We start from the raw sequence: 72,089 nt of genomic DNA, 5'->3' as shown, positions 1-72,089 counted from the left end.
TACTTACAGTATGCCAAGAGGGCTTTTACTATGGCATGACTGGAATTTAACTGCTGCAGCTTGACCTTGGCAGGTGGTTAACACTTTTGGCAATATTGTCCACAGGTTAGCGGCTGTTTCATAGAAGCAGGACAGTCTTTGGACCATGGAGGCCTCAGCAAAGGCATGGGGGTGGAAGGACCTGGCATGGGCCGAGGAGGTGCAGTGCAGATCTCAGGGAAGATGTTTGCCATCAGCCGATCCTAAGCCAAATGGTGGAGGTTTCAGAGCACAGGCTGCTGTGCTTACTCCACAGGCACACCTGAGGCAAAGATTCAAGTCTAAAGAAAAGACAGTCATTGCACGTTAGACAATAGAAGACAGAATCATGTTTGCTACTTTCTTCATTATGACTTGTCTGTTTCTGGCTGTGCCGGGTCTGCCTTACTGCAGGGATTTCCTCCAGTTGTGGCCACTCTCCAGCTGTGGTACATGGGCTTCTCGTGGTGCTGGCTTCTCTTGTTGTGGTGCTCAGGCCTCAGAGCACATGGGCTTCAGTGGTTGTGGTGCGTGGGCTCACTAGTTGCAACTCCCGGGCCCTAGAGCACAGGTTCAGTGGCTGTGGTACACGGACTTAGTTGATCCAAGGCACATGGGATCTTCCCGGACCAGGGATCAAACCCACGTCTCCTGCATTGTCAGGTGGATTCTGTACCCCTTGAGCCAACAAGGATTCCCTGCTTGCTGCTTTCAATGCAAGATTTCTTAAGTTCTTTACATGCTACCAAACACTAAGGAGATTATAGCTATGAATTATTAGAGCCAGTCTGTAGGAAGGCAGTCATTCCACATTAGACAATAGAAGACAGAATAATGTTTGATCAGCTACCCCGACTTTCACTCTGAAACAAGGCTGAGATGGAACCCATGGAAAAACTAATGTTGAATTTATAAAGCTTATCCACAGGCTCAAGAGCAGAAAATATTTAGCAGTTACTGGGCACATGTCAAGGTGACATTTAAGAGTTACTGGGCATATTGTAGGTGTTTGCAGGTGCTCTGATGGGAACGTGCTTGGCAAAATTTTTGGAATTCAACAGCACACAGAAAAGATACTGAGCAACTAACACTTTCTTTCACTTTCCCTCGTGGTCCAGTGGTTAAGAATTCACCTTCCAATGCAGGGCACACAGGTTTGCTCTCTGGTCAGGGAACTAAGATCTCCACAGGCCACAGAACAACTGAGCCCACCTTCTAGAGCCTGAAGTCCACAACCCAAAAAGCCCTTGTCCTTCACTGAAGAGCCCTTGTGCCTCAACTAAGACCTGATGCAGCTTAATATATTAATAAATTTAAAAAATTTTTAAAGGGGGTACTAGGAGCAGAAACTGGTTCTCACTGAATTCCTCTGAAGACATGGTTCTCAACTGCAGTGCACATCAATTAATTCAAAATCTCGAGGGATAGGAGCCAGGCACTGGTACTGAGGTATCAACTTGGAATAAAGTATGCAAAGTGCCTAGCCTTGAGCCTGACAAATAGCTGGTGTCTACTAGATAGATGACGGGGCCTGTCCCAGTTTCCATCTCTATATGATGTGGTCTTTCCTTTTCCTAGGATGATTGGGTAAGTTTCCCAAAGAATTTTAATTATTTTACCAACATTTTTTTCACAACAGGTAATTCAACACTTCAGTTTAACCCAACCATCTCAGAAAAGCTTATTTGAATAACTATTTTTCTTTGGAGACTTAGCAGTCTTGTAATCCCAGCACCATTCTTTCTTTTCCCCCTTTCTCAGTTGTTTAACCAGGACACACATTACTACCATTTAACCATAAAGATATAGGATAATTATATATAAGAGTAATCTGAGCATAAGGAAGTAACATGTCTGCTTTATATGTCTCGAATATTTTTGTTTCCAAGATATTTTTAGACTATATATGGCTGGATGCTGCCCAGGAAAGTTGGTTATTCCATCAGAGATTTTCTCTTTCTATCTAAGTATTTTTAGATCTTTAGATCTTTGGAAAGTACTTTCCAAAATCCAGAATTTTAACCACTGGGGGATAATTAATGAGGATAAAAATGGTATTGGGATTTTAGCCAGCATCACACAAAGCCAGACCCACAGCCTGAGAGCTCCAGCTTCCAGACCCATGAGACTGTGCTTTTCCCAGGTCACCGAGTCTTCATATCTTAATGCCCTTTATACACATTTGATACTCATTTTAATTCTTAGTACTTATTGGGCTTAGTTTTCTTTGACTTGCCTGTCTCTAGATAAGATTTTCTCTTTTGGTTATGAAAAAAAAAAAAGAGATTTGATTGCCAATTATTATAGCTTCCAGGTTTGAGCTTATTAATGATTTCTTGCATGTTTATGACATTCCTGACCATTTCCATTTGCTGTGACCCTAACCTGTTTTCCAAATTGCAATTTCTTCAGAGAACAACATGTTCTGTTGGAATCACTTGAAATAATGTCACAAATTACTCTTGGAGGTATCCTGAGCCAGGTGCAATGTCATGTTCACCTCAGTTTGTTATTGCTCTTGGCTTTGCCACAACTGAGGCTCAGTTCAGTTCAGTTCATTTTCATCGCTCAGTCATGTCCAACTCTTTGTGACCCCATGAATCGCAGCATGCCAGGACTCCCTGTCCATCACCAACTCCCAGAGGTCACTCAGACTCACATCCATCGACTCAGTGATGCCATCCAGCCATCTCATCCTCTGTCGCCCCCTTCCCCTCCTGCCCCCAATCCCTCCCAGCATCAGAGTCTTTTCCAATGAGTCAGCTCTTCGCATGAGGTGGCCAAAGTACTGGAGTTTCAGCTTTAGCATCATTCCTTCCAAAGAAATCCCAGGGCTGATCTCCTTCAGAATGGACTGGTTGGATCTCCTTGCAGTCCAAGGGACTCTCAAGAGTCTTCTCAAACATCACAATTCAAAAGCCTCAATTCTTTGGCGCTCAGCTTTCTTCACAGTCCAACTCTCACATCCATACATGACCACAGGAAAAACCATAGCCTTGACTAGACAGACCTTTGTTGGCAAAGTAATGTCCCTGCTTTTGAATACGCTATCTAGGTTGGTCATAACTTTTTTCCAAGGAGTAAGCGTCTTTCAATTTCATGGCTGCAGTTATCATCTGCAATGATCTTGGAACCCAAAAAAATAAAGTCTGACACTGTTTCCACTGTTTCCCCATCTATTTCCCATGAAGTGATGGGACCAGATGCCATGATCTTCATTTTCTGAATGTTGAGCTTTAAGCCAACTTTTTCACTCTCCTCTTTCACTTTCATCAAGAGGCTTTTTAATTCCTCTTCACTTTGTGCCATAAGGGTGGTGTCATCTGCATATCTGAAGTTATTGATATTTCTCCCAGCAATCTTGATTCCAGCCCGTGCTTCATCCAGCCCAGTGTTTCTCATGATGTACTCTGCATATAAGTCAAATAAGCAGGTGACAATATACAGCCTTGACATACTCCTTTTCCCAATTGGAACCAGTCTGTTGTTCCATGTCCAATTCTAACTGTTACTTCATGACCTGCATACAGGTTCCTCAAGAGGCAGGTCAGGTGGTCTGGTATTCCCATCTCCTTCAGAATTTTCCAGTTTCTTGTGATCCACACAGTCAAAGGCTTTGGCATAGTCAATAAAGCAGAAATAGATGTTTTTCTGGAACTCTCTTGCTTTTTCGATGGTCCAGTGGATGTTGGCAATTTGATCTCTGGTTTCTCTGCCTTTTCTAAAACCAGCTTGAACATCTCAGATCATATTAAATAGACACAACTTATTCACATCTCACCTTACTGGCAAAGCTAACTGACGTTTCTTTCCATTTGATGCATGCTGTTTAACATCACGATGAGCTCTGGATTACATCCGTTTTCATTCACTGTCTGTCATTCCATGCAGCTCGATTCCTGGCCTATTATTCCTTCCTTGTTTTCTTGGTTCTGTAACTTAACATGATCACTGGATAGCAGTCTTGGAAAAAGATTTTGAGCAAATTTATCATTCTGTGGAGGAGCTGGTGTCAAAATCCATTTCAAAAATTCAGATCTTTGAAGATGAATTCCATGATGGCTCCAAACTTTCTTTGAAGTGTAAATAAGCTTCATAATCAAAACCAAAAATTGGTAAGTATTTAATGATAATGCTAGGTCTGCTTTTCTTATAATGATGATATTATAGCTACTAACACTTATTGAGTAGTAACTGTAGCATACATTCTAAATATTTTGTATGCATTGATTGCCTCATTTAATCTCATAATAGCCATCTCCTTGGTTTTCAGATGAGGCACAGAGAAAGTAAGTAACATGTTCAAAATAACTCAATGACTAGACATTGAAGCCATGATTGGAACTTGGACATACCTGATTCCAGATTCTATAGTTCTTAATCACCACCCATTGTTATAATAAAGAGGAGATCAAAGTGATCAACTAAACAAATCTTCTCAGGAAAGAGGACAAGATATTTTAATCTCCAGGTATCTTTTGGAATCAAGTTAATTGGTTGTAAGTCATAGGATCTGTCAACTTTCATTTATGTATGTGGCAACTTTAATGTTTTTAAAAATGCAAACACTGTATCTTCTTTCATTTAATAAACATTAGTTGGGTCAGCTTCTGTCAGGAGGTACCATGCTATGTGTGGCTAAGGCATAAAGTTAAAAGACACATTCATTGCCTCAGTTCAGCTCAGTTCAGTCACTCAGTCGTGTCCGAGTCTTTGCAACCCTATGAACCGCAGCATGCTAGGCCTCCCTGTCCATCACCGACTCCCGAAGGTCACTCAGACTCACGTCCATTGAGTCAGTGATGCCATCCAGCCATCTCATCCTCTGTCGTCCCCTTCCCCTCCTGCCCCCAATCCCTCCCAGCATCAGAGTCTTTTCCAATGAGTCAACTCTTCGCATGAGGTGGCCAAAGTACTGGAGTTTCAGCTTTAGCATCATTCCTTCCAAAGAAATCCCAGGGCTGATCTCCTTCAGAATGGACTGGTTGGATCTCCTTGCAGTCCAAGGGACTCTCAAGAGTCTTCTCCAACACCACAGTTCAAAAGCATCAATTCTTCGGTGCTCAGCCTTCTTCACAGTCCAACTCTCACATCCATACGTGACCACTGGAGAAACCACAGCCTTGACTAGATGGACCTTTGTTGGCAAAGTAATGTCTCTGCTTTTCAATATGCTGTCTAGGTTGGCTCAGTTGCTCCCTATAAAATAAAAGCAGCAGGCACAGAAACAGAACCTTGAAATACAAAGTGGTAAATGTTATGATGGGGGTGTTCACAAAACATAAGGCTGAAGGAAAGGAGACCACTCCCATTTGGGTTTGTGATAATATGTCAACATACTCTGATGTTCAGTTGTTACCCTCAACAACGTAAATACTCTGGAAAGAATCTAAAACTCTGTTTCTTAAATAAATAAGTTTTCCAAGAGATATACTATAGTGTCGTAATTTAAGAATGTGCACTGTGGAGCCACGGTAGCTGGATTTGAATCCTAGTTCCATTAATTTTAAGGAACTTACTAAACCTCCGTGTGGTTCAGTTTCCTTATCTATAAAATGAGGATAACAATTTAAATAATGAAATTGTTGTGAGAATTGAATGAGTTTTAAATAATATGTGTGAATTCTTTAGAGCAGCAGACCCCAATCTTTCTGGCACAAGGGACTGGTTTCATGGGAGACACTTTTTCCAGGGACCAAGTTGGGGTTTCCAGGGACCATGGTTTCAGGATGATTCAAGTGCATTACATTTATTGTGCACTTTATTTCTATTATTATTATTACATTAGCTCCACCTCAGGTCATCAGGCATCAGATTCCAGAGATTGGGGACACTTGCCTTAGAGCATTACCTAACGTATAATAAGCACTATATTATTAACTATTTTTATTATAATTATAAATAAAATTGATAAATATAAAAATCTTTATAAAGTAAAAATGGATAATTTTCTCCAAATGGACAGGTGCTATTAGTGACAATATATACTTCAGTTCAGCTCAGCTCAGTCATGTCCAACTCTTTGCGACCCCACGGACTACAACACACCAGGTGTCCCTGTCCATCAGCAATTCCTGGAGTTTACTCAAACTCATGTCCATTGAGTCGGTGATGCCATCCAACCATCTCATCCTCTGTCATCCTCATCTCCTCCCACCTTCAATCTTTCCCAGCATCAGGGTCTTTTCAAATGAGTCGGTTCTTTGCATCAGGTGGCCAAAGTATTGGAGTTTCAGCTTCAACATCAGTCTTTCCAATGAATATTCAGGACTAATTTCCTTTAGGATGGACTGGTTGGATCTCCTTGCAGTCCAAGGGACTCTTAAGAGTCTTCTCCAATACCACAGTCCAAAAGCATCAATTCTTCATCACTCAGCTTTCTTTACAGTCCAACACTCACATCCATACATGACTACTGGAAAAACCATAGCTTTGACTAGACAAACCTTTGATGGTAAAGTAATGTCTCTGCTTTTTAATATTGAGCCTTTTATATATTCTAGGTATCTTGCCAGGGTCTGGGGGACAAATTCAACTCTGTAACTTGGGAATACTCAATAAGCTTATAATAAAAAGAAAGCAAAAAAAAAAAAAACTAGGTAAGTGATATATAAATATAATATGCAATGGGAAAACACAGATGAATGGAAAAATTAATTCAGTCCTGATAGATCCAGAAATGCTTCGCTGACATTTGAGCCAGACCTTGGAAGGAATCTGTGGGCTTCCCTGATAGCTCAGTGGTAAAGAATCTGCCTGCAGTTCAGAAGACCCCTGTCAAATTCCTGGGTCATGAAGATGTGCTGGAGAAGGGAAAGGCTACCCACTTCAGTATTCTTGGACTTCCCTTGTGGCTCAGCTGGTAGAGAATCCGCCTGCAGTGTGGGAGGCCTGGGTTCGATCCATGGGTTAGGACGATCCCCTAGAAAAGGGAAAGGCTACCCACTCCAGTATTCTGGCCTGGAGAATTCCATGGCCTGTGTACTCCATGGGGTTGCAAAGAGTTGGACATGACTGAGCCACTTTCACTTCACTTCACTTTGGAAGGAATCCAACCAAAGGGTACTGAGGTCATTCCAGGATTAGGGAGCAGCGTGGCAAAGAAATGAAAGGATAACAGAAGAACGAAGTTGAAGGCTTACGGGCTGCTAATGAAGCAGTGTCTGGAGATGAGCAGGGAAAAGGAGAATTAGTTTTGACCAAAAGACTTGTAGTCATGTCCAAACTAGGAAGAGTACGATGGAACATGATAACATCTGCATTTTAGAAATATTCCTGTGGTGCAATGGGGAACGTATTTGAAGACAGTAAAAGGTAGAAAAATTCATCAAGAGATTACTGCGATGATCTTAGTGAGAAATGATGATGACTTCAACCAGGGCCATGACTAAGGAAAGGGGAAGAGAGAAGATAGAATAAAAGTGTCAACAAGGCACAGGGACCGATTGGACATGGTAGATAAAGAGATGCACCATAGGATGTCTAGAAGCATCCCTGTTTTCTGCCCACTAGATGCCAGTAACACTCCCCTTCCACCCCAGTTGGGACAGCCAAAAAATGTCTTCAGGCATTTACGCCCTGACGGGCAAATGGCCTCCAATTAAGAACAACTGCTCTAAAGTCTTCTCTGTCTCTAAAACACAATGAGTATTTATCGAAAGAGAAAGAAACCAGGAAACTTTGTGTAATTTCACATGAAAATTTTAAATCTTACTTATACTTTCCACAATTCTCATACCCTTTATCAGAAAGTTCAGCACCCATGTGCTTGCTTTTTAAATCTCCTATTGCTATGGCAGTCTTCTCAGTCCAATCCTTGCCTTGCAAAGACTAGGTTTGTATCAGTAGAAACTACAATTCCCAAGTTCCCTTGCTTTCTGGCTTCCGGTAAGGTCAGCCAATGGAAGGCACTGACAGAAGGCTAGCGAGAGAAAGAGGAAAGAAACCAGGGCACTTCCCTCTTTCTCTGTTCTGACAGCAGCTGCTGAGTCACCTTCATGTCTCCTACCAGACAGTCTCTTTTCTATGTCCCTGCCATGGTTCCATCTTCCACCAGGTGGCCCAAGATTCTGGCTTCTGGTTACAATTTCTCCATCCCTCTAGTTCTACAAGTGGTAGCAATATCCTACTGTTCTGAGTCTCTAGTTTACCTTACCATCCCATTTGACTTCTTCTTCTATCGCCCACTTGTGCAGGCAGTTGCTATGCATTAAATTGTATGCCCCTTCAACCCCAAATTCATATGTTTGTACCCTAACCCTCAGGGTGGCTCTATTTGTAATAACAAAGTAATTAAGGTTAAATGAGGGCTTCCCAGGTGGCACTAGTGGTAAAGAACCTGCCTGCCAATGCAGGAGATATAAGAGAAACAGTTCCAAACCCTGGATTGGGAAGATCCCTTGGAGTAGGAAATGGCAACCCATTCCAGAATGCTTGCTGGAGAATCCCATGGACAGAGGAGCCTTGCAAGATACAGTCCATATGGTTGCAAAGAGTTGGACGCGACTGGAGCACCTTAGTGTGCATGCACAATGTTAAATGAGATCATAAAGGTGAAGCCCAAATCTGATAGGATTAGTGTCCTTTGATGATGAAACACTAGAGAGCTCACTCTCTCTTGCTGTCATGTGAGAAAAAGTGAACAGGTGGCCGATTGCAAGCTAGAAGAGAGCTCTCACCAGGAATAGCATCTGCCAAGAATTCGATCTTGAACTTCCAGAATTGTGAGACTATTAATTTCTGCTGTTTAAGTCACTCAGTCTATAGTATTTTGTTGTGACAGCCTGAGTTAACTAAAACAGCAGTTCCCATATTATGTGACTATTTCCATTGTTTGAAATAGCTGTGCCTAACCTGACTGATTATACAGTGGAAGTGAGAAATAGATTTAATGGACTAGATCTGATAGACAGAGTGCCTGATGAACTATGCACGGAGGTTCGTGACATTGTACAGGAGACAGGGATCAAGACCAGCCCCCAAAAAAAGAAATGCAAAAAAGCCAAATTGCTGTCTGAAGCTGTCTGTGAAATATTTATATTTCAAAAATAGCTGTGAAAAGAAGGGACACGAAAAGCAAAGGAGAAAAGGAAAGATATACCCATTTGAATGCAGAGTTCCAAAGAATAACAAGGAGAGATAAGAAAGCCTTCCTTAGCGATTAATGCAAAGAAATGGAGGAAAACAATAGAATGGAAAAGACTAGAGATCTCTTCAAGAAAGTTAGAGATACCAAGGGAACATTTCGTGCAAAGATGGGCTCAATAAAAGACAGAAATGGTATGGACCTAACAGAAGCAGAAGATAATAAGAAGAGGTGGTAAGAATACACAGAAGAACTATACAAAAAAAATAGATCTTCATGACCCAGATAATCACAATAGTGTGATCATTCACCTGGAATGTGAAGTCAAGTGGGCTTTAGAAAGCATCACTACAAATAAAACTAGTGGAGGTGATGGAATTCCAGTGGAGCTATTTCAAATCCTGAAAGATGATGCTGTGAAAGTGCTTCACTCAATATGCCAGCAAACTGGAAAACTCAGCAGTGGCCACAGGACTGGAAAAGGTCAGTTTTCATTCCAGTCCCAAAGAAAGGCAATGCCAAAGAATGCTCAAACTACTGCACAATTGCACTCATCTCACATACTAGTAAAGTAATGCTCAAAATTCTCCAAGCCAGGCTTCAGCAATACGTGATCTGTGAACTTCCTGATGTTCAAGCCGGTTTTAGACAACGCAGAGGAACCAGAGATCAAATTGCCAACATCCGCTGGATTATGGAAAAAACAAGAGAGTTCCAGAAAAATATCTATTTCTGCTTTATTGACTATGCCAAAACCTTTGTGTGGATCACAAGAAACTGTGGAAAATTCTTCAAGAGATGGGAATACCAGACCACCTGACCTGCCTCTGAGAAAACTATATGCAGGTCAGGAAGCAACAGTTAGAACTGGACATGGAACAACAGACTGGTTCCAAATAAGAAAAGGAGTATGTCAAGGCTGTATATTGTCACCCTACTTATTTAACTTATATGCAGAGTACATCATGAGAAACACTGGGCTGGATGAAGCACAAGCTGGAATCAAGATTGCTGGGAGAAATATCAATAACCTCAGATATGCAGATGACACCTGCCACTTAAGAAAGAGATAAAAAATGCCTGACACTTGTAGCCTGTTTCCTCTGTTTGGAGACCCCTGGCCTTCCTGCCTGTTACCCTCTCAGCAACGAGAATAAACTAAAGTGACATGAAACAATACAGATGAATCTCACAAAATGTTGAGCAAAAGAAGCTAGAATGCAGACTTTACTTTCTATTTGTAGAAAGTTCAAGAAGGAGCAAAATAAATCGATGGTCATAGAAATTAGAAGAATGGTTACCTTTAGGGAGGTATTTGCTGAAGGGTAGTGATGTATTGATAAATGTTTAACAACCAGTACTCCAAAAGAATGCCCTGATCTTACAGAATTTCTGTGATGTAAATACTTAAGTACTCCCACAATGGTGGATTTCAAGGTACTAATGTGTTGTCACTGAGCACGAAGATGGGAAGAGATGTATATGTACATGTATAGATTTTGCTCTGACAAGTGAGTTGTCTACTACAAACTGGCACATACCAAGAGCATTGGGGTAACTTGAACTTCTAAGGGTTGTGCTTAACTAAATGTTGGAAGTGTATTGAATAGCTAGGTTATTGAAACATTTACTACTAAATACTGATTACCTCTTATAGAGACACTAAAGAGATTTGGGATTAAAAATAAGTGATGCTTGGTGTCATCCTAAAATGTTCTAAGAAAACCAAGATTTTAGAAATTATTACTGGTATTTATGCTCACCAATCTATAAAATGCTAAAATAAAAGTCAGTTTTTGGTTGCTTGAGGGAAGTAGGAAGTATGTTCCCGGTAAAGAGGGAGACCTTTAAAAGGGAGGAATTCACTTAGATCTTTCAGTCTGAGACTTTTACAGTCTCAGCAAAGCAAAAAAGTCTATGATCAATTATGGTTATGTAAATCATCAGGCCAAGTTTATTGCAACAAGACCTATATTACAAACAAGTCTTAATTTGGTTATATTTGGTAAAAATGATGGTGATTTTAGGGAGAAAAAGATGTTTCAATGAATGTTAAATCCCAGTCGGTTAATGGAGGATAGTTCTATGTTGTTAGCATATATTAATGTAAAATTTAATTGCACTATTAAAGGACACTCTAGGGCTGTTTCTGAAGCTTATCTTAGTAATCTGTCTTTGGATGAAGATCAGATGCCTCATACATGACCTGCAATCAAGACTGGAAGAGGTAATTTAAGGAACTGTCTCCAACCTGGATGGGAGGACCTTTCTATCAGGTTCTCTTAACTAGCTCATGCCCAGTGAAACTGAAGGAAAATTGACTCTTGGGTTAACTCCCACTTCCAAAGGCCCCTAAGCTGGACTGGTCTATAGAGAGGCCTGCTGACGTCAATCTCACCTTAAAACAATGCTCTAACAAAGGAAACTAAACTACACAAGGACGAGAAGATGACATCAGAAGTAGACAGCTTTCCCAAGATGCTGGTCTGACTTTTATGATCATTTATAATGTTTTCTTGATTCCTTGGACCTGTGCCTATCAATCAAATGTTTTCTATCATGGACACGATTCTATCCTAGTATAAACTCAATCCAATTGTTTGGTTGTGGCCAATTACATATGTCTAGTACTTACGGGATTACCTTGGTGGATTTCTGTTCTCTAGGGATACCCACTAGCAAATTTATTTTAGATGAATGTTCAGTCCTGTTCTATTTTCATGATATTATTAGATGGGATTCTCTCACCTGGCCAGTTAATAATACCTGCTCTGGGAATGCTGGCCATAGATTTAACTTTTCTCTTACAGTCATTTAAACTTATTTGGAGTGATGAGCTAAGTCTCAATAAAAAATCAACTTCTCATCTATTTAAAGGAAAACTCCCACAACTATGGGGAGAATCTACATAATTAACACCAGGCTATGGTCATTTAGGTTTAAAGGTTCCTCTATGTTGGGAATGGTTAAATCATACTAAAAATGGTCAACCTGGTAATTATGAGACAAGGCTGGGTGCTTTATGAACTATACCTATTATTACCCTTAGAGTGGTTGGTATGGAACTCAGTGGATTTGTGGCCCTAATTCATGGCCTTCACATCTACAGGGATGGATATGAAACTGTAGCCTGGGAATTTATGTAGCATGAATTTAAGGTCATACGTGTTAACAAATTAGAGGTAACGCTAACCAATTTACCACTGGTATGATCCCAATGGGTCAAAGTTCTGTATTCTACCCATATGACCACTTAGCAGCTTGTGTGTGTGTGCCTTCAATGGGGTTGGAGAATGTAATTGACCATATCTAAGCCTTAACAACTTTCATAAGATTTAAATGATAGTAACTGGGCTATTAGCCTATTGAATTCTGTCTCTGTAATGAGAAAGGCAGTGCTACGCATTGCAAGGCCCTTGACACCTTAGAGCATCTTGGGGAGCTTTTTGTGCTATCATTCAAACTGAGTGCTGTACTTTCATACCTTATAAATCCTTGAATGTAACACATTTGAACCACATGAAAAATCAGATTTCTGCTTTAAGTGACCCATTCCCTAGTCTTGATGATCTTTTAAAAAAAACTGGTGTGGGAGGCTCATTGCTAAAATAGTTATTTTTAATTCCACTAGTGTTATTAACTATACCATTTGTATTTTGCTTGTTTCACAAGATTATTATTTCTTGTATTACCGAGTATATGACTGAGCCTCCAACAAAAATGATAACTAGACTTGAAGCAGTTGATCAAATGTATAGCTTGATATATGATCCATGATTGTAACAGTGTAACTCTAGGTATGAAAAGATGCAACGAGAAGGAATACTTTCCTGGACCATAACTAGAAGACAGGTGTCCAGAGATCTTTGACTATTAAGACCTAAGCCAGTAATAATACACTGAGTGTCTTATCAACAAAAACCTTCTTCAGAACTGGGAACGAGCCTTCCCAGAAACGCGGGACAAAATGGTCATGAAATGCCCCCCAAAGTATGGTCGGATTTATGACTACAAGGGAGCTGTGTCGACTAGAAATTGGCACTTGCAAGAGCATTGCCAACGACTGAACAACAAGCCTTTGCCATCTGCCTCTATGGAGACTGAACCCCAAGCTGCTATAGCTGCTGGCCTTCAACAACCCCCGAGGGAGTCAGGGTGGAGTGAGGCGCTCTGTGCTCCAGGGAATCTGGTGGGACAGGTCTTTAGATGGTTGGATGTTTTTAGGAACAGATTTTATGATCTCAATCCTTGCATCTCCTCATATCTAGAGAAGCACTAAATCCCTTCATGGTGATATCAGATCATCATGACTAACAGAAAGCCTTTTGTAAAATGAGTGCTTCATGGTACTGAACTCCCCCTTCATCAAAACCTTATAAATTATCTTTCCCCCACTGCCAATTTGGAGCAGTCTCTCAGAGCTATCTGAGATGCTGCCTCCTGGGCTGCAGTCCTCATTTTGTCCCAAATAAAACTTAATTCACAACTCTCAAGTTGTACATCTTTTTTTAGTTGACATGGTGAAAGCCAGCTTTAGCATGCCCCACAGTGAAGGGTAGCATGAAGGGCCTCTGGTGTGCTGGAGATGCTCTGTATCTTCATCTGGACAGTGCATACTATCCAGGTAGTGAATACTTGAGATTTGTATACTTTATTGTATATACGTACATGTGCGTGCAGGCTAAGTCATTTCAGTTGTGTCCAATTCTTTGAAACCCCATGGACTGCAGCCTGCCAGGCTCCTCTGTCCATTGGATTCTGCAGGCAAGCATACTGGAGAGGGTTTCCAGGCCTCCTCAAGGAGATGTTCCTGACCCAAGGATCTAACCCACATCTCTCATGTCTCCTGTATTGGCAGGTGGGTTCTTTACCACTAGCACCACCTGAGAAGCCCTTATTGTGTGGATATTATGCCTCAGTATAAAGTAAAATGCAAAAATGCTCATGAGAATTAAAAAGATAAAAGCACTTATAACTATGTCCCAGAGGAAAATCCACAGACATACCAGCAATTCACTGGCTGGAAAGGAAGCATCTTCTTGTCCTCAACAGAGAGAAAAACAGACCCCATTAGTAAACCCTGGCAAGACTGGCAAACTAATGGCAAGACGCCACTAGTAAACATAGACAAGACGTGGTGACTTTTCACTAGGCCGCTCTCAGTCTTCCAACATGAGCCTTAATTCAATCTTATCACCAATGGTTGATACATCTCATGAGAGAGTATTGCTTCTGAAAAGACTAGACACACAGCCCTGACTAACTATGGCCCTGTTACTCAGAGATTATTATTCCACTGGGTGGCTCCAGATGAATCCTTTAAGCTGTGTTCAGTACCACCTGAACACAATAATCAGACAGGATCGCACCAAAGAAAAGACTATTGCTTTTATTTTGGGGGAAAATGCACAGTCATATAATTTCCTTGTGTCTCTGAAACTTTAAATATGTTCAATATGACAGGAAGATCTCTGTGATCCAGCTAAATGACACATTTTAATAGGAAAGCTGCTCTTAACATGGCACTCATATATTTAAAGTAACAACTCCAAAGTAAAACTTTAAAGGGGTTTGACTGATGATGGCTTGACACATCCACAGTTTTATTTCTTCCTCATCTGGCAGTACAGGACAATTGAAAATATCAGACCAAGTACCTAGAAAATAGAATGACAGGAGGAACGTGGAATTTAAGGGATACACTAGAGATATTATAAATAAAAAGAACATTATTTATGAAAAAATTCTGGCTATTGACAATTCTAATATTATTAATCTAAGCCATCTCTCTTACTGGGAGTCTAACATTGAGAAAGCTTCTGAGTATTTTTTGTCTTCATCAGGGTTTTCAGCTGGCAGTCTGCCTCCATCTGGCCCTATTTGGTCGTGCAGTAGCACTGCCTCTGGAGCAACCCAACCTTCTGAAACACACACACCCTTCTGTAGGTCATGGCCCTGAACTCCAGGGAACTCAGGCCTCCGGGACTAAAGACACTGACTGCTTCTATCATCTGGTTTAGATCATCCACGTCAAAATCGAGGAGTCTAGAATTTCTCTTGCCATATTTTTAGGCATCTCCAAGAAGAATGGGGAAAAAAAGTAACTTTTTTTCTTAAAAATCTTCTAAATCTAAAGGGAATAGCAACATCCAGGAATTTCCTTTAAAGTGAGAATGTACAGCTGAAAATCTGCGGCATAATTTCCATCTCATTAGGTGGTTCCCCCAAGAATAAGGGACCTCAAAACAGTGCCTAATTGGCTCTGAAGTTGGTGAGTGGCATGCTGTGGCTTTGCAGAAATGACAGAAAGGACCTGTGTGCACTGTTGATGGAAAGTTTTGGCTCCACCAGCCTCCTCCAAGGAGAGGCAGAGAAAGGGTGAGACACCATTTATGCTGAGTCATGTCCAGTGCTCCCCCTGTACTAAGATGTCCTGCTCACTATTCCTTTCCTGGAAATGCCCTCCAGATGAGAACTTATGCCCAATATTTTTTCCTACCAAAAAAAATATATATATATATATATACATATATATATCAACACCAATTCTCTGGAAGGATAACAACTTTCATTCAGAAAGTTCTAAAAGTCATCCTTTTAGAATGACTTGAGAAAATGTTACAATTTAGTCTTTTGCTTTGCTCCCAAGCCTTAAATCTGGGAGACCAGTACCAGGAAAGAAGAAAATGTCCAAAACAGTGGGATGAGGCAGCTATCACTTTTTGCTGTTGCAAACTTGAAATAGAAGCCCACCATGCATCAGCAAACTAGACAGTTAATATCACACTTTCCTGCATTTTACTGCCTCTGAAGAGAAAACGTATCATTGTTCACAAAAACAGGTAATAATTAGGAGATTCATCCTACAGTAATATACACTAAGACTCAGAATAATCTTGCTAAGTAATGTGCACAAGCTCCCATATTCTGAAGCCATCTAAAAAATGTAAAATTACTTTTTGCTCTTATTTAACTGCTCTATTCCTGAAACCTTCTGTTAGTATAACTTTTAGCCTACAAGTGGTTACTATCAGTGTCAATGGATTTTTTCTTTTCTTTTTTCTTTTCTTAATTAAAGTGAAGAGAGAAAGTACTGATCTTTTTTTGTGCTTTTAAGTTGCTATAGTCAAGTAAGGAGAGATATCATAGTTTGGCTGTTTAACTTAATAATGAGAATCCCAATGTCTATAGATAAAAAATCAATCATTTGGGGACTTCCCTGGTGATCCAGTGGCTAAGACTCGGGGCTCCCAAAGTAAGGGGCCCAGGTTCAATCCCTACTCAGGAAACTAGATCCCTCATGCAGCAACTAAGACCTGGTAAAACCAAAGAAATTAATTAAAAAAAAAAAAAGAAACAAAGGAACTTTTACAATGGGCAGAATAGAGAGAAAGACTTATTGCCCAGCATCATTGATTTTGGTCATATATTGGATGTAAAGAAAGACAGCTACATATACCAACCAAGAATGCTTCATACCTGGACCTATTCATTTGGGCTAGAAGGAAGTATGGAGGAGGGTATGGCAACCCACTCCAGTATCTTGCCTGGAGAATCCCATGGACAGAGGAGCCTGACAGGATACAGTCCATAGAGTCACAAAGAGTCTTACACAACTGAAGTGATTTAGCATGCACAAGGAGGTCAGGTTTAACAGCCCAATTTGCTAATCATAGTTTCAACCCTCTCTCTTATGCTTTGGCTGGGAAAGTCCACCAGTAACCTAAATGACAATCTAGGATACTAAATTGCTTCAATCTCTGCTAAAATTCCTCTCAGACAGTGATGTGGCACAAGAGAGGTAAAAGCTACCAGAAAACCCAAGGAGAACACTGGGCAGCATTTGTGAGAGTGAAGCAGAAGTTACTTCACTGAGCAAACCAGCCTACAGAGGTGTTAACTAGGGAGATGCCTTATACTGGTAGGATTCTTGCCAAGGCCCTGACGTGGGTTGTGAGTGAATTTGACTCACTTGATATCTAAATTAGCAAGATCCAATTATTGATTACAAAACACTTCCCTGAAAGTTTTATTTCATCTTTTTGCAAAGAATTTCAGGTCACATTAAAAAAAAAAAAAAAGAAAAAAACTTTCAGTTTCTGCAAAAGTCCTACCAGGAGGGCCCATCAAGATAAAAACCTATACAAAATTCTTGTTTTTCAAAGTCAATAATCAAATTGATGAGAGCAAATGCAGACATCTCAAGCAAAGCTTCCTCAAAAACTTCTCCAAGTGAGTCCATAGTTCTTACAGTGAGAAAATCAAAGTCAACTGTCTAATTTTTAGAACTTGTTAGATTTCTCTATAACAGAATAACAGGAAAATAGCTCTCCACACTTCTGAGCTCAGTTATTTTCTGTTTCAAAATCAGGAAGAGAGATAAAAAGTCGTAAAGTTTGTATTTTCATTTTGTTTGGTGCTGTTTCTTCAAATGAAGAAACATTAACTCTGTGCTAGTTTTCAATGGGAAAAGAATAGCTGGGACTAAAAATTGTATGGAAACTAATTCCATTTTCTCCCCCTAGGAGAGAAATCATTCAGAAAGAATAGCTTCAGCCCTGCTGAATTCCTAAGACTATAATCCCCTCCCCAGACCCAAGGACGATAGATGCAGCTGCTGGGCCTCAGGCACTTGGTACCCAGTGCTTTTCTGGAGTACCTGGTTTGTATTTTGCTTTTCATACATTTGTTAGAAAAATTAATGAACAAACAAGGGAATAAACAAAGAATAAATAATGCAAGATAATACTGTACCTCAATAGCCGCCAGTCCAAATGCTAGTGCAATAACTATGAAAAGACGTTTTGAAAACATTTGGCTAATCGAGGCAAAGCATGACTGTTAAAAACAAAATATAAAAAATTACTTTTTGCCAAATTTTGACCTTGTTGTAATATGTACAGATTTTTATTCATTGGGTTGACTTTTTACGTGACTCAATATACTCAACAAAAAGGAATTGGATTATTCCTATTATTCCAGCTCCTACCTGGTGCCCCTAAAAGGTTGTAACTGTTGTGGTTTGTTCATACATTAGGAAGCATTTGAGGAACAAAGTTTTGCTTCAACTTCCTAATTGCTGAATCTAGGACTATTTAGCTATAAATATTCATTTTACCCTAACTTCTGATTGTTCATTTTAGAGCTATTATCACCTTGACTGTGTATCTTTTAGGTTTGTAACCTGCAGCAGAGAGTTCCCTAGTTGAGGTTTCAGCTAATTATAGTATAGATTTTCATTTTTAAAACAAGTTCTTTTTCAAAAATCCCTTAATATGTCTCAGGGTTATTTTTACCTTAAAAAGGAAAAAAAAAATCATTCTATCTACTGTTACATTCTTACCTTAGACAAAAAAAGAATTTAGAAAATTGTCTCTCTGCTACATTTTTAAACATTTATTCAAAGCAGCATGAAATATTAAGCTCAAATTATTTTAGTATACTTTGAAGTCAGGTTGATTCCTCTAGCTCCACTCTTCTTTCTTAAGATTGCTTTGGCTACTCGGGGCCTTTTGTATTTCCATACAAATTGTGAACTTTATGTTCTAGATTTGTGAAAAATACCATTGATAGTTTGATAGGGATTGCATTGTAAAGCAATTATCCTACAATTAAAAATAAATTCATTAAAAATATTTTAGGCTAGACCTAAAAATTTCAGCAACTGTAAATTATGTGGATATTTTTTTAAATGGAAAAAGAATATGCAATATAATAGTGGTATTGTCTGTACTGCCAGAAAATATATTATTCCTATGATAGTCTTATAAATGCAAAGGGTTAACAAAATATTGCTGTTTGTTAAATAAAATTCTCCATGTGGTTGAGTAAAACAGTTTTTTTCCCTGCATTCCTGCATGTAATAGGTTTCTCCATTCTCATCTGATTCAAAATGGTAAACTTTAGAGGGAATCATTATATCATTCAAGATAAACTATGAGATTAATGATATCTACTGAGTCACATTCATTATATTTTAGGTGTTTTCTCCCTTCTTCCCCTCTAGATAATCAGGTTATCTTGGCAAAAGGGAAGGGAAAAAATGTGAAATATGGACATTCCAGATTTCTTATTTTTCCAGACTTCTTTCAAATGACACAAGGCAGACAAAAGTATTTTGTGACTTTATGATCTTCCTTTTGGGAAACTGGTGCAACCAAAAGACTACCTTCAGCTGAACTATGTGTGAATTTGGAGGGAATATCTATTATTTTTCAGGATAATATTAGGGCTTTTCAAAATCTATTCTTAGGAAAGATATCTTTGAGTTGAATCTTTAACAAGACATAGATAGCAATTTGCAATTTAATTTACTAATTCCTTCAATAACCTAAGAGGAAACTGCATTTGTTAACATATTTATTCCCACTTTTCCTTGTGGAGATTGTGTCACTAAAATTATGTAGAGAGAAGGAGAACAGAGAGGAGTATAAAAATTAATAATGAAGTATTTTAGTCAGATCACTTTGGTAGCTCTGTAATCTGATGGATAATTTCTCCCCCAATATGTTACTTTAAATATTGGAACAGCAATTTCTCTTCAGAACAGTCTCCTTAATTTTGATAAAATTATTGGGTTGGCCAAAAAATTCATTTGGGTTTTTTCATAACATCTTGCAGATGTTACAGAAAAACTTGAATGAATATTTTTGCCAACCCATCAGTAAAAGGGCTGTGATAGTCAACAGGTGAGATGTCTCCCCTGAGATACTTTTTATTTCCCAATATATAATTAACCTCAGTAGCCAGTACTCAACCCATGCTAGATTGAAAATAAATCTTCAGGTATTATAGAAATTAACCCATTGAAATATCATATCTTTCATGTATCTCTTTCCCAACTAGACTATAATCTCCTAGAGGGTCCAAAAGCATGTCTAAGTCTAGCAAAGTCTATCTGACACATGGTGGTGGTAGTTTAGTCATTAAGTCCTGTCTGACCCTTGTGATCCCACAGACCATAACCTGCCAGGCTCCTCTGTCCATGGGATTTTCCAGGCAGGAATACTGGAGTGGGTTGTCAGTCCCTTCTCCAGGGGATCTTCCCAACCCAGGAACTGAACCTGGGTCTTCTGCACTGCAGGCAGATTCTTTACCAACTGAGCTACGAGGGAAGCCTATCTGACACATAGTAGGCACCAAAGAATAATAACAAATAAGTGAAACAGTAATATCAACTGTCATTTTTGTACACATCCATCCAAAGTTTCTTCCAGGAAGAAGGAATAAATTATGTAAAACCCTACGGTAAGGGGTAGATATCATGTCCTCCAGGAAGCTGTATCTTGAACTCCAAAGACTGAGATAGATGGGGTTAGATATCTTGTGCCTGTCCCTATCCAAGAAATACCAGTAGTTCATTGAATTAAAGTTGCCTGATTATTTTTCTCTCTTCCCTAGGAGAGCATTCACTTCATGAGTGCAGACACTGCAGCATATTCAGGAATGGATACCCAGCAGCTGATAAAAGGCCAGCACATAGAAAGTGGTCAGTAAATATTTGATGAATTAAGCAATAATAAGGAATACGACATCCACGTATTAACACCTGCAAGTAACATAAATATGTCGTCTACAACACATGAAACACAAACCCAAGTTTTCAGTGACTTTAAAGGTGTGAAGCAACTTCTCAACTGAAACAATAATTAGATAAACTGGTAGGTACACTTAACATTCAAAGCTGAAATCTCTAAAGCCCAAGTTATTTTTCTACATTCAATACAATTACTTGAGAAAAGCAAACTTTGATTTGAAAAAGAAAGCTTTACTTTGAAAATTAAAGTAAAAATATACATTTCTAAAGCATATGTTAAAATAGAAAAAAAAAATAGTGGAGAAAAAATGATTAAAGTCACCAAAGAGAGGACAAAATAAATTTTATCTGTTAGTTTGTACTTGCCTCCCCTTGCAGCAGAATGATTCTTTGATCTAGTAAAGTTGAGTTTAAATGATGCCAAACTCATAGAAGAAATAAAATACTTTTATTCTTTTATATCTGCTTTTATCTTTTAAAAAGGATTTATTTTTTATTTCTCAGGGAAATTCCTGGGACTTTTTTTTGTAATTGCTGAAATTTAATATTTTGTAGAGATTTTCATTGTGAATAAAATAACAGAACCACTTACTGTGCCAAATTGGATTTGTTCTCACCTGTTTGTAAATAGTTTTTCCACTATACTTTGTACAAGAAGAATCTGATTCACTTGGACATTCACATGTCCTATAATAGTGTTGAAAATTACTTCCCCAATCAGAAGCTCCATTGACCAAACCACAACATTTTAACTGTTTGATGAAAAGTAGATGTGAAAAACAGTCACTAGAGAGGATAAAAACACTGTCAATACATTGAATCACATTCTTTTGAAATCACTATAAAGATGCTTCTTAAACCAGAATATTATGTGAGTAACCTCATCTACCTCCCTGAATGTAGAAACAAGAATCAAAGAATATTCCATTTTGGACTTCATATCAATGGAGGAAAAATAAAGTTTCAGGTGCAAAAGTCTGAAGAATTTGGAAAAAATATTAAGCACTCACCTTCTATTTTTTAATGACAAAAGAGAGGCAGAATCAGATTTATGTTTCTTATATCTTAGGAAATAAGCTTCTAGAGGGCTCATGAGAAAGTTAACATTCCTTTAAAGTACCTTTACTTAAAAAATATGAGAGGTTTATAAGGTGAACCTTATATCTCATGACCTTTGATCACTTTTGGAGGAAAGGGGGAGAAGAGTGAGAGGCATCTCAAAACCCAAAGAAGATGCTCAGCTGGCCTTCCATGAGATTGGATTTTACTTAGACATCTGTAAAACAACAAAGAGGGGGAAATTAAGAATGAAATTCTTAGAATAATGTCAGGAAGGTTAAGGCTTAAAATAAACCAAACATTTGGTTGTTGTTCAGTCACTCAGTCATGTTCAACTCTTTGCAATGCCGTGGGCTACAGCGCGACAGACTTCCCTGCTCTTCACCAACTCCTGGAGCTTGCCCAAACTCATGTCCATTTAGTCAGTGATGCCATCCAACCATCTCATCCTCTGTCATCCCCTTCTCCTCCTACCTTCAAACTTTCCAAGCCTCAGGGTCTTTTCCAATGAGATAGCCACCTTCATATCAGGCTTCAGCTTTAGCATCAGTCCTTCCAGTGAATATTCAGGGTTGATTTCCTTTAGGACTGACTGGTTTGATCTCTTGTCGGAGAGTCTTCTCCAACACCACAGTTCAAAAGCATCAATTCTTCTGCGCTCAGCTTTCTTTATAGTCCAACTCTCATATCCATACATGACTACTGGAAAAACCATGGCCTTGACTAGACAGACATCTGTTGTCAAAGTAATTTCTCTGTTTTTTAATATGCTGTCTGCTTTGGTCATAACTTTCCTTCCAAGGAATAAGCATTTTTTAATTTCATGGCTGCAGTCACTATCTGCAGTGATTTTGGAGCCCCCTCAAAATAAAGTCTCTCACTGTTTCCATTGTTTCCCCATCTACTTACCATGAAGTGATGGGACCAGATGCCATCTTCATTTTTTGAATGTTCTGTTTTAAAAAAAACTTTTTCACTCTCCTCTTTCACTTTCATCAAGAGGCTCCTTAGTTCCTCTTCGCTTCCTGGCATAAAGGTGGTGTCATCTGCATATCTGAGGTTGTTGATACTTTTTCCAGCAATCTTGATTCCAGCTTATGCTTCATGCAGCCCAGCATTTTGCATGATGTACTCTGCATGGAAGTTAAATAAGCAGGGTGGCAATATATAGCCTTGATGTACTCCTTTCCCAATTTTGAAACAGTCTGCTGTTCCATGTCCAGTTCTAACTGTTGCTTCTTGACCATACAGGTTTCTCTGGAGACAGGTAAGGTGGTCTGGTACTCCCGACTCTTGAAGAATTTTCCACAGTTTGTTGTGATCCACACAGTCAAAGGCTTTAGCATAGTCAATGAAGCAGAATAAGATGTTTTTCTAGGATTCTCTTGCTTTTTCTATGATCCAACAGATGTTGGCAATTTGATCTCTGGTTCCTCTTCCTTTTTTAAATTCAGCTTGCACATCTGGAAGTTCTTGGTTCATGTACTGTTAAAGCCTAGCTTAGAGAATTTTGAGCATTACTTTGCTAGCATGTGAAATGAATATAATCATATGGTAGTTTGAACATTATTTGGCACTGCCTTTCTTTGGGATTGGAATGAAAACTGACCTTTTCCAGCCCTCTGGCCACTGCTGAGTTTTCCAAATTTGTTGGCATATTGAGTGCAGCACTTTACCAGCATCATCTTTTAGGATTTGAAATATCTCAGCTGGAATTCCATCATCTCCACTAGCTTTGTTTGAAGTGTTGCTTCCTATGGCAACTAAACATGGACAAACACTAAGGGAAGTTGCTGTCATGTTTGGGAAAGGAAAACAAGAAAGCAATAAGCCCAATGACTCAGAGTAATGGGTCATAGTATTATTAGATGAAAGTGAGAGGTAATTCTCTCTCATCTTGTCATATTTGCTCTAATTAGAGACAAAACTTTTCATGCAGAAAAGAAGAAAAATTGCTTAAGAAAATAGAACCCAGACTGGGTGGTTTTTAGGCTCAGATGCATTGCCATACAAGGATATTAAAAGGACTTTCACTTACTGAGTGACCTGTTACTCACGTTCCTTAAACCTCTCTATGCCACAATTTCTTCATCTGTAAAATACAGATAATGATAGTTTTTAATGATAGTATCATTCATTCCTTCATAGATTTGTTGCAAAGATAAAATTAGAATATCCATGTGAAGATATGAAGTGTTTAGCCCAATGCCTGGGCTAGAAAGTACTCAACATATATTGTCATCATTGTTGATTGTGTTTTGTGGTGGTGGTTGTTATTGCTTCCTTTATACTCTCACGTGAACAGGATCTGTTCAACACTGATATGAATACTTTAGATAACATTATGGAAAATACCTTTTCAACTCTATAGTTGATATAGAGATGGGAATGATGATTAATACACTTGAATACAAACTGGAGTTCCAAAGATATTTCACACAACGGCCTTCAGCAGGTCCAACTGTGGCGGATATAAAGCCTTGTGATTTGGCTCAAAGATTCACTTGCTCAAATATATGATTCATTAGATAGTCACATGACAAACAGTTGGAGATTTCGGATGGTTTCAAGGTCAATCAATATTAGAAAAGAGAATAATCTTGAAACAACTTCTTTTCTTGCTTCCACAGTAGACACAATCAATTGCTCACTCTTTCTGATTAAATAAACTTGAATGACTGATACAGACACAGCAGATCAAAAAGAATATAAATCCCACTATATACTCTCACAGATCAATCCATTTTTGGAGTACAGTATCCCTTAGGACAGCATAGAGATACACAGGAGACAGAGAAGGAGGTAGAAAGACTTAACTTGGTTTGGAAGCTAGTCACCAGATCAGGTGTGGGAGCAGCTGGGGAAGAAGTTGGCTAGGATGTATTGAAAGTGTGAGAGCATTGGATGAACTAGGCACTTCTCAGTGAATGATACAAATAATCATTTCCAAGAATCCAAGATGGGCATGTTCTAATAGTATATTAGCAGAGAATTTGTGTGGGAATTCCCTGAAAACCAAAAAGAAAGTCACTTAGTAACTACAAATTATCTCTGTATGATGGGACCCCAGGTCATCCAGCCAGAGTTTTCTTTTTCCAAAGAAGCATTACAAAAAAATAGAAAAGAACGTCCTGGTGGATATATATTATAAAACAAACAAAAACCAGAATAGACAATTCTGTAAAAAAGAACCATAGTCCTGTGAACCCAAGAAGCTTCAGGCACAGAATTCATGCACGGAAATAGGTCAGAATTGTGCCCCACACAGGGAGCTCAGCTCAGTGCTCTGTGGCGACCTAGAGGGCTAGGATGGGGGGTGTGAGGGAGGCACAAGAGGAGAGGTATGCATACAAATAGCTGGTTCACTTCATTGTACAATAGAAACTAATGCAGCATTGTAAAGCAATTATTTGTTTTTGTTGTTGTTCAGTCATTAAGTCGTGTCCAACTCTTTGCAAGTCCATGGGCTGCAGCACCCCAGGCTTCCCTGTCCTTCACTATCTCCCAAACATGAGTTTGCATAATCTCATGTCCATTGAGTCAGTGATGCCATCCACCCATCTCATCCACTGTTGCCCCTTTCTCCTCCTGCCCCCAATCTTTCCAGCGTCAGGATCTTTTCCAATGAGTTGGCTCTTTACATCAGGTGGCTGAATTACTGAAGCTTCAGTATCAAAATATCTGACAGTGTGTATTGTCTTCAGAAGAAAAGTATAAATGTACATATATTAAAAAAAAAGAATTGTGCTACAACAAACAGAACATTTAGAATCCCATGGATGACACTAAGACCTTGGATACCAGGGACAACTGCAGCAAGTGTGACTCAGGACCCCCAGAGACTCGTGGTTACCTGGAGTATATTTCGTCCTAGAGTAAAAGGGAAAATCAAGGATGCTTGGCCCCTCCCAGTGGAAAAGCTGAGTTGCCTAAATTTTTCCTGCTTTTAAACCTGGATTAATCTGGACTCTAAAGTGGGAATGATCCAAGCAGAGAGAGGATCAAGGAATGCAGCTCTGGCTGAGCTAGGAGAAACACAACACAGAGGAAGTTAAACAGGGACTAGTGCATATCAGGTTTCAGCTCCTGGAAATGATGCTTTAAGCAGAATTTTTACAAGCTGGAGTCTATCCAAATAGGAACTGGGCTCTGGGGGAAATGTCATCTGATAAATAGTTCAAGTAACCAGGGATGTTAGGATGTTTTGACTTGAAAATCAAAGCTCTTAGAAGTCATACAAGAAGCCAGTTTCAAAGAAAAAGTTGCAATTGTGGAAGTAGATTTTCTCTTTCCTCTGAAACTCCGTAAGGAAGAACTAAAACTAAATTATATAAATTCTAGGGGAGAAAGATTTTGTTTCAAATTAAGAAAGGACACATTAATCATCAAACTTGGATGCAAAGGGAATGGGATGGGATGGGCAAAATGGGCAAACTGTTGGCTCTTCCATATTTAATTAGAAGGTGGATGAACATAAACATAAAGTACTTCAGTTAATGGCGTGTGTGCTAAGTCACTTAAGTCATGTGCGACTCTTCGTGTCCCTTATGGACTGTAGCCCAACAGGCTCCTCTGTCCATGGGATTCTCCAGGCAAGAAAACTAGGGTGGGTTGCCATTCCCTTCTCCAGGGGATCTTCCCGACCCAGGGACGAAACTCGCATCTCACACCTACATGCATTGACAGGCAGGTTCTTTACCACTAATACCACCTGGGAAGCCCCAGTTAATGATAAGTCAGGTTAAATGTCCTGTAAAATCCTGCTCTACTCTGAGATTCTGAGGATTTCTATGACATACATGAAATAAATGCTACCTGTCTTTAATATGATGGAAATTCTGAGTAAATAATCTGTAGAGGGGAGGAGTTTCACAGAGCGATATTTCAGTCAAGTCTCAAAGTACAGGTAGTATTTGTAAAGAAAGAACAGACTTTTGGACTAAGTGGGAGAAGGAGAGGGTGGGATGACTTGAGAAAATAGCATTGAAACATACACATTAACATATGGAAAAGAGATAGCCAGTGGGAGTTTGGTGTATGACACAAGGCAGTCAAAACCAGTGCTCTGTGACAAGCTGGAGGGATAGAGGGAAGAGGGGGTTCTGAAGGGAGGGGACATATGTATGCCTATGGCCAATTCACACTGATGCATGGCAAAAACCATCACAATATTGTAATTATCTTCCAATTAAAAATTTTTTAAAAAAGAAAGCAAGTCAAAAAAAAGAAAAGTAGTAACTACATTCTAAGGATGAGGAATGATGCAAAGGCAGGAAGGCAGAATTATTTAAGACATCCTGAGTAGACACTGGTTGGACCAGAGTGCTTTATTCATGGAGTAGTCTTTAGTAAAATTAAAATATGAGGTAGGAGCCAAAGAGTGGAATACCTTCAACCTATATCCAAATCTTGACTTTACCCTGAAGACAGTGAAGTAGCCAAAGTAAATACATACATGCATACATACATACCAAGGGGGACGGGGGCTAGTCTACTGATTAAAAAGAATTAGTGAGTCAGACAGACCTGCATTCAAATTCCAATCCCATCACTTGTTAGCTGTCATGCCTCTCTAAGTTGTAATCCCCTTATCTGTCTATTAAAGATAATGCTGCTGCTGTTGCTGCTAAGTCACTTCAGTTGTGTCCAACTCTGTGCGACCCCATAGACGGCAGCCCATCAGGCTCCCCCGTCCCCAGGATTCTCCAGGCAAGAACACTGGAGTGGGTTGCCATTTCTTTCTCCAATGCATGAAAGTGAAAAATGAAACTGAAGATGTTCAGTCGTATCTGACTTTTAGCATCCCCATGGACTGCAGCCTACCAGGCTCCTCCGTCCATGGGATTGTCCAGGCAAGAGTACTGGAGTGGGTTGCCATTGTCTTCTATGGATAAAGATAATGAGGGTAATGATATTATTCATCTCATAGACTTGTTTTCAGAATTAAGTGAGCTATTGGATGTAAATCTGATACATACTAAGCAGCAATAAACAATAGCTATAATTATTTTTCAGAGAAGGCAATGGCAACCCACTCCAGTACTCTTGCCTGGACAATCCCATGGACAGAGGAGCCTGGTAGACTGCAGTCCATGGGGACGCTAAAAGTCAGACACGACTGAACGTCTTCACTTTCATTTTTCATTTTCATACATTGGAGAAAGAAATGGCAGCCCAATCCAGTGTTCTTGCCTGGAGTATCCCGGAGACGGGGGAGCCTGATGGGCTGCCGTCTATGGGGTCGCACAGTCGGACATGACTGAAGCGACTTAGCAGCAGCAGCATAATTATTTTTGAAAGAAAAGTGGGGCATGGAGGCAGAGAAAGAGAGAAGGGAAATTCCAAGCATTCAAAACACACTATCCTTCTAAATGGTAAATATTAAAGCAATTATTGATTTGGCTCAATCAAGACTTAATCTATTGTAAACATATCCTCTTAATATCTGTCCTAAACTGCCTCAGAACTCCATAAGAAGCTGGGGAAAAAATTAGAAATAGTCCCGGATTCTTCCTGTTGCATAGTGACAGAATAATTGGTCAAAATATGCAAAAGGGAGATATTTTTCCAATTCTTAAGGAACACAGCTGTCAAAAACTAAGTAAAAGGAGAACTATGTCCAACTCTCCAGATAACCCACAAGTTCTAATTACCTCTTCTTGAAGTTCAGAAAAGGCTTTCTGGAATACTCTTTCATTTTCATCTGTTGAACTCAAAAGACGTGCATTAATCAAGAGAGTCTTATTCAGAGCTTGTTCAGTCTGAAAATTGAAAAGTGCTGTTAAATGATTCATGCCAGGAGGTAGCATGTCAATTTTTCACACTTTTCCAAAACTGTCAGGTATAATATGTGTACACACCTTAGATTTCCTAGTAGTTGCTACGATACCTGCCGCCACCTGCAGGAGTAGGATCATAAGCAGTCCTACGAAAAACTGAAAAAAAAGAAAAGGAAAATATATTCAATATTATCCCCAGTACATTCCTTAACCACCTGGGGACATTTTGGACATGGCACTTCTATCTGCAGTAGGGATCCTAATTACAGTAGGAGTATTAACCATGCTCTTCATTTATTCCACTCTCCGCCTCAAGAATCAAAGTTGGAGCCATTACTGCTCAGAAGCATTTGCTCCAGAGACTGACTAACTGCTACTGCTGCTGCTGCTAAGTCACTTCAGTCGTGTCTGACTCTGTGTGACCCCATAGACAGCAGCCCACCAGGCTCCCCAGTCCCTGGGATTCTCCAGGCAAGAACACTGGAGTGGGTTGCCGTTTCCTTCTCCAATGCATGAAAGTGAAAAGTGAAAGTGAAGTCACTCAGTCATGTCCGACCCTCAGCGACCCCATGGACTGCAGCCTACCAGGCTCCTCTGTCCATGGGATTTTCCAGGCAGAAGTACTGGAGTGGGGTGCCATTGCCTTCTCTGAGACTAAGGAAAATGATTAAAACTAAAATTGAATCATAGGATTGTAGGCATCAGTATGATGTTGAATGGAGGGAAGTTCAAAAACTTAAATGAAGTTGTTTGAATATGATTTTTTTCTTCATCAAATACAAACTCAAACTTCAAGACAAATTTCAGAACTGGCTTCAAAACAATGTCTCTACCACTATGAGAATAACCTGGAGTCTTTTACAAATGTAGTCCTGAAACCTGCCTCAGATATACTGAATTCTAATTTCAGAGGTTCCCACAAATTAATTTTCATAAAAACAAGCTCCTCAAGTAATTAAAGTCCCCAAAGTGCAAATGAGGCCTTATTAACAAAAACCAACCACCAGGGATGATATTAGAGTTCCATTAAAGCTCTCTTATTGAAAAAGCAAGAGGGTTCCAGAAAAACATCTACTTCTGCTTTATTGACTATGCCAAAGCCTTTGACTATGTGGATCACAACAAACTGTGGAAAGTTCTTCAAGAGATGGGAATACCAGACCACCTGACCTGCCTCCCGAGAAATCTATATGCGGGTCAAGAAGCAACAGTTAGAACTGGACATGGAACTACAGACTGGTTCCAAATCGGGAAAGGAGTACATCAAGGCTGTATATTATCACCCTGCTTATTTAACTTCTATGCAGAGTACATCATGAGAAATTCCAGGCTGGATAAAGCACAGCTGGAATCAAGATTGCTAGGAGAAATATCAATAACTTTAGATATGCAGATAACACCACCCTTATGGCAGAAAGTGAAGAAGAACTAAAGAGCCTCTTGATGAAAATGAAAGAAGAGAATGAAAAAGCTGGCTTAAAACTCAACATTCAGAAACTAAGATCATGGCATCCGGTCCTATCACTTGATGGCAAACAGATGGGGAACAATGGAAACAGTGAGAGACTTTATTTTGAGGGGGCTCCAAAATCACTGCAGATAGTGACTGCAGCCATGAAATTAAGAGACACTTGCTCCTTGGAAGAAAAGCTATGACAAACTTAGACAGAATATTAAAAAACAGAGACATTAATTTGACAACAAAGGTCCATGTAGTCAAAACTATGGTTTTTCCAGTAATCATGCATAGATGTGATAGTTGGACCATAAAAAAAGCTGATCACCAAAGAACTGATGCTTTTGAACTGTGGTGTTGGAGAAGACTCTTGAGAGTCCCTAGGACTGCAAGATCCAACCAGTCCATCCTAAAGGAAATCAGTCCTAAATGTTCATTGGAAGGACTGATGCTGAAGCTGAAACTACAATACTTTGGCCACCTGATGCAAAGAGCTGACTCATATGAAAAGACGCTGATGCTGGGAAAGATTGAGGGCAGGAGAAGGGGACGACAGAAGATGAGATGGTTGGATGGCATTACCGACTCGACGGACATGAGTTTGAGCAAGCTCCAGGAGTTGGTGACAGACAGGGAGGCCTGGCGTGCTGCAGTCCATGGGGTCACAAAGAGTCTGATATGACTGAGAGACTGAGCTGAACTGAACTGAAAGCTCTTTTACCTTGCCTCATAATAAACCATTAGTTAAAAACCATCAGGGACTGACACAATGCTTTTTTTATTAGAGAAGAAACAAGTTCAGATGAGCTCTGATAAACTCTTATGTCAGATTTCTATCTAATAAATACTTGAATTAAAAAAAATTTTTTTCTATATCCTCTTTATTATTTTCTACTATGTATGTGGTAGATTATCTGTCAGTTATCTCTACCCAAATTATCCTTGAAGATTTCTAAAGGACAAATCTGATTATCTCATGTCCTTACAATTTTCTTAGCATAGACTGTGGTTTGACTCTAGTCCACACTCAGACCCACCTTCCATCATTTACTGAAAATAGTCCTTACACACTCTAGCCATACCCAAAATTTTTCAGTCCCCAAAGATATACTGCCAGCCTCTCTCCCTGGAAAGCTCATCACACCCTTATACATACAAACACCTTATCCACTTCTGCTTCCAGCTTGAAGGTTCCCTCCTCTATCATTGCTCTTTTCTTCTTGGACCACCTTTGCTGTAGCTAATTGTTTACTTGTTAGTCTTCCTTATGGGTTCCATGACGTGATGGGAATGATTGCCACGATCTTAGTTTTCTGAATGTTGAGCTTTAAGCCAACTTTTTCACTCTCCACTTTCACTTTCATCAAGAGGCTCTTTAGTGCTTCTTCACTTTCTGCCATAATGGTGGTGACATCTGCATATCTGAGGTTATTGAGATTTCTCCCAGCAATCTTGATTCCAGCTTCTGCTTCTTCCAGCACAGCATTTCTCATGATGTACTCTGCATATAAGTTAAATAAGCAGGGTGACAATATACAGCCTTGACGTACTCCTTTCCCAATCTGGAACCAGTCTGTCATTCCATGTCCAGTTCTAGCTGTTGCTTCCTGACCTGCATAGAGATTTCTCAAGAGGCAGGTCAGGTGGTCTGATTTTCCCATCTCTTTCAGAATTCTCCACAGTTTATGATCCACATAATCAAAGGTTTCGGCATAGTCGATAAAGCAGAAGTAGACGTTTTTCTGGAACTCTCTTGCTTTTTCCATGATCCACTGGATGTTGGCAATTTGATCTCTGGTTCCTCCACTTTTTCTAAAACCAGCTTGAACATCTGGAAGTTCACAGTTCATGTATTGCTGAAGCCTGGCTTGGAGAATTTTAAGCATTACTTTACTAGCATGTGAGATGAGTGCAATTGTGCAGTAGTTTGAGCATTTTTTGGCATTGCCCTTCTTTGGGATTGGAATAAAAACTGACCTTTTCCAGTCCTGTGGCCTCTGCTGAGTTTTCCAAATTTGCTGGCACATTGAGTGTAGCACTTTCACAGCATCATCTTTTAGGCTTTGAAATAGCTCAACTGGAACTCCATCACCTCCACTAGCTTTGTTCGTAGTGATGCTTCCTAAGTCCCACTTGACTTTGCATTCCAGGATGTCTGGTTCTAGGTGAGTGATCACACCACTGCGATTATCTGGGTCATGAATATCTTTTTTGTACAGTTCTTCTGTGTATTCTTGCCATCTCTTCCTAATATCTTCTGCTTCCATTAGGTCCATAACATTTCTGTCCTTTATTGAGCCCATCTTTGCATGAAATATTCCCTTGGTAGCTCTAATGTTCTTGAAGAGCTCTCTAGTCTTTCCTGTTAAATTGTTTTCCTGTCTATCTTTGCACTGGTCACTGAGGAAAGCTTTCTTATCTCCCCTTGCTATTCTTTGGAACTCTGCATTCAAATAGGTATATCTATCCTTTTTTCCTTTGCTTTTCACTTCTCTTCTTTTCACATCTATTTGTAAGGCCTCCTCAGACAGCCATTTTTCCTTTTTGCATTTTTCATTTTCTTTTTCTTGGGGATGGTCTTGATCACTGCCTCCCCCTGTACAATGAAACTGAGTTCTGTCCATAGTTCTTCAGGCACTCTGTCTATCAGATCTAGTCCCTTAAATCTATTTCTCACTTCCATGGTATAATCGTAAAGAATTTGACTTAGGTCATACCTGAATGGTCTAGTGGTTTTCCCTACTGTCTTCAATTTAAGTCTGAATTTGGCAATAAAGAGTTCATGATCTGAGCCACAGTCTCCTCCTGGTCTTGTTTTTGCTGACTGTATAGAGCTTCTTCATCTTTGGCTGCAAAGAATATAATCAATCTGATTTCAGTGTTGGCCATCTGGTGATGTCCATGTATAGAGCCTTCTCTTGTGTTGTTGAAGAGGGTGTTTGCTATGACCAGTGCATTTTCTTGGCAAAATTCTGTTAGCCTTTGCCCTGCTTCAATCTGTACTTCAAGGCCAAATTTGCCTGTTACTCCAGGTGTTTCTTGACTTCCTACTTTTGCATTCCAGTCCCCTATAATGAAAAAGATGTCTTTTTTGGGTGTTAGTACTAAAAGGTCTTGTAGGTCTTCATTAGAACCATTCAGCTTCAGCTTCTTCAGTGTTACTGGTTGGGGCATAGACTTGGATTACTTCTCTCATGGTACCCTCTAATTTGAGATAATTATATTAGCTTCCACAACCAAACCCTCTAAATTAAGTGAGAGACTTACATCAACCTTCACAAGTCCTTCTTACAGATAATCAGGATGGGAGATAATCCTCCAAAGTCTGAAGGTTGGGTATTGGGATGCATTGGGAAAACTCACCAAAATCATCATGAACTGGTTTTCTTTCATGGCACCACAGCATCCCAGGAAACCCAGAATCATGATGACAGCACCCACAAAAATTAATATATTCACAGCAATAAAGAGGTTAAGGTCAGCATCCCCAGGAGCGAGAATCTGAAAATGAAAAAGAGATTAATGACAGAAAATTCCTTTTCTTAATATTTACTATTCAACAAATATCCACTGGGGAACTGCTATGTGCCAAATCTTGTTCTAAGACACCAAGATGCCATAGTGACATAAACAAGCAGAAATTCCTGCCTTTAAGGAGCTTACCTTCTATTGAGATGTTACTTGTGCAATGTTCCAATTTTATGCCTTTTGAAGATTTATATTGGGTGGAAGAAATGCAATAGGCTTTCAAATAAAAATTTTTTAAAGTTTAGAAGGATCAGTTTTATCCATGATGTGATCTTTGATTGGCATATTTTGTGTTTTATACCTAAGTAGCATCATAAATATGTTTTTATGGTAGTCTAGTTAAATTATAAAGCCTAAATTCCTCAAACTACTGATTCAACAGTATGAGTAAATCTTTAAAACATTATGTTGAGATAAATGTACCATATTCAAAAGAGTGACTGCTGTATAATTCCATTTATATGGCAATCCAGAAAGATAAATCTATGAAAAAATAAACAAATGGGATCTCATCAAACTTACAAGCTTATGCATAGCAAAGGAAACCATAAACAAAACAAAAAGACAACCTACAAAATGGGAGAAAATATTTGCAAACAATGCGACCTACAAGGGATCAATTTACAAAAGATACAAATAACTCATGCTATCAACAGCAACAACAACAAAAACAACCCAATCAAAAAATGGGCAGAAGAACTAAATGGACATTTCTACAAGAACATAAAGATAGCTAACACACATGTAAAAGGTGCTCAATATAGCTTGCTATTAAAGAAATGCAAATCAAAACTATAATGAGATATCTCATATCAATTAGAATGGCCATCATGAAGTCTACAAAAAAGTGAGGGAGAGGGTGTGGAGAAAAGGGATCCCTCTTACATGGTTGGTGGGATGTAAGCTGGTGCAGTCACTATACGAAGCACTATGGAGGTTCCTCAAAAACTAAAAGTAGAGTAGCCATATTACCCAGCAATCCTAGTCCTAGGCATATATCTGGATAAAACTATAAGTCAAAAAAATATGCATCCTTATGTTCAAAGCAACACTATTCACAACAGCCAAGACATGGGAACAGCCTAAATGTCCATCAGTGGATGAATGGATAAAGAAGATATGCTACATATGCTATTTAAAATAGCTAGGACATAGAAGCAACCTAGATGTCCGTTGACAGATGAATGGATAAAGAAGTTGTGGTGTATATACAAAATGGAATGTTATTCAGCTATAAAAAGAAATGCATTTGAGTCAGTTCCAATGAGATGGATGGACCTAGAGCTTATTATACAGAGTGAAGTCAAAAAGAGAAAGACAAATATCATTATTAATGCATATAGAGAGAGTCTAGAAAGATGGTACTGACGGTCCTATTTACAGGGCAGCAAAAGAGATGCAGACATAAAGGACAGACTTTTGGTTACAGTAGACAGGGGAGAAGGTGGGATGACTGGAGAGAGTAGTAGTGAAACATATACATTACCATATGTAAAATGTAGTCAGTGGGAATTTGCTGTATGATGCAGGAAACCCAAAGCCAGTGCTCTGTGATAATCTAGAAGGGTGGGATGGAGAGGGAGGTGGGAGGGAGGTTTAAGAGAGATGGAACAGATGTATACCTATGGCTGATTCATGTTGATGTATGGCAGAAATCATCACAATATTGTAAAGTAATTATTCTCCAATTAAAAATAAAATTAAAAAAATTTTTAAAGAAGATATGCTCTGCTATTCATACAAGGTCTGATACTCAACATTGTCTGATATTCATACAATGCTACACACACATACACACACACACATACTCACAATATGGAATACTACTCAGCCATTAAAAAGAATAAAGTAATGCCATTTGCAGTAATATCAAAGACCCCAGAGATTATCATAGTAAATAAAGTAAGTCAGAAAGAGAAAGATAAATACCATATCATATAACTTATATGCAGAATCTAAAATATGACACAAATGAACTTTTATGAAACAGACTCACAGACATAGAGCACAGACTTGTGGTTGCCAAGGGGGAGGTGGGGTGGGAGGGGATGGAGTGGGAATTTGAGGTTAACAGATGAAAACTATTATATACAGAATGAGTAAACAACAAGGCCCTACTGTATAGCACAGGGAACTGTATTCAATATTCTGTGATAAACCTAATGGAAAAGAATATTTTAAAAGAATGTATATATATATATGTACAGTATAATTAAATCACTTTTCTGTACAGCAGAAGTTAACATAACATTGTAAATCAACTATATTTTTATTTTTAAAAAATATCCAGATGGGGAATTAAAAAAAGAGTAGATAAATCTAAGCTATGGTGATAGGAATCAGAGCAGTGGTGGACTTTGAGCAGAGTATCAAGTAAAGAGGGAACAGACTGCAAAGGGATATGAGGAAACTTTCATGAGTTAATAAAAATTCTTCTCATTTTGATTGTAATAGTGATTACAGAGGTCTATACATTTGCCAAAACAAGCCAACCGTATTTTAAACTAAGAAAATAAGTCTAGCTCCTGATATTCCATATCAAGTCTATCTTGTTCCCAGGAAGTATAGTCTATAGTCTTCCAGAAACTCTTCATTTTGCCTGACTATTTAGAAATGGGATATTGAGGAAAACATATTAGGTCTCTTTATGATGGGCTGGACAAGCAACCCTGCATAATTTGGTTCTTCTCTTCCCCACATACATAACCTTCATCACCATCATAACACCTAGCCTCAATCTATCTCTTGCTCTACAGATATGACCAGAAGCAAATCACAATGAAACAATGAAACCTTGTGCCTGCGTGATATATGAATGCTGTGAGCAACCCATTCATCTCTCAGGAGCTTTATCTACTGGATTATTTCTAGGCAGACCACTAGTTCTTACACTAGCTAAGAAGGTGCCTTCTGGCATCTGCGGCACAGCATGCAGATGTGTGCCTTTAAAAGGAAATACCAAAACACAGACTACTACTACTACTCACTACTACTCATGACCTTTACATTTGTAAAGACTTTTAAAATCAATTCATAGCCTAGACAAAGCCTTTGTTTGACAATCAGAAGGAAGGAATGTGCCAAAGATGTAAGTGCACTAAAAACAAAATCTATATTCTATATATATTCAGAGTCTTTATAAATTAGTTTCTAAACATGAAAGTCAACTAACTTTACTGGGCTCCAGTTTCCCACTTATGAAAGGAATTAGGTCAGCCTCTGTGAATACCCAATGCTTCTTTTGTCTTTAAGAGTTGATGCTTACAGATAGTGTTTCAATTGCATATTTAGAAAGCTTGGTTATGTCCTAAAGATTTTTTTGCCTCTTTTTCAGGCTTTTCTGGGTTCTTTTTTTTTTTTTTTAATTGGTTTGCTTGTTAAGATTGGAGCTAAGAAATCAGTTTTGTTAGTAACCAGGCATGGCATCTGAGTAAAGACAGATAACAATCCAAAAAAGCAGCATCAGGAAACCTGGTCTACCCACTCACCATCAAGGTGGTTTCATGACATCGTAGCCAGTCAGGAAAACCCTAAGATATCCAAGACAGTTGAAGCTTCACCAGCTGAGTTATCAGTACTTTGGTCAGACAACCCAGATATAGAAACAGTAGGTCAAATAGCTACCAGTGAGACATGAACAGCATGTTGTTGCTGTTATTTAGTTACTCAGTTGTGTCTGAATCTTTGTGACTCCACAGACTGTAACCTGCCAGGTTCCTCTGTCCATGGGATTTTCTGGGCAGGAATACTGGAATGGGTTGCCATTTCCTTTTCCAGGGGATCTTCCCAACCCAGGGATGGAACTCTTATCTCTTGAGTTTCCTGCATTGGCAGGCGGGTTCTTTACCACTGAGCCACCTGGGAGGTCCCTGGAGTGTGGCCAGCACTTATTTGGCAGGTAATGAAGCACTTCTAGGAGAAGGCAATGGCACCCCACTCCAGTACTGTTGCCCGGAAAATCCCATGGACGGAGGAGCCTGGTAGGCTGCAGTCCATGGGGCCCTTAAGAATCAGACACGACTGAGTGACTTCACTTTCACTTTCCACTTTCATGCATTGGAGAAGGAAATGGCAACCCACTCCAGTGTTCTTGCCTGGAGAATCCCATGGACGGAGAAGCCTGGTGGGCTGCAGTCCATGGGGTCGCACAGAGTCAGACACGACTGAAGCGACTTGGCGGCGGTGGCGGCGGAAGCACTTCTATGAGACTGATCTGGGCATAGCGACCCTCTACCAACGTGGCCAGAAAGCAATGTGCTGGCTACCTGACGATCACTGTTTTAAGACCAGCCCAACAAGTGGCTATTCTTATTTAGAAACAAAATGAAAATTTGAGTTCAGGTATTTGTTTCAGGGGATAGATGTGTGTGCATGGTGGCTTAGTCATGTCCGACTCTTTGCAACCCCATGGACTGTAGCCCGCCAGGCTCCCCTGTCCATAGGATTCTCCAGGCGAGAATACTGGAGTGGGTTGCCTTTTCCTTCTATAAGGGATCTTCCTGACCCAGGGATTGAACCCGCATCTCCTGCGTTGATTGGCAGGCAGATTCTTACCACTGTGCCACCTGGGAAGCCCTCGGGGGAGAGACAGCAGAGTTTTAAAAGCTGTCTTGGAAGAACACTGTCTCTATGTGTCTCCGGATGAGGGGGGAATTTCTATAGGAAAGGACAGAACCTTGAAGAAGAAGGCTCAGGGTCCTCTTTGGATTATAAGGGATCTCCTAGGATGGCTGCACATACACTTTGCCTCCTGCAGGGCTGAGTTCATCCTGAGGGAGAACAAGGCATCTCTAGGGGACACTTTAGCACCCATGGCTTTGCTAAAAGCTGTGCACAAAGACATCCTGGCATCCTTTTTTTCTGTGTTTGCTCTCAGGTCTCCTTCTAAAACTTCTCCTGTTTTTCCAGTAGTAAAATTTGGTTCTCTGCACAGTCTTGATTCTTTGTCACTGACTTTGAATAAATATGTCAATTTCTCATCTGTCAAGCTGGTTAAAGTTGTCCTGGAAAATACTGCCTTTTGTTTAGGGATAGAGACAGAGTAAAAGAGTCAAAATATAACTCAAGATGATGTCTAGCTCTATTAACTCATTCTTATCCCCAGATTTGGAGTAATTATCTCAAGGACAGCTCTTTAATACATTCAATGTGTGTGATTTCTGAGACTAAACACCAAGTTTGTTTACCAGAAGCACTGAGGGGAAATACAGCATTCCCATATCTACCAGAAACATAATAAAATTTTAAAATGAAATACAGGTGGCACACCCATCTTAAAAAAGGCCAAAGTACCCTCTAAATCAATGGCTGTTCATCTCTGTGCTTATTTATGAGTTCCCAAGTCAGACACCAGTTTCTCAATGATTCTATACATTTTTGAATACTGTTCTTGGCTCAAATTTCAGAATCCAAGGACATCAAGAAGTCACAGTTATATTTATCAGTATAAAACAACAAAGTCCAGATGGAATAGACTGTTATCAACTCATTGTCACACCTGTCTCCGACTCAGTGTCCTCACCATGGCGAGGCTCAGAATGAAGATGTGCTTAATCACCACTGTGATTTTCTGGGTTCTCTAATGGTAGAAAGCAAATTTTAAAGGAAAGGAAAGAAAGAGAAAAGAAAGAAAGAGGGAAGGAGGAAAGAAAAGGAGGGAAAGAAAGAAGGAAAAACAGGAAAGAAACAGTGAGAGAGAGAGAAGGTGAGGGGAAAAAAAAAAAAAGAAAGGTCCAGAAAACCCACCCATTTTAGGAAAAAGAATCAGAAGAGATGTCAGCTTGTTTTTTCTTTCAACTAGGTTATTATGTCTAATAGCATATAATTGCACCATGGTCAAATAAGTTTTAATAGATAATACATTACCTGAATTTTTGTTTTAAGAATATCTTAATACTTATTAGATAGGAACTGATATTCTTATTAAAGAGGAAACTTTACTTGGGCAAACACTTTGAAATGGCCCTAGAAGTAGATAGAATATGTGAGCCTGAACAGTGGCGAGAATCCAGATAACAGAGTACAAGGTAACTGCCCTGCAAGAGGTAAGAATCATAATCTCGAGGGTGGAACATCCCTGAGAAGAAGGGAGACAGGAGAAAGGAAACAGGGAAGTCAGGAAATGGTGCCAGGCACCTGTGCTTACTAAAATTGACAGAACAACCCCCCACACACACCCTCCCCACCCCCACCCCCACCCCACACTCTTTCCACACTGTGACACTGTGGTATGGAACAGAAACCATGTGTATGGAAATAAAGACTAGAGACAGAATTAACTGTATGAACTAAACTTCCTCCAGACCTGCAGAAATCCTGATAAGTGCTTTGGCAGCCATGGAATGGCATGTGGTGGGAGAAATGGGATCCTGCTAATCTTATCTTGATGTCAGGAAGTTGGACATCACCAGTCAACTGCTGAGTTACATGGCTATGACCAGCCTTTTACTGTTACAGGGGATTACCCTCAACACCAGCTGCCCAAGTCATTACAGCTATCTTTGAATTTTGCTGCCTTTAAAACAGTTAAAAAAACAAAACAGATTCAAGAAATTATTCTCCAAGAGAACATCTTACCGTCTTTCCTTTTGGAGTACCACCTCACCTGGGAATCAGCCAAATTAATTGTCAATGTCTTGTACAAAAATTTCTCTTGGTTGGAGAGACAAAGCAGTCTATATCCTATAGATAATTTCAGGCTATACTTTAACAAATAATGAAGAAGGCTAATTTCTGCTTTGGCCCCTTCTCACCTCTACTTTAAATGCAATCTTCCTATTTGGGGAGTAACATCCTCTCCGTTCTCCAGAAGGACTCATTAATGCCTAACACAGTGCCAGGCACAGAGTGAGTAACCTTGATTAATTAAATTATAAAATCACTTAGCACAAATAATTATGTGAGGCAGTTAGGAAAATACTATAAAAACATTTTATTATTATCATTACTTTCATCGCTATAAGAGAAATAAACTACTTTGTCAGTGGAATAACATATTTATTTACCTCTTGACCAATTTTCCCTGCTCGTATTGAAATAGCTACAGAAAGGATAATGGCACCACATAGCTGCAGAAAAAAGGAAAAAAAAAAGTTAGAGTGTGCCTAAGATAAACTAAAACTCTAATTCCATACAACCCTAGCCATCTGCTTACAATGGTTTATCATTAATTCTACCATTATAACCTAAAATACATAAATGAGGAATATTCATGTATAGATAATTGCTTGAATGTTCCACTGTAGTTGGAAAGTTTGATAAGAATAATCTGTTTCCCATTCACAGTCATTCATAAGTCTAGGACAAGAAGTCATCTTCACTATCGAGGACAGGAAAGATGGTTTTCCATATTTCAACTCTGTTTTTGCTAGATTTAAGCATGCAAAGGGCTTCCAGGTGGTGCAGTGGTAAAAAATCCACCTGCCAACGCAGGAGACACAAGAGACCTGGGTTCGATCCCTGGATTGGGAAGATCCCCTGGAGTAAGAAATGGTAACCTGCTCCAGTATTCTTGCCTGGAAAATTCCATGGACAGAGGAGACTCGTGGACTAGAGTCCACGGGGTCACAGAGAGTCAGACACGACTGAGCACACACATGCACACTCACACAACATACAAAAGTAATGTCATAACAGTTTTAAGAAAAAATATCCTTATCAGGCCTCTGGGCTTGTCTCTCAGAAGCTGTCTTAAACCTAAAAGGAAGGGTGTAACTGATAATCACCAAACATTCCTACAAGATTCAAGTCAGATACATGTTCTACAGGCAATAGTAGAACGTTTGACAAAATTTGCAATTAAACAACAATGGTTTACAACACTTTTTGTGCCCAAACAAACTCTTTAAAATAAGGTCTTTTAGGTAGTAAAGCTTACCCAGAGAAGAGGAACGATGAGGAACAGTATCTAAAGTCTTAAGTTCCTGTAAGGACTGTACCAGATAATTTAATTTGGACCAAGGCCAACACATAAAATGTGAAACACATTTTACTTTAGTGTAAGAAAAAACCTTGTCTTTTAGGTTTGGGTTTTTTGTTTTGTTTGTTTATGATATAAATGTTGTAGCCTTAAAAAAAATCAAAGATCTATTATTAGACAGAGATGCTGAGAACAAGCCTGGTAACCGACAGACACAGCATAGACCTTAGAGGAGTTTCCAGACTATTCTGGCCTCACGGTGCTCTGACAGAGAAATGTCTGAGTCCTCCAAACCCCGTGACCTGGTGCCATCCTTGCTTTCATGCATGCTTGGGCTGTATGCTCCAAACCCCCAAAGAGCTGTTTCACTGAGTGGCTTCTCATTACATTGGTGTGGAAGCAGACTCAGGGCTTTGTGAAAGCAATAGTAAGTGCAATGAGTGGCTAAACCTATGCTCCCTAATAGATCTCAGAAACCATCTAAATTCAAACACTTCATTTCAATAAAGAAACTGGAATCTCCCAAGAGATAACTGTCACATGGCGAAAATCCAGCACCACTCCAAATTTAGCCCTGCCCTTACTTCAACCCGACACACACAACGGAAAACCAAAGCTTTCTACCAGAGAACTCCTAGCCAAAGCACCAAATAACCTATATAATTTAGTAATCTTATGGGTGTGCACATACACACTGTAAAACACAAAACATTGAAAAAAACAGACTTTAGAGTCTGAAAACCCTTCTTACTTCTTTTTCTTCTTTCTGCTAAATCCTAATTTCATTTGCAGATGGAGATCAATGCTCATTTTAGCGGTTCTTGTTAATAAATAAATCTGTAAGAATTTATGTCAAATGATAATGAGACCCTCTGGGATTTTTAGTAATTTTATAACAGTTGGATTTTTATTTGTTATTTCAATTTGTTGACTGACATTTTTCTTTCTTTCTCTTTTTCTCCCTTTCACAGGTAGATTTAGGTTAATTGTCTTAATAGTCACTCTGACTTTCAGCTTTAACTGAAAATAACATTAATTATATGAATAGTTATTATGATTATATTTACTTGACTTTTTAATGAAATTATGCATGAGACAATTTTAAGAAATGCATAATTTATTAATTAAATTAATTAAATAACTTTTATATCAAGAATAATCAATCTAGAGTCATGATTGATACTAATTTGTTTTATCCCAATTGTTGTAACACTGACCTTCATAATGGTTCTTGGAGCCCTTTCTCCAGTTTGACTTAAAGCATTCACTCTTGATCTTTTTATAATGTCTTAAATAATTTGGAGTATTAATTAAAAAATAAGCATCCAGGTCTGTCCTCCTCTCTGTTGTTAAGGTTGTGAAAGGAAATGAAGTGATATATTGGGCCCCCAGGTCCCCACAGTGGATACTGCAGAACTTACTAGGCCTTCTTCATCCACTTCACCCCCCTTTCTGGTTTCTCTTTGAAGAAAGTCATTTTTGTTGCCACTCAGCTCTCCTGAGACATCTTTCTTTCTATGAAATTAGGATGCAGTTGGTCTGAACCAGCATTCTACGTAATTAGGTAATTGACACTTGCTTAAGAGTATGCTATGGACTGAGTTATGTGGCCCCTAACTTTCTACGTTGAAACCCTAATCCCCAACATGACTATATTTGGGGTATGTACCCAAAGTGGAGTGAGCACCTCCCTCTAGCCCCACAGATTTCTTGTTCCAGGAGGTTGAAAAAGGATAAGAGTAGGGCTAAAATACTATCACATAAGATTCCAGTATTTTTAAATTAAAAAGCAATTTGATTGTTGGAACTGGAAAAATAGCATTAATTGAATTATTGTGTGTCAGTCCTTAGTCACAAGCTTCCATAAAGTAAATTAGTTAATCTTCACCATTGATCCTACCACATAAAATTACCATCATTGAACAAGTGCAGAGACTGAGGCAAAGAAAAGTCAAGGAACATAGGTCTTTACAACTGTTGCTCTTACACAAGATATCTCATCTATAGATTGTAGGTCCCACCACTATGCTGATGGGAAGAACAAGCCCTTTTCAGGGAAGTTAGAAATATCTAACTGAAATCCATAACATCAGAAAGACTTCATTATCAGGAAAACAGGTCACAAAAGCAATGTAGATTCAGGATTTGCATCTCAGTCTGTTAGTTTCTTCAAAATCCACTTTCTTTCCATTCTTCTAATTTATGCTAAAAGAATTTGCCTTATCATAATTCTTGCCATCTTATTTCTTCTTCTGTTTCAAAATCCAACATTGGAATTTACTTCTCACTATGCAGAATGGTTTCATATTGCTATCTCATAAAACTCCCTATACAATGATGGCTGAAATACCTGTTTCTTAAATATTTATTCAGCATTATTCTGAGTTCCTTGTATGTATGAACCCATCTAAACTTCACAACAGCCCATAAAGTTAAAACTATTACTAGTCCCATTTTATAGATAAGGAACTGTAAAGCTCAGAGAGGTTAACCAATTTCCCCAGAGTCACACAACTGGTGATGAAAAAACTGAGGTTCAGCTCTTGACCTCTGGGCTCCAGGACTTTTGTCATTGTTATAGTTCCAAGCTAACTGCATAGTGGTAGGAAACCATTATATTTACAAAGTTCACACATTTTCGTCATGGTCAAGTTTTAACTTGGGGGACTTCATCAATCAGAATGAAATATAATCACGCCTTATTTTTCAGGGATCTCATCTCATAGTTATGTCTACTCTGCTTTGTTGTTGTTTAGTTACTAGTCATGACTGACTCTTTGAGATCCCATGGCCTATAGCCCACCAGGCTCCTCTGTCTATGGGATTTCCCAGGCAAGAATACTGGAGTGGGTTACCATTTCCTTTTCCAGGGGATCTTCCCAACACAAGGATCAAACCTGCACCTCCTGCATTGGCAGGCAGATTCTTTACCACTGAGCCACCAAAAGCCCCTACTCTGCTTTAACTGTTTTAACTGCTCTCAGCACATCCAATCTAGAGGCCCAGGTACCATATAAAATGCAACGATGACATTGAAATGTTGGTTTCTGAACTCTCTCAATTCCTGACATTCTTCTGCTCTTTTCAAAACTTTTCATGTGTCAACTTCCTTCAGCTGTTAACACATTTGGTTTTATAACCTGGCTCCTCCTTCTCACCTTCCCCCATTTGGGTTTAGTAAAGTTACTTCACTCTGCTTTCTTTCATGAAAAGCCGGCCTTTACACAATCTCTGCCTCTGGCAATGATTTCACCGTATCTGTGTGCTACAGGCCTTGTGTTCCATGCTTGTTGTCATTATCATTGTTTAGTCACTAAGTCGTGTCCAACTCTTTTGTGACCTTGTGGACTGCAACCTGCCAGGTTTCTTCAGCACCAGACCCCTAAGATACTCCAAGCATCCAAAACACTCCTAAACCAGACTTATCTAAGAGGACCATAAGAAAATGTGGGTAGTTTATCTGTTTCAACACAATAGGAGAAATAGGTTTTATACCTATCATTTACCTATTCTCTACCATACCTCTCATTCACTCTAATTTGCATCAAACTCTAGCATGAGTGATTAAAAATGATTTTTAGTTTCACTTATTTTTCTTCAATTGCTTATTCTAACCAATAGAAATGACTGCCCACTTATGTGACATGTCTCAAGTTCTCTCACAAAAGAAAGTGGTATGTTAGCTTAAATGACCATATGCATATGTTGGAGCTATTTCAACATCTGGCCCTGCTTTACAAAGGCTTAGCTTCTCGAAAGTTACAGCAGAAAGAATGCATTTGAAAACACAAGGTCATGGATATCTACAAGAAAACCACATCAGTGGGACTGTAAAATATTTGCTTAAGTAAACATTAGAAATGTGACAAATTGCTAATTTCCTATGAAGGATTGTAAAACTCCAGCTGAGAACTCTGGGTTGGGAGTACAGGGAAGAATAGAATAGGAATAGTTCCCTAACCTCACAGACTCCTCCTGCTCTAACTTTTGAATGAAAATATTGATGTCACCTGTTGGCTGAGAAGTTATTATCAGCCTTTATGACTGTTGGGAAGATCCCCTGGAGAAGGGAAAGTCTACCCACTCCAGTATTCTGGCCTGAAGAACTCAACGGACTACAGTCCATGGGGTCGCAAAGAGTCGGGCATGACTGAGCGACTTTCACTTGCATTTTTCATGACAATTGCTCTTACTCAAGATACCTAAAGATTGTAAATCCCACCACTATGCTGAAGGGAAGAACAAGGCCTTTTGAGGGAAGTTAGAAACATCTAACTGAAATCCATACCATCAGAAAGACTTGATTATCAGGAAAGCAGAGGTAGAGGTAAACATAAAATAATCTCAGCTTCCCAGGAAAGCAGTGACAGTGTTCGGGTACAGCATGTGCAGATGTCTACAGCTCACCTTGTACACTCATTGTAAATTTATAATCCCGAAACTGTAACATACCTGTTTCCTAGACTGTCCTTTTCATTTCAGTTTAAAATTCAGATCTCTTTCAAATTCCTGATAAGCAATTTAATGAAACACTGACCTCTTATGTATTTACACTAGTCATCAAAATTTTGTGTGCTGTTTTTATACAACAGGGATATATTTTGACTATTTTATAATTTGAGGACTGTTACTAGTTTGAAGACTCTGAGACATGTTATTAAAATAGAAGTATATTTATTAGCATATTTCTATTTCAGTTTGTTTAAATGGCTGGTATATATTGTGTATCATAAAAAGACAATGGTTGCAGCTTTTTAAAAACAAGTATCAGGACTTCTTGGAGAAATAGCCGATTCCAGGGCTGGGGTAGGAAACAAGAAAGTGAGCCTGGAACATCTTATTATCCTAAATAGTGAAGAAGTTATCAAAGTTATTAGGGCCATGTAAAAAGAACTCAGGAGCCAAACTGAAGATGCTCCCATTGCCAAAAATGGAATAAATTACACATCAGTGAGGATAAGAATGGTGATAGTATTATTTTTTAAGGATATTTTAAAAACTACTTGCTTATTACTGCTGTATGATAACAGAAAATTAACTCATCATTTTGAAATCTGTTGAGTAAAGAGTAAAAACATTTATGCTTCTTTCTTAAAATATAAAAACTGGCACTAATGTTAACCAATCAGTAAATGCTAAATCTCTCCTTGTTGAAAGTATTCCAGCTAATAAATGAAGGGAATGATAAATATAGGATATCACTGCTCTGAGACCCTTAATGAACTGACAGGTTTAGGTTCTTAAGCACCAATAGCTACTAAGATCACAAAAAGAGAGATGGTCAGAGAGTATATACCTTTTGATGAAAGAACAAAATATCACTTATAAATTAGTTATCCCCTATATACCGCAAATAATAACCTGAATCTTATTAAATTGCCAAATGCAATTACTAAGTTAGAGATAATATAGAAAACAAGGGAACACATTAAACTATCCATGGATCAGTTCAGTTCAGTTCAGTCGCTCAGTTGTGTCCGACTCTTTGCGACCCCATGAATCGCAGCACACCAGGCCTCCCTGTCCATCACAAACTCCCGGAGTTCACTCAGACTCATGTCCATCGAGTCAATGATGCCATCCAGCCATCTCATCCTCTGTCGTCCCCTTCTCCTCCTGCCCCCAATCCCTCCCAGCATCAGAGTCTTTTCCAATGAGTCAACTCTTCGCATGAGGTGGCCAATGTACTGGAGTTTCAGCTTTAGCATCATTCCTTCCAAAGAAATCCCAGGGCTGATCTCCTTCAGAATGGACTGGTTGGATCTTCTTGCAGTCCAAGGGGACTCACAAGAGTCTTCTCCAACACCACAGTTCAAAACCATCAATTCTTCGGCGCTCAGCCTTCTTCACAGTCCAACTCTCACATCCATACATGACCACAGGAAAACCATAGCCTTGACTAGACGGACCTTTGTTGGCAAGGTAATACCTCTGCTTTTGAATATGCTATCTAGCTTGGTCATAGCTTTCCTTCCAAGGAGTAAGCGTCTTTTAATTTCATGGCTGCAGTCACCATCTGCAGTGATTTTGGAGCCCAGAAAAATAAAGTCTGACACTGTTTCCACTGTTTCCCCATCTATTTCCCATGAAGTGATGGGACCGGATGCCATGATCTTCGTTTTCTGGGTGTTGAGCTTTAAGCCAACTTTTTCACTGTCCACTTTCACTTTCATCAAGAGGCTTTTTAGTTACCATGGACTATGATATGCAAACAGAAAAATCCAGATCATGGAAAATATATGACAAACCAAACATGCAACTATATGAAGTTTCTGGGGGAGGAGTGGGGAGATGAACCTAGATGGAGAACCTAAAGATGAAAACTGACATAAAAGATATATAAACGCATCACAGTGTTTGGACTTTGTTTGTATTCAGATTCAAAGAGGAACATTTGTGAGGCAACTGGAAATTTGAATCTTGAATAGATACTTGATAAGCAATTTAAAAATTGTCATTAGTTTAGTGTGATGGTTGCATTGTTTAAAAAGAGAATTCTTTATCTTTTAGAGATATACATTAAAGTATTTACAGATGAAATGGTATATCCAGGATTTGCTTCAAAATAATATGCAGGGTGGGGGAAGGTATATGAGAATATCGATACGGAAAGACTGGCCATGGTTTCATGGCTCTTGGGCTTGGCTGATGGGATTGATTACCCTTTTATATTTTGTGAATGTTTGAGATTCTCCATAATAAAAACTTAAAAGCAAAGCCAACCAAAGCACATAGGCATTTCTTTGTTTATATTCTACTCTCAGTGTTTAATCAATTTTAAATATTTCAAAGGGGAGAAATTGCTCAGAACAAACTTCTAAAATCTGGCATTGTATTCATGTGCCTCATTTAATATTTGCAAAAGCAGCCCATTTTTCTAAAGAAAAGAGGAAGCACAAAGAACAAAACTTCTTTATTTTATTTATCTATATTCTCTCTTATTTACTTTACCAATATATCACTTGTACTCATAGGACTACTGACATTGAAAGTCTTTCTGGGCAGTAAGACGGTATACATCTACTTAAGTTTGATTAAGAATATTATTATTTTAATAGGAAATAGAAATTTACCAACATGTAGATACCAGCTGCCTATTTGCCAGGTGGAAAAAAAAAAAAACAGAACTTTCTTCTGCTTATACTGTATAAGTCATTTTTCAATATAGTACACAAAATAATTTTTTCATTTAAGCATTTTGAGCTATTCCTACTGACTTACTTTTAAACAATCTTTAATGGCACCACTTATATTACAAATGACAACATCAATTTTCCAACATCCCAATCGATATCTCATTTTTCCATTTTTCAGTGTTAGATGCTGTTTATCAATCTGTTATTTCTTATGTCAGTAGACTTTCAAGAGAAATGTAAGAGTTGGCTAAAACACAAACTTTATTGATTAAAAGATGAGGTGATAATACATCAAAATACGAGCTTTAAATTTCTGATTCAAAAGTAGTGGCTTAGTTTAATCTTTCCATGATTAAATAATTTTATTGTTTCTCTCTCAAGTTTAGAATGACCATTGTTTCTTCTTTGGACCTTTGAAAATAAATGATCCTCTTCTGATGTCTTTACACTTGACCATTCATCTGTTTCAAACCCAGGTGTAAAGATTAGAATTATGGAATTGGGCTCCAGGTGGAATCAGATCAGATTTTTCAGAGTCCTTAAACTAAGGAAAACTATGTGATATACAACTAAGAACTGTCCTTTAGTTAAGGGATATTTTTTCCTCTGTGATTGTTTTATAACAATACCAAAATATTTATGAAATGCCTATCCCCACAGAACCTGAGGTGCACTTTTGGGGGTCGTTGTCTCATTTTCAATACTGAAATAACCAAAGAAAGAACAAACACGTTCTAACAAGTCAATGGAAAATATATTCTCCTCCTCCTCCTATTTCTCTAGTGCAGTCTGTTCTCATTTATGCTATTTGTATCAAGATCCCCTTTCTTGCATAAAATTGATAATTACAAGAAAAACACTTACCCAGAACACAAAGTTGAAGATAAACATAGAACATTTTATACAGACGTTTACACCTGCCATGTTGGGAAAGGATCAGGAATCCTGATACTGTGAGTTTAACTGTTCCTTCTAGGATTGTTCTGTGATGGCTCTGGAGTAATTTGCCTGCAGAGATTTCTGCATTCACACCTTCAGAGCAAAAATAGAAAGCAAAGAAGTGGAGGGGGGAGAGTGATAATCTGGTTATTAAAGTGGATAAAAAAATTAACCTACACATTTAAATATCACAAGGACTATCTCTAGGCAGGTGTGTTCTTTTGCTTGCCATGGCTCCTGGGGTATTGGGTCAGAATATTTATGATCCTTTCTCCAAAACTGCCTCCCCTAAAGTAACTACTAGGTTAAGGGAGAGGGGCTGGAGCAGGGAGAGAAGGGCATAGCCGTAATACAACGTTGTTGGATTCAGATAACACAAACTGACTTGCCCTGCTTCTACTTCTACTACAGGGAAATAAGATTGTTTTGCCCTAAGATAAAGGGACATTGTGTGTCACCTCATTTTTGCACTGCCTTTTCTCAAGAGTACAAAATTTGTTCTCGATGCAACAAAATGCATTTAGAAATCTGCAAAGTCTTCAGGCTTAGCTACAGCAATCGTTTATCCTTAACCCCAGAAGAGTGAGAACAACCATTACCTAGACCTGCCTTCCAAAGCTTCGAAATTTAATTCAAAACAATCCCATGAAGCTGCCTTAAATGCATTGCAGCTAAGGGAAGTGGGGAGGGAGAAGCTGCCCTGTCCATCCTAAGACTGTTCAGCTTTTTAATTTTTATTTCTTTGTGAAGTAAAAGGGGAAAAGTTCTCAAGAGTTACTCTCTGTCACTACTGCGGTCATTTTCCAACATGTAGCCATTCTGATAGCTCAGTTGGTTTTAAAGGTGGGCACTGTACTTCTCTTCCTCTGAAAAACTGTATCTAACAACACTTCTCTCCACTGACTCTGTTTCTGTATACCCTGGTCCTCTTGAACACAAAATTGAGAATAAGAAGGTAGTCATAGTTCAGTGATCATAGATTGTACAATTTGTTTCCAGTACTAATAAAAGGCAGCTGTCACAGGTAAAGGCAAAATTGCCTGCCCTAATCAGGGAGGTGTAGACTGCTTTTGTGTAAACAGTTTGGGTCATGCTAATTTCCACATCCTGCTTCTAAAGGGGAGTTCCTTTTCCCCCCAGTCGAAGAACTCTATACTTCAAAAGATTGTTGGGGAAAATTATTCTTTTAAATCTTTGTGAAGTTCTATACACTAAATAAGCATGGACTTCTTAAAAATTTGATGAGTTAAAAGAATATTTTTCTAATTTTTCAATGACATACAAAGATGACTTTGAAAAATCCCATTCCCTAAATATTAAATTTTTAATGTAATAGTGGCAATAATATTTGGAGTTAAGGCCAAATTTAGGGTTACTTAAAAAATAATGAGGGCTTCCCAGGTCTTCCAGTAATAAAGAATCTTCCTGCCAATGCAGGAGATACAAAAGATGTGGGTTCAATCCCTGGGTTGGGGAGATCCCCTGGAGGAGGAAATAGCAACCCACTTCAGTATTTTTGCCTGAGAAATCCCATGGACAGAGGAGCCTGGCGGGCTATGGTACATGAGGTTGCACAGAGTAGAACACGACTGAGTGACTGAGCACACACACACAAAAATCTGGCTTAACATTTGAATAATCACAAAATTATTGGTGTCCTGAGCAGTTTCCTCCTAGAAAATAAAAATAATTTCACAAACTTCTACTGAGATATTAATGTATACAGAACTATCCATGGCTGAAAGAGAGTTGCTGACTGAATGAAAAACAAATGGATTTATAGTCCTAGAAATGATTATCGATCATTTAGAGGTAAAATCAAAAGAAATGTATAGATTTAAAATGCTGTTTTGTTGACAAGAATGTACTGAGAGTACCTATCAAACTTAAGTTTGAAATAGATTTTTCTGTAGATACTGAATCTCCTTTAATATGTATATGTATATATAGTCTTTGATTAAATTATTATTGAACCCTGAAACAAAAAGAAAATTTATGTGTTTTTACAGGAAAATTATTCTGTGTAATAGAATCCTCAGTCCAATACAAAATCTATATGAAATGTCTCACTGTTTCTGTCTTAGTAAATTTTATAATCACCAACATTTGCCCAGGCCAAATGCTACACAGTCATTTTGTATTTCTCTCTTTTGCCTCATATCCAAGCATTTCCCATGGTCTGTTGAGCTCCTAAATTGCCTTCAAACCTGTTTCTTACTTCTCATCCTTTGACACTGTCATTCAACTCTTTATCATCTCTTACTTGAGACATTTTAATAAAATCATAATTTGTTTTCCTACCAGTCTCATCCCTCTCCTATCTGTCTTACCATGCCAGAATTTTCTCTCTTGTCTTTCCATAATTCCCTCTGTAAAATACTTATTGCCATATACTTCCCCTGATTAAAAACCATTCTAAGGACAGCTTCCTATTACCTACAGGATAAATTTCAGACTTCACAGAAGGGGACTTAAAACATCTCCCAGAACTTTCTCCTGCTCCTCTCTCCCTAGGTAACCTCCACTCTTAGACTCCATAACCTCAGAATTATTTCACAGGCCTAGAATATACCTGGGGATTTTATGCCTCTGTGCATGTTGCTCCTTCTGCCTGGAATATTCTTTCCTACCTCCTCTACTTGGTGAGGGCTTCCCTGATGGCTCAGATAGTAAAGAATCTGCCTGCAATGCAGGAGATTCAGGTTGGATCCCTGGATCAGGAAGATGCCCTGGAGGAGGCATGGCAACCCACTGCAGTATTCTTGCCTGGAGAATCCCCATGGACAGAGGAGAATAGTGGGCTACAGTCCATGGTGTCACAAAAGAGTCAGACATGACTGAAGCAACAGCATGCAGCACACCCTACTTGGTGAGTTATTGCAACCACCTCTTGGTGCTCAGCTCAAATGGCATTTCACCTGTGGAAACCTGTTCTTCTTTACCCACTGCCCCTACTCTGGGAAGACCTCCTTGCTTCTCAGTTGTTATGCCACTAAAATTTGAACAAATTTTTAGTCTAAAATCACTGTCCTTTATAACATTGATTTTTATGCATGAAAGGCCAAGATCCTGACTTATTTATTTATCTCTATGCCCGCAGCAACTAGCATGGAAAACAAAGGGATGTGCAATTACAGCCAAGACTTCTTGGCCAAGATCCTGACTTATTTATTTATCTCTATGCCCGCAGCAACTAGCATGGAAAACAAAGGGATGTGCAATTACAGCCAAGACTTCTAGAAAGTTCAACTGAGACTCCTTCATAAATTTCAAAGGAACTACCAAGATGTTTCCTCTCCCCACAATAAAAGTCAATTACCAAGTAAATTATTTCCTTTGTTTCAGGACTTGTCAGCATCTTAACTTGCTAATGTTCAAGTAGGTGATAAAGTGTGTGTGTGTGTGGTGGGGGTAGGTGGGTGTGTCGGGGTGTCTGTGGGTTTGCTCAGTTGCTCAGTTGTGTCCCACTCTTTTCAACCCCCTTCTCTGTCCATGGGATTTCCCAGGTAAGAAATTGGAGCGGGTTGCCATTCTCTTCTCCAGGGGATCTTCCCAACCCAGGGATTGAACTCTTAGTCTCCATCATCTACTGCACTGGCAGGTGGGTTCTTTACCACTAAGCCACCTGGGAAGCTCCACAAAGTATATGCATAGCAATTCCCAAATTAATGTGACCTCAGAACATATTTTTGAAAGACATATACATGGATCTATGTAGAAACAATGATCTAGACAAATCCTCACATGAGAAAAGGGAATCTCAGGTAGACTGAGTACCCCAAGCTCACAAAACTGGCAGAGCTCTTTCTAGAAATGAGGTCTCATGATGATCATATCAGTATTCTGTCCACTTGCATAAACCATCTCTTGGGTTACATAGAGTGATTATGAGTTAGTTAGCACCTTAGACCTGGAGAAATTGTCATATAACATAGTTAACAGTGACAAACAGCAGGTGCAGGAGGGGCGTGGAAAGTGTCACTAGTAACTCTTAGACCCAGTGAAAGCCCAGGTCTGAAAGGAGAAACAATGAAGAGTGGGATATCACAGGAAATGACAGCTGTAGAGCAGAAGGAAAAGTCTCAGTAAATTTAGATAAAGTTTTCCTAATGCTCTAATCATGTCAAGTATTATCTCATACAGTGACTGCATAGAGTAAAGCAGGATGAGGACTGAAATCTGAATAATCATGAAGTCTCTCCACCAAGCAGTTGTATTAACCTAGGTTTTCATACCAGTATGGGAACCCTGGCACAGAAAAAAGAAAGATTCCCTGTGTTCAAAACAGAGGAAAGGTCATGAATAGAACAGTCAGATACCCTACACAGCATTTCCTCTAGGTCATCAAGCAAATTAGGCCTACATTTGGGGTGTAAATCAGAAAACAGACATTGATAAGAGGTCCATAATTTTATCACTATGTTTCCTCTACAACATATGCCTAATAATTCATTCAACCAATGTTTTGAATGTCTTCTATGTCCCATGCATGATACTAGGAGCTGGAAGCACTGCAGCTTACTAAAAAAGATAAAAATCCCTCCCTTCATGGAAGATTATATAGATATATGTGTGTATATGTAGATACACATATACACACACATATGTATATAATCTAGTATTATATATATAATATATATATTAGTATATATATTCATATATATATATATATATATATATATACTAACTAGATATTTTGAGTAACCAGATATTTTGGTAACAATAGTTTAAAAAGGAAGTTTTTTCCTCATTACTATGTGAACAAAAACAAATGCTCTTTGTTATTATTTTTTAAAAATAAATTAACATATTCAGATAACTTACTATTTAGTAGACTATTCTTTCAGCAAATATCTATTGAATATCCACTATATCCTGGGGGTATGGCACTGAATAATACAAAAATGCTCAGATCTCTTGAATTTTACACAACCAGAGAGGAAGACAACTTCTTGTTTCTATTCTTGCTTCAAAAATCTAGTTAACCAATACATCTGTCAGTGGAAAGTGTGAAAGCGTTAGTTGCTCGGTCATATCTGATTCTTTGGGACTCCATGGACTGTAACCCCAGGCTCCTCTGTCCATGGGATTTTCCAGGCAAAAATACTGGAGCGGGTTGCCATTTCCTACTCCAGAGAATCTTTGCTACTCGGTGATCGAACCTGGGTTTCCTGCATTGCTGGCAGATTCTTTACCATCTGAGCTACCAGGGAAGCGCCTGTCAGTGGAGTGGGTCCTGAAAAACCAAACCACGTGTTTTAGAGAAAAGATTACATTTTTTTTTCATCTTTTATATAGCCTCCCATTATCACCATCACTCTATACTAGAAGGCCATTTTTGGCATTTTGAGTATTCAGTTCATTTTTCAAAGGCTGATAACAGTAGCAAGAAAACGATGCTGCATTTTCTCTTCCTTATGACTGTGCTCAGGTGCGAACGTGCAAGTGCATGAGGGGATGAGGTCATGCATTCTAAAAGGAGTGAAGAGAAAGTTTGGGTACTCTTTAGCACTTCGTTTATAAAACTTTTTTCTTATTTTTGGAAAATCGAGGTTGCTCGTTTATGGGTTTTACGATCCGTTTTATAGGAGCAGAAGCTTGGCTCTTGTCCTCCGATCCGATTCCAGCATTCTAGAGACCAACATTCCTCTTATGCTTTCATCTGAACACAATGCTCTGTGCTTCCTATCCTGTGTGCTTATGGAGCCTGGCTTATAAAAACATTCTGCATATTCTCACCAGGAACAAGAAGCATCTGGTATGAGAATGATCCCTGTTCTCCTTTGTAGGACATTTTGAAACCACCATATCTACTTTCAGTATTAGTTCTAGCTCAAAAAAAAAAAAAAAAAATGTGAGTGAAACTGTCAATGTGAAGTAGCAATATGGTTTATGAAGAATGGGTACTAATATTCTTCCTCTTTTATGAGTATTTTTATTCTAAAATATTCTGGATTTTCACCTGGACATAAAGTTAATAACCAATAAAGGTCACATAAAGAAAATATGAAAGTATGTACTAGAATACAGACTTTGGATCACCAAAATCTATCGTGTTTTTAAGATTGAAGCAAAATGGTATGGTAATTAAAAATCTGTTTTTTGACCATGATGGATTAGAGATACCTAAGAAATATAGATACCTCTAATCCTCTTATTCACAGAGGATGAGATGATTGGATAGCATCACCAACTCAATGGACATGAGTTTGGGCAAACTCCAGGAGACAGTGAAGGACAGGGAAGCCTGGCGTGCTGCAGTCCATGGGGTCGTGGACATGACTTAGCAACTGAACAACAACGGTGAATTCTTATTAGTCCTCACTGTAGTGTTTATATTCCTTTTATATTTGTAAAAATTACAGCACATTGAGAAAAAGGCCAGCTACTGCATGGGCTTGGGGTCTGGTCCTTGGCCTGGCAGCTCCCTAAATTCAGCTTTGCCAGCCTTTCCTTCGGAGAAGGCAATGACATCCCACTCCAGTACTTTTGCCTGGAAAATCCCATGGATGGAAGAGCCTGGTGGGCTGCAGTCCATGGGGTCGCTAGAGTGGGACACGACTGAGCGACTTCACTTTCACTTTTCACTTTCATGCATTGGAGAAGGACATGGCAACCCACTCCAGTGTTCTTGACTGGAGAATCCCAGGGACAGGGAAGCCTGGTGGGCTGCCATCTCTGGGGTCACACAGAGTCGGACACGACTGAAGCGACTTAGCAGCAGCAGCAGCAGCAGCCTTTCCTTAAGTGATCTGCTTCTTAGAAGAGATTCCCTTTAAATTATCTCACAGGAGCTAGAATGTCAATTTTTTAGTTTATCATAAGAAATAGCCCCCATCAAGCCATCTAGCAAGAGATACAGGATGATCATAAAATCCTCTCCCATAAAGAAACAGACTTACAGATATAGAGAACAAACTGGTAGTTACCAGTGGGGAGAGGGAAGGGAGAGGGGCAGTATATGAGTAGGGGATTAAGTAAAAACTATCATACATAAAATAAATAAGCTACAAGGATATATATACAGCATAAAAATTATAGCCAATAGTTTATAATAACTATAAATGAAATATGACTTTTAAAAATTGTGAATTGCTATATTCTTCACCTTAAACATATAATATTGTACATCAACTATTGTTTGCTGTTTAGTTGGTAAGTCATGTCTGCCTCTTCTGTGATGCCATGGACTGTAACCTGCCAGGCTCCTCTGTCCATGGGATTTCCCAGGCAAGAATACTGGGGTGGGTTGCCATTTCCTTCAGAAAGCAACAGAGAAGCCAGAGCACACACAGGGGTTTTCATGGTGGAAGGAGGGAACAGTAAATTCAGTAAAGGAGGAAGTAGACATATTGCCAAGATTTGGTTGGCTGATGGTGAGTCTAGAATCATCCCGGGAATCCAAAAACTAAATCCACCAAAAGACACTCTTCTTCCACAATATGACAGTAATGCACCACTGTATTCTTTCTCCTCCAGGTGGCTTGCCCTGTACTCTCTTCAGTTCATGCCCTGTCTTGTGATCACAGTCTATCCCTAGATAAGAATACATCAAAATTGACTAGGTATCCATTTACCAAACTGCCTTCTCAGGTCACACTAGTGGTAAAGAACCCACTTGCCAATGTAGGAGACATGAGACTTGGTTTTGATCCCTGGATGGAAAAGATCCCCTGGAGGAGAAAATGGCAACCCACTACAGTATTCTTCCCTGGAGAATCACATGGACATAGGAGCCTGGTAGGCTAAAATCCATAGGGTAGCAAAAAGTTGGATATGACTGAAGCAAATTAGCACTCACTCACTCAATTACAATTCAGTCCTGCTTCCAAGATCGCCTTTTCATTGCATTTTAGATATTTCAAAAATTCTTCATTTAAACATGACTGCTTTCTTGTTCCATTTATATAGATTTTACTAGCTGATTTCTCAGAGGTCAATCTTATTCTTCTCTCCAAACTGGGATGTGGGCCCTTGTATGGATGACACTCAAGAAGAGAATGAAGAATGCAAAACACAGCTGTGTAATCACCAGCCCAGGATCACTGGATACTCCATTTTTTGTGCTGAATATTTGGTTGGTTGTTTGCTTTTTAAATGTACAGTTTAAATGCCAATGTACTTTCCCATGAGTTCTTCCTGAATCAGTCTTTGTGTGGACAGTTCACAGGTACACATTAGCTGCCAGTATAATTAGGCTCTTGGGGTATCAGGGGTTAAGAGGTAGGGAAGTTACTGGAGGCCACCAACACAGAATTTAAAAAGAAAGATATATATATCATAGGGTAGGGATAAAAAAAAAAAAAAGAATAGGCTGTCTGATACAAGCATATTTAATGTTTGTATCAGACACAAGATTCTCAAACTAAAGGAGCCAAGAAAATGTGACACAGGCTCTTTGCGACCCAATGGTCTGTAGCCTACCAGGCTCCTCAGTCTAGGGGATTTTCCAGGCAAGAATACTGGAGTGGGTTGCCATTTCCTTCTCCAGGGGATATTCCTGACCCAGGGATCAAACCCGGGTCTCCAGCATTGTAGGCAGACACTTTACCCTCTGAGCCACCAGAGAAGCCCTCTTCCATGACTAGTCAGAAATAAACACAGGCATTTTACCTCATTAGGATCTCACAAGTGACTAATTCCAAATTAGAAATGTTTATTCAACCTCACATAGTGGAATAAATTGCATGTCTATTCTGCTTCCCAGAAGACAATACATAACATGAAATAATTATAAGAAGTCATTTATCAGGGAATCTCAAACTTCCATTTCACATCTTTGTAAGAGGCAACAGCATATATCCCTTATAAGCTCAGGTAGAAAAGAACTCAGACTCTGGTTTGAATTTTTTTTAATCATGGAGAGTCCTATTTAGATTTTCCTTGTACACTTGGAAAGCCTTTCTTAATGTAAGAAAGCAAACAAAATAAATATCCCAGGAATTCTATGACCTAACACCTAGAAACAACAGGGCCTGGCTACGTTTTCCTTACTCTTGGCCCGTATGAATGGATCACCCTAATTTCAATCCATATCAAATAAAAGTACACTATTCAAATGCAATCTTTAAGGATACAATAACCAAATGAAATCTTTCCAGAAATGAGCATGGAATACACCATTTCTCCTAGAAATCTCCTCTAGCTCCTTTTTTCATTTATACTCAGCCTGTACTGTGTCCTTCCTTGAACTTCCAAGTAATTCTCTTATGTATTAACAACGTGATTGATTCAAAAAATACTTTAGTCATAGGCCAACCATGTGAGGAGGTCAAAACTTTTTAAAATAAGCTATTCTTGGGGTCATGTAAGTGCCTGTGGGTAAAACAAAATCAAGGGATTGTTTCACTTTATGTGAAGTCATCATGCTTGTGCTCAGTCTCTAAGTCATGTCTGATTTTCTGTAGCCCGCTGGGCGCCTCTGTCCATGGATTTCCCCAGGCAAGAATACTGGAGTGGATAACCATTCCCTTCTCCATGGAATCTTCCTGACCTAGGGGTCAAACCTGCATCTCCTGCATTGGCAGGCAGATTTTTATCACTGAGCCACCAGGGAAGCCCTACATGGAGTCATATTGACTCCTAATTCTACCTACATTAATCATTAAACTTCCAGAAAATATTCCAAAGGAAAGGGTACTGATTGTTTTTAATTGTGGAAAGGACCCAAACCTTCTCTGCATTTTCTTCTTGAAGCTTTAGCGAGCCAAAGAATTACTGTAAGTGTTCTGCTCTCTTTCCTCTTCACTCTTCATGCTTTCTTGGATACACAAGTGCGAAGAGGTATTGTTAAGCCAAAAATCCAGGCCTAGCTAAGGCCCATCTGAAAGGAATGTGCAAATCTGGGAACATATTCCAGTATTTCTAGCTACCAGTACAGGACCTGATGTATATGCAGTATCAGCCAGAAATATCAAGTTTCTCAAGAACCACTGAGTCTCAGCCAATCCCCTAAAGAGCTTTCAGGAAATAGCTCATAAAGCACTTCTCTGTGCAGTAAAAGATTATGTCACCCCCAGGCTTTGAACCCTCTAATGGATCCCATCACAACTAAGATGAAATCCAAAGCCACACAAGATGGGCCCTTGGCTGCCTCGCTGACCCCATTTCCTCCTCCCCTTCTCCCTCGCTCAGGCTGCTCCAGCCACAGTGGATTCCCTGCTGGTCCTTGGACTTGCCAAATGTGCTCCCAACTGGGTGCCTTCCCATTTCCTCTCCCCTCTGGGGAATCCTCTTCATCTGCAGAGTGAGATGGCTCATCCTCTCTACTCATTGGATTACATATTTCTTTGTCCGATTGAAATTTTCCTTTCTGGAATGGAAACTTCAGAATATTGGGAACATTTTCTGTATGTATTGTTTATTACCTGTCCCTGGGGCTCAGGATACAGTTCAGTTCAGTTCAGTCTCTCAGTGGTATCCGACTCTTTGCAACCCCATGGACTGCAGCACACCAGGCTTCACTGTAATCACCAACTCCCGAAGCTTGCTCAAACTCATGTCCATTGAGTCGGTGATGCCATCCAATCATTTCATCCTCTGTGGTCCCCTTCTCCTCCCACCTTCAATCTTTTCCAGCATTAGAGTCTTTCCAAATGAGTCAGTTCTTCACATAGGGCTTCCCTTTTGGCTTAGCTAGTAAAGAATCCGCCTGCAGTGTGGGAGACCTGGGTTCAATCCCTGGTCTAGAAAGATCCCCTGGAGAAGGGAAAGGCTATCCACTCTGGTATTCTGGCTTGGAGAATTCCATGCACAGTATAGTTCATGGGATCACAAAGAGTTGGACACGACTGAGTGACTTTCACTTTCAGAATGTTGTAGGTGTTCAGTAAATATTTATTGAGTGAATGACTAAATAGTAAGTTACCTGAACACATTAACTTATTTTTTAATAATAACAAAGAGCTATTCACCATTACCTTCTTATTGCTTAGCACAGTGACTGGAGCATTTTAATACCCATATGTGCCAGGATACAACACTGCAAAAGGAAAATGAGGCTGCTCTTATGAACTTTGTATTCCACCAACTTGTGGCTGCAAACAAACACACAAATACCCCCAGGGGTCAAACCAGTGTTTCCTGCATAGGCAGGGGGATTCTTTATGGCTGAACCACCAAAGAAGTCCCCTTTAAAGAGGTAGTTAAGGTAAAATGGGGTCACTAAATTGGACTTTAATCCAATATGATTAATGTCCTTGTAAGAACAGGAAATTAGGACACATACATGGAGGAAAGACCACATGAAGATGCAAAGAGAAGACCACCTACCAGCCAAGGAGAGAAGCCTCAGAAGAAATCAACATACCAATATCTTGATCTTAGAATTCTATCCTCTAGAATTGTGAGAAGATTAATGTCTCCTAAGTCACTCAGTCTATAGTACTTTGGTATCATAGCCCTAGCAAACTAACACAGCAAGTTTTAAGCAGTTAAGTGACATGATACAGTGATCCAGGAAGAAGATGATGGTGGTTTGTCTAGGTTGAACGTGCAGAGGAAGAGAAGCAATTGGATTCAAGATACGCTTTAGAGCTAAAATCGATGTTGAAGGTGAGAGAAAGAAAGGATCCTGGATGCCACTCAGATCCTACTGTGAACAACAGGGTACTAGTGACGTCACCAAGACAGAGAAAACCCCTGACCCCACCAGTTCCCCTATTAACAGCATCTTGCTTTAGTGTGGTACATTTATTACAGTTGATGTGTTACCTATTAACACATTACTAATAACTAAAGCCCATAGTTCACAGTAAGGTTCACTCTGTGTTGTACATTCTATGGATATTGGTGAAAGTATGACATAAACCCAACCCACAGTTCAAGTATCACGCGCAATAGTTTCATGGCCCTAAAATCTATACTCCACTGACCCATCCTCTTTCCCTCCCCCACTCCAACTCCTGGCAACCACTGATTTTTTTACTCTATGTATAGTCTTGCCATTTTCAAAATGCTGCAGAGTTGGAACTATACCATTTGATCCTGTGGCATAATAAGAAATATATGCTTAACTTTTGTCCCAATTCCTGGCAGACAGCTTCCAAAACCCCTAGAACCTTCAGAAGAATAACAATGTCTTTTGTATGCTGATAAAATGACTGGTGACTGGAGGACCCTAAATAACTGCAGGATGGTAGCTGGTTGCCTGAGAGACTAAGGCTTGATTGCAACTTTCAGCCCCACCCCTGACCTCTGGGAGGGAAGAGAGGCTGGACATTGAATTGATCATCAATAGCTAAGGATTTAACCCATCATGTATATCTTATGACACCTGCGTAAAAACCCCTAACTAATGATATTGAGAGAGCTTCTAAGTTGCTGAACACATTGAGGGGCTGGGTGGGTGGCACGACTAGAGCAGGCCTGGAAGCTCTGTGCACAGCACTCCCCTAGCACCTTCTACTGTATAGCTCTCCCATTTGGTTGTTCCTGGGTTGTATCCTTTATAACAAACCAGCAGTTTTAAGGAACGTGCCTTCCTAAGTTCTGTGAGTCACATAAGCAAATTATAGAACCTGAAGACGGCATATGGGGACTTCTGAAGCCAGTCCCTCAGAAGTGACCAGCATTTGAAGTGGGGGGCGGGGGTGGGCACAGTGTGAGACTGAGTCCTTAACCCCTGGAGTTTGTGCTAACTTTGAGTAGTTAATGTCAGAACTGAACAGAGTTGTAGGATATCTCTGGTGTCGGGAAAGTTGGAGAATTGGTTGGTGTGGGGAGGAAAAAAAACCGTTATTTGGTAACAGAAGTGTTGTGAATAAAAGCAGTTCAGAGTTCCCTTTTCAGAATGACCTCTTTCACTTAAGAATGTGCATGTATATTTCCTCCATGACTTTTCATGGCTCAATAATTAATTTCCTTTTAATGGTAACTAATATTCCATTGTATAGATATACCAGCTTATTTATCCATTTACCTATCGAAAGATATTTTGATTGTGTCCAAATTTTGGCAACATGAATGGAGCTGCTATCAACCTTTATATACAAGTGTTCATATGGACAGGAGTTTTCAACTCAATTAGCTAAATACCAAGGAGCATGATTGCTGGATCATATGGTAAGAGTATGTTTAGTTTTGAAAGAAACTGCCAACTATCCTCCATAGGTGATCTACCATTTTACATTCTCAGCAGCAATGAATGAGAATTGCTGATTCTCCACATCCTTGCCAGCGTATGGTGCTATTAGTATTCTGGATTTTGGCCATTCTAATAAGTGTGTTGTGGTATCTCACTGTGTTTTAATGTCCAATTCTTTAATAACATATGAGTCCTTTTTCATACCTTTATTTACCATCTATAGATCTGTTGTGAAGTGTTTTTCAGATCTTTTGCTCAGTTGTTCTTTGAGTTGTTTGTTTTCTTATTTGCTAGGGTTTTAGAGACACTCATTTGACAGAAAATGTGTTTTGCAAATACTTTCTCCCATTCTATGGCTTTTGTTTTCATTCCCTTAATCCCATTTGCTGTTTTTAATGAAACAAGCATCCTTACATGGGAAACTGAGACTCAAAAATATTATTCTTAATTCTTTCTTCCAATTTACTGACCCATTTTGTTAATTCCATCTCTGAAAACTTCTAGCCTCAAGTCCACTGCCAAAACCATATTGTACATTATTAAATTACTACATTAACTATCTCCTGGGATCTTAACATTTCAGTCTGTCAAGAACTGTGAAGGTTCTGATGTTTTACCCTACTTTCAAACTAACAAACTAGCCTATTGGAATTGACAACAATGAGACTCCTAATCAAAGACAAATGTCTTTATAACTCATGGCACAGCAACCTCTATGAGCCTCTTTTTCATTGGTTCTTTTGGATCCCCAGGTCCCAAAGGAGAAATGCCCAGCAGTCTAGGTGGATGTTGAGGATAATTAATTTATATCACACTGAGAGACTCAGGTTAGGAAACGCCAATTTCTTAAAATCGTCCTCTTTAAAATCCCTCCGCCACAAGGGAAATGCAGTATCTATTTTCTAAGGACATTCTTGAAAACCTATCCAAAATAAAAGTTTTCAATGTCTGCTCAGAAGATATGCGGCAGTGTGAGAGACCCATGGAGAATTTTCCCTCAATGTAATCTTCATCTCTCTACTTTCTGGTGGACAGTCAGAACAAGTAATCAATTAAAAACTCTTACATTTAACAAAAATACCTTTGGTAGTTCTGTTTCCTAAACAAAATATAAATTCCTCATATTCGAGGCCTTTCAACACCTTGAAGAGCATTCGAAACCCTTCAACACCAGTCTCCCAATCTCCCCTTCTAACCTTAATTCCTAAGACTTCCCAATGTGTCCCATCCATGCCAATGAATAAGGACTTTGTCTGACTTTACCAGCTCTATATATCCTTTTATTCCTTCCATTCTTCCTGCCTCAAATATTCTCCCCATATCAATAATCACTGATAGAGTCAGGTCTGTTCAACTCTTAACTCATGACATGTTTTTAAAATAGATCTCTTCCTCTGAGGATGTGGAGTAAAGGGAACCCTCTTGTACTGTTGGTGGAAATGTAAACTGATACAGTCACTATAGAAAACAGTATGGATATTTCTTTGAAAACTAGGAATAAAACTACCATATGACCCAGCAAACCCACTACTAGGCATATACTTTGAGAAAACCATAATTCAAAAAGGCACATGTACCCCAAAGTTCTCTGCAGCACCATATACAATAGCCAGGACATGGAAGCAACCTAAATGTCCATTGACAGATGAATGGATAAAAAAGTTGTGGTACATATTAATATATACAATGGAATACTCAGTCAGTTCAGTTCAGTCACTCAGTCGTGTCTGACTCTTTGCAACCCCATGAACCGCAGCACACCAGGCCTCTCTGTCCATCACAAACTCCCGGAGTTCACTCAGACTCACGTCCATCGAGTCGATGATGCCATCCAGCCATCTCATCCTCTGTCGTCCCCTTCTCCTCCTGCCCCCAATCCCTCCCAGCATCAGAGTCCAATGAGTCAACTCTTCGCATGAGGTGGCCAAAGTACTGGAATTTCAGCTTCAGCATCATTCCTTCCAAAGAAATCCCAGGGCTGATCTCCTTCAGAATGGACTGGTTGGATCTCCTTGCAGTCCAAGGGACTCTCAAGAGTCTTCTCCAACACCACAGTTTAAAAGCATCAGTTCTTTGGCGCTCAGCTTTCTTCACAGTCCAACTCTCACATCCATACATGACCACTGGAAAAACCATAGCCTTGACTAGACGGACCTTTGTTGGCAAAGTAATGTCTCTGCCATAAAAAGGAATGAATTTGAGTCAGCTGAACTGAGGTGGATGAACCTAGAGCCTATTATACAGAGTGAAGTCAGAAAAAGCAGAAAACAAATATCATATATTAACACATATTTATGGAATCTGGCTTCCCTTGTGGCTTAGAGCACAAAGAATCTGCCTGTAATGCAGGAGACGTGGATTCAATCCCTGGGTCAGGAAGATCTCCTGGAGAAAGGAATGGCAACCCACTCCAGTTTTCTTGCCTGGAAAATTCCATGGACAGAGGATCCTGGTGGGCTAAAGAGTTAGACATGACTGAGTGACTAACACTTTGTGGAATCTAGAAAAATGGTACTGAAGAATCTATTTGCAGGGCAAGAATAGAGACACAAATGTAGAGAACAGACTTGTGGACCCAGCAGGAGAGGGAGAGGGTGGGATAAATTGAAATAGAAGCATTGACATATATACACGACCACATGTAAACTAGATAGCTAGTGGGAAGTTGCCTTAAAAATAGGGAGTTCAGTCCATTTCTCTTTGACAATCTAGAAGGGTGGGTTGGGATAGGTGGGGGAGGCTTAAGAGGGAGCCAATAACCATATACTTATGGCTGATACACATTATTATACAGCAGAAACCAATACAACATTGTAAAGCAATTCTCTTCCTTCTCATCTCTTACGGCGTTTTTTCCCCATAACTCAATTTAAGTATTCTCTATTAGTAGTCTATTTGCATTTTCTTTCTACTAGTGTGCATGCAGCTAGGGTTTATATTCTTCAACTTTATGTCTCTCATACTATGATCCATATCTAGTGAATATTGAATGTTAATCAATAAATAGATATTATGATTTTTGCTTTTCCCTAAGTAAATGCTTCCCCTGTGGTTCAGATGGTAAAGAATATGCTGCAATGTCAAAGACCTAGGTTCAGTTCCAGGGTCAGGAGGATCCCCTGGAGAAGGGAATGGCAACCCTCTCCATTATTCTTGCCTGGAGATTTTCATGGACAGAGAAGCCTGGCAGGCTACAGTCCATGGGGTCTCAAGAGTCAGACACAACTTAGCAACTCAACAATAACAATGAAAGAAAAGGACAAGTTATCAAGAATGTCAATGATAGTAAGAATCTACTTTGAAGATACTCTTTGGGAGGTAGTGTTTTAGCTGATGTGAAGAAATAAGGAGTCAGTCATACAAAGAGTTGACGGGGGGATTATTCAGGAAAAGGAAAGGTATTTTACTTCTTTCACAAGATAGCTACATATAAAGCACTCAGCACAAGACTGCATTTTGTAAATTCTCAATAAGTGATCATATTTGTAATTGCTATGACTGTTGACCTTATTCTCTTGGTAGCCAGTCCATAAAGACCTGCAGAACACTGACTAATCTTCTAAACCCTAACAGATACTCAAAAAATAAGCACTGGCAGTTACATCTTTAAACAAGAGGGAAATACACAGAAAATTTTACAAAACAGAAAATCTCATGAGAAATTCAGCTTCCTTCCTCTCTTTTTCCCTTCATTAATCATTCTCTAGATTTCCATATTATGAAAAACCTCACTAATTAATATAATGATAATTAAGGAATTCACATTTGTTCTGTAAAGCAAATGAATAATGTAATCAAAATATAAGGAGGTAGAATGTTTAATTAAGGAAACCTTTTGTTTCTGAACATTTGCAACCACATACATTTGCATACAATCAATGTGTTGATTACAAATGATGGACTTTTTCATTAAAGCAAGATACATTAAGATTTTACTCTTTAACTCTTGACCTTCTTAAACTTATCTTTCTTGTCAAAGTTTGCCATAAATAAGGTATATCACTGAGACAGATTCTTTTCTTTGGTTAGTCCAAATTAAAGTTCTTTGTGTGGCCAGTCCTAAATTGACCTGCTTTCCTTTCATAGACTTTTAAAATTCATACTTTGTCATTTTCCAGAAGTTAGTGGATCTAATTAAGTTATACTCTTTTATGGTTAAATGATTTTTTAAATTGTTATAATTTGATAAAGATTGAAAGGGTGTTCAAGATGTAATTTTCCTTCCTTTATTATTCTGCCAAATCTTCCTTTCTATAATCCTCAGGACTATTTCCACATCTCTAATTCCATATGCCCAGAGCCCCATAAGGGCCCCATATGGTCCTCTACATACCTTTAAAAAAAAATTGTCTTTGTTCTCAGCCTCATGGCAGGAGATGAACTGTTAAGTTTTAGCCTGAAGTCAGGCCTCTCCTTAGACAAAAGGTTTTAAACTTGACCCTGAATGACTAATGTGTTCTATTAATCTTAAATGATAATATTGATATCCCATAGGAAGGACAGTTTCAGATCATCTCTAGAGTATATCTTATTCAGACCATCACGTAAGGTATTTTAAAATATCCAAGATAAGACAATCATCCAAGACAACTTTTGGTTACTGTTAAAGCATTTTTAAAAAAATAATAATGTCATGACATTCATGTAGATATCAAATAAGCATGCATTTAGATTTTAATTAATCATTAATCAAGGAGTTGGTAAGAGGTTACAAGCAACTTAAAAAAGACTCCAAAGACCATACGTAGGTCAAGAGCACTGAAATGAATGTGCAAATGGAGGCAACGTTAGCTACTTTCACAGTGAAGGACAGGAAGGTAAGAAAAAACAGTTTTGGAGGAAAGATAAGCTTAGTCATGAAAATTTTAAAGTTGAGGCTAAAAACAAAGAACAGAAAGTTGGATACCAAAAACTAAAACTCAAGAGAAAAGTCAGCAGTGATAGAGATTCATGAATCTCTCATTGTAAGGAGATAATCAAAACCATGAGAAAAAATAAAATGACCCCAGATAGGCAAAAAGTCAAAAGAGAAAAGACAGAGGTAAGAATGTTGGGATACTTTAGCGTTAAAAGTACGGACTAGGAAAAAGGACCCTATGAAGGGATGAGGAATGAGGAGAAGTGGGGGATTCAAGAGTGAGAGAGTTGCAAATCCTAGGGAAAGGAATGGTTTCAAGGATGATGCCTGCATGCATGCTAAGTCACTTCAGTCGTGTCCAGTTTTTTGCGGCACTATGGACTATAGCCCGCCAGGCTCCTCTGTCCAAGGGATTCTCCAGGCAAGAATACTGGAGTGGGTTGCCATGCCCTCCTCCAGGGGATCTTCTTGACCCGGAGATCAAACCCATGTCAGTTCTCCCTCATTGCCAGGTGGGTTCTTTACCACTAGCACCACCTGGGAAGCCCTTCAAGGATGATAAAATGGCTCATTTCAAATGCCATTTGTAAGACAAATCCTGTGGAGGTCTCGTCATCACTTTCCTTACCAGAGACCTTTTGGTAGTGAAAAGTGTGGTTAAAGAAGTTACTTGAAAGGTGAATAGGGGACTTCCCTGGTTGTCCAGTGGTTAAGACTCTGTGCTTCCACTGCGGGGGTGCACGGCTTTTGACCCCTGGTCAAGGAACTACGATCCCGCATGCTGTATGCCATGAGGCTCAGCCAAAATAAAAAATAAATAAAATAATTTTTTTAAAAGAAAGATGAGTAGGAATACCTGGTTAAAGATAGCAAATAGAAAATATTCATGTACTCTTGTTCTTTCTTGAATTCACCAAGATAACAGTAAAGAAATTTTGAAACCCATTAACCTGTGGAGACAAGCCCAACAAGCGAGGAGGCAACAAAAAAATTTGGAATCTGGAAAACTGATGGATGAGTGGCAAATGACTACATGATATCAAGAACGCTGAATCCTAAATCAACAGTGAAGACAGTTAAGAAGCCAATCATTTCTTCCCACAGATCCCCTATCCAAGTATTCTGGAGGTAGTGGCACCAGGTTCTGATGCTGCTGAAGTTTGTCTCTTCCCAGCTGGTGCTAGTGGTAAAGAACCTGCCAATTCAGGAGACATAATAGACATGGGTTCAATCCCTGGGTCCAGTCTGGAAGATCCCCTGGAAAAGGAAATGGCAACCCACTCCAGTATTCCTACCTGGAAGACTCCATGGACAGAGAAGCCTGATGGACTACAGTCCATGGAATTGCGAAGAGTCGGACACAGCCAAAGTGACTAGCATGCACAAGGGGTTCAAAAGAGAAGAATCATTTGAGGATTTGTACAGAACAGACTCCAAAATGGCTGCCTTCTCCAGTAGAAAGACTTCACCACTTACAGAAGACTAGAAGTTTATCGTCTGTAGAGGGTGAAAAAGTTCTCGCACTAGAAGATGCCAACACGGTCACTGGAAGTGTACCCAGAGTGAATTCCAGGTGAGTGGGAATTGGGATTTAAAGGAGGACTTTTGAATACCAAATATTGAAATCTTCAGCCCTCTTCGACAAGTCTGTCCCCATAAAACTGGCAGCTAGAATTATAACTTCCATGCAGGAGATTAGAAACATCTTTCCTAGAGACTCCAGCCAGCACAAGGGAAAAGTCCTAAAATATGGACATCAGGAATTCCTGAGGAAACAGGCAGCTGCATCTCCACCATTAAGCTTATTGTCCATGATGCAGAATGCACACTACCCTCTCAGATATTTTCATCAGCTTTTAAGTTCTTCAGCTTAAACATAAACATATAATCGAGGATCCCCAAACAACTAAAGAAAGCCACTAACATGAAAGGCAGAAAACAAAACAAGCAGCAAATAAATCAACTGTGCAGGGAGGTGAAAACCTCAAAACACTAATATTTATATGTCAGAAAAATAAGACATGTTACCTTTGAAACATAAACAGAAATGCTGCAGATAAGGGAAACAAAGAATAAGAAAGAACTCTTGGAAAAATAGAAATATGCTTGCAGAAATGAAAAAAGGGAAATCTTAGAAAAGGAAAAACTAAGAAAAGTGATGAAATCTCCTAATAAGTAGATCAAAAGATAACAAGAAAATAAATTGGAAAAGCAACAAGGGAAGTTCAACATTCAAATAATAGAAGTTTCCGAAAGAATGAATAAAGAAAATGGAGGAAAGTAATCATCAAATAACAAATTCAAGAACCCGTCCTACATTGAAAGCATCCACAGAGTGTCCCCCCAAAATACAACAGATAAAATATTCCATGTCACGGTACATCCTGAGAAATTTCAGGACACTGTTCACAAATATATTCCTAAAAAAGTGGCTGTAGAGAAAAAGAAAATATAAGTAAGGAAGACGAAGAGGGCACAGTAGGAGGATGCTGAGCTCACCTCCCCTGAGAATACATAAAAAATATGACCATCTAAGGAGCAATTCTCACTGAAAACAATCTAGACATTGGAAGAAACTATTCTAGGCTGTAAGGAAAGACCCAAATGGAGTCTGATGGGAAGCATGGAGAAGTGACCTAGTCAGAACCCACACACCTAACAGGGGACATGGAAGAGGAGAGAAGTATTACGGTCTCAGATATCCAGATATCCTTCCTTGTGAGTGAGAAGTTTGAGTCACTTTTTCAGTTCAGTTGGTCAGTCGTGTCTGACCTTGCGACCCCATAGACTGCGGCACACCAGGCCTCCCTGTGCATCATCAACTCCCGGCGTTAACTGAAACTCATGTTCATTGAGTCAGTTCATCAACCGTCTCATCCTCTGTCGACCCATTCTCTTCCCGCCTTCAATCTTTCCCAGCATCAAGGTCTTTTCCAGTGAGTCAGTTCTTTGCATCAGGTGGCCAAAGTATTGGAGTTTCAGCTTTAGCATCAGTCCTTCCAATGAATATTCAGAACTGATTTCCTTTAGGATGGACTGGTTGAATCTCCTTGCAGTCCAAGGGACTCCCAATAGTCTTCTCCAACACCACAGTTCAAAAACATCAATTTTTTGGCACTCAGCTTTCTTTATAGTCCAACTCTCACATACATACAGGACTATTGGAAAAACCATAGTTTTGACTAGATGGACCTTTTTTGGCAAAGTTATGTCTCTGCTTTTGAATATGCTGTCTAGTTTGGTCACAACTTTTCTTCCAAGGAGTAAGAGTCTTTTAATTTCATGGCTGCAATCACCATCTGCAGTGATTTTGGAGCCCCCCATAATAAAGTCTGTCACTGTTTCCACTGTTTCCACATCTATTTGCCATGAAGTGATAGGACCGGATGCCATGATCCTAGTTTTCTGAATGTTGAGTTTTAAGCCAGCTTTTGCACACTCCTCTTTCACTTTCATCAAAAGGCTCTTCAGTTCTTCTTCTCTCTCTGCCATAAGGGTGGTGTTATCTGCATATCTGAGGTTATTGATATTTCTCCCAGCAATCTTGATTCCAGCTTGTGCTTCATCCAGCCCAGCATTTCAAATGATGTACTCTGCATATAAGTTAAATAAGCAGGGTGACAGTATACAGTCTTGACAAATTCCTTTCCTGATTTGGAACCAGTCTGTTGGTCCATGCCCAGTTCTAACTGTTGCTTCTTGACCTGCATACAGATTTCTCAGGGGGCAGGTCAGGTGGTCTGGTTTTCCCATGTCTTGAAGAATTTTTCACAGTTTGTTGTGATCACATAGTCAAAGGCTTTGGCATAGTCAATAAAACAGAAGTAGATGTTTTCCTGGAACTCTCTTGCTTTTTTGATGATCCAGCAGATGTTGGCAACTTGATCTCTGGTCCCTCTGTCTTTTCTAAATCCAACTTGAACTTCTGGAATTCACTCTTCACGTATTGCTGAAGCCTGTCTTGGAGAATTTTGAACATCACTTTACTAGCGTGTGAGATGAGTTCAATTGCACAGTAGTTTGAGCATTCTTTGGCATTGCCTTTCTTTGGGATTGGAATGAAAACTGACCTTCTCCAGTCCTGTGGCCACTGTTGAGTTTTCCAAATTCACTGGCATATTGAGTGTAGCACTTTCACAGCATCATCTTTTAGGCTTTGAAATAGCTCAGTTGGAATTCCATCACCTTCGCTAGCTTTGTTCGTAGTGATGCTTCCTAAGGCCCACTTGACTTTGAACTCCAGGATGTCTGGCTCTAGATGAGTTATCACATTATCTGGGTTATCTGGGTCGTTAAGATCTTTTTTGTATGGTTCTTCGGTGTATTGTTGCCACCTTTTATTATCTTCTGCTTCTGTTAGGTCCATACAATTTCTGTCCTTTATTGTGCCCATCTTTGCATGAAATTTTCCCTTTGTATCTCTAATTTTCTTGAAGAGATCTCTAGTCTTTCCCATTTTATTGCTTTCCTCTAGTTCTTTGCACTGATCACGAAGGAAGGCTTTCTTATCTCTCCTTGCTATTCTTTGGAACTCTGCATTCAAATGAGTATATCTTTCCTTTTCTCCTTTGCCTTTCACTTCTCTTCTTTTCATAGCCATTTGTAAGCCCTCCTCAGACAACCATTTTTCCTTTTTCATTTCTTTTTCTTGGCGATGGTCTTGATACCTGCCTCCTGTACAGTTTCATGTACC

The 72,089-nt window shown here is 39.2% G+C and overlaps 1 protein-coding gene across 1 annotated transcript; it reads right to left on the bottom strand.

The window, feature by feature from the left end:
* Positions 1-14,706: 14,706 nt before the first annotated feature.
* TSPAN8 (tetraspanin 8) lies at positions 14,707-49,439 on the bottom strand. The gene is made up of 8 exons (XM_005896794.2): positions 49,380-49,439; positions 40,466-40,528; positions 33,297-33,434; positions 28,559-28,633; positions 28,352-28,459; positions 21,257-21,391; positions 17,858-17,941; positions 14,707-14,760 (listed from the first exon to the last, which is right to left on the bottom strand). Exons 1-8 carry the CDS (start codon positions 49,437-49,439, stop codon positions 14,707-14,709), a joined length of 717 nt encoding a protein of 238 aa, XP_005896856.1.
* Between the last annotated feature and the right edge of the window lie 22,650 nt (positions 49,440-72,089).

The sequence above is a fragment of the Bos mutus genome, chromosome 5, assembly GCF_027580195.1.
Source record: "Bos mutus isolate GX-2022 chromosome 5, NWIPB_WYAK_1.1, whole genome shotgun sequence".
NCBI classification, from domain to species: domain Eukaryota; kingdom Metazoa; phylum Chordata; class Mammalia; order Artiodactyla; family Bovidae; genus Bos; species Bos mutus.
The sequence above is the reverse complement of the archived record's forward strand: the minus strand, read 5'-3'. Positions and strand labels throughout refer to the sequence as shown.

Coding starts and splice junctions, on each gene's coding strand:
- TSPAN8 (XM_005896794.2), bottom strand. CDS start 49,439: ATGGCAGGTGTAAACGTCTGTATAAAATGTTCTATGTTTATCTTCAAC. Junction 33,435..40,465: donor CAGGGAAAATTGGTCAAGAG/GTAAATAAATAT, acceptor TTTCATTTTCAG/ATTCTCGCTCCTGGGGATGC. Junction 17,942..21,256: donor GAAAAACTATTTACAAACAG/GTGAGAACAAAT, acceptor TGTTTTTAACAG/TCATGCTTTGCCTCGATTAG.